At 32.9% G+C, this 69,798-nt stretch overlaps 9 protein-coding genes across 11 annotated transcripts; 6 read left to right on the forward strand and 3 right to left on the reverse strand.

Annotated features, from left to right (window-relative positions):
- Positions 1-3,658: 3,658 nt before the first annotated feature.
- LOC125836635 (MACPF domain-containing protein CAD1) lies at positions 3,659-9,977 on the forward strand. Its single transcript, XM_049515832.1, has 6 exons — positions 3,659-4,148; positions 5,344-5,582; positions 6,135-6,330; positions 6,469-6,652; positions 7,293-7,447; positions 9,207-9,977. Exons 1-6 carry the CDS (start codon positions 3,864-3,866, stop codon positions 9,840-9,842), a joined length of 1,695 nt encoding a protein of 564 aa, XP_049371789.1. The 5' UTR covers positions 3,659-3,863; the 3' UTR covers positions 9,843-9,977.
- A 307-nt stretch (positions 9,978-10,284) lies between these two features.
- Positions 10,285-12,117, forward strand: LOC125836653 (oil body-associated protein 2A-like). Its single transcript, XM_049515855.1, has 4 exons — positions 10,285-10,567; positions 10,821-10,903; positions 11,048-11,162; positions 11,745-12,117. The coding sequence occupies exons 1-4, from the start codon at positions 10,285-10,287 to the stop codon at positions 12,002-12,004; spliced, it is 741 nt and encodes a 246-aa protein (XP_049371812.1). The 3' UTR covers positions 12,005-12,117.
- An 873-nt stretch (positions 12,118-12,990) lies between these two features.
- Positions 12,991-14,189, forward strand: LOC125836665 (oil body-associated protein 2C-like). The gene is made up of 4 exons (XM_049515869.1): positions 12,991-13,275; positions 13,361-13,443; positions 13,724-13,838; positions 13,933-14,189. Exons 1-4 carry the CDS (start codon positions 13,008-13,010, stop codon positions 14,187-14,189), a joined length of 723 nt encoding a protein of 240 aa, XP_049371826.1. The 5' UTR covers positions 12,991-13,007.
- A 1,039-nt stretch (positions 14,190-15,228) lies between these two features.
- On the forward strand, positions 15,229-18,781 carry LOC125836657 (cyclic phosphodiesterase-like). Its single transcript, XM_049515860.1, has 3 exons — positions 15,229-15,742; positions 17,724-17,778; positions 18,488-18,781. Exons 1-3 carry the CDS (start codon positions 15,413-15,415, stop codon positions 18,688-18,690), a joined length of 588 nt encoding a protein of 195 aa, XP_049371817.1. The 5' UTR covers positions 15,229-15,412; the 3' UTR covers positions 18,691-18,781.
- Positions 18,782-23,664: 4,883 nt separating this feature from the next.
- On the forward strand, positions 23,665-31,302 carry LOC125836641 (integrin-linked protein kinase 1-like). The gene is made up of 12 exons (XM_049515840.1): positions 23,665-24,406; positions 25,009-25,083; positions 25,227-25,322; positions 25,671-25,756; positions 25,895-26,015; positions 26,221-26,300; positions 27,363-27,425; positions 27,583-27,701; positions 27,964-28,049; positions 28,932-29,053; positions 30,296-30,407; positions 30,994-31,302. The coding sequence occupies exons 1-12, from the start codon at positions 24,083-24,085 to the stop codon at positions 31,093-31,095; spliced, it is 1,386 nt and encodes a 461-aa protein (XP_049371797.1). The 5' UTR covers positions 23,665-24,082; the 3' UTR covers positions 31,096-31,302.
- A 10,077-nt stretch (positions 31,303-41,379) lies between these two features.
- On the forward strand, positions 41,380-48,403 carry LOC125836595 (floral homeotic protein AGAMOUS). Of its 3 annotated transcripts, none has more exons than XM_049515781.1 (9): positions 41,380-41,544; positions 41,763-42,000; positions 45,528-45,609; positions 46,994-47,055; positions 47,161-47,260; positions 47,468-47,509; positions 47,626-47,670; positions 47,839-48,023; positions 48,127-48,403. In XM_049515781.1, exons 2-9 carry the CDS (start codon positions 41,771-41,773, stop codon positions 48,128-48,130), a joined length of 750 nt encoding a protein of 249 aa, XP_049371738.1. In that variant the 5' UTR covers positions 41,380-41,544; positions 41,763-41,770; the 3' UTR covers positions 48,131-48,403. The 3 variants fall into 3 exon arrangements, with proteins under 3 accessions (XP_049371738.1, XP_049371739.1, XP_049371740.1); XM_049515782.1 differs by having other exon boundaries at positions 47,629-47,670; XM_049515783.1 differs by lacking the exon at positions 47,626-47,670.
- A 3,762-nt stretch (positions 48,404-52,165) lies between these two features.
- On the reverse strand, positions 52,166-52,573 carry LOC125836344 (uncharacterized). Its single transcript, XM_049515525.1, has one exon. The coding sequence runs from the start codon at positions 52,571-52,573 to the stop codon at positions 52,166-52,168; it is 408 nt and encodes a 135-aa protein (XP_049371482.1).
- A 1,569-nt stretch (positions 52,574-54,142) lies between these two features.
- LOC125836582 (GDSL esterase/lipase At1g29670-like) lies at positions 54,143-56,303 on the reverse strand. Its single transcript, XM_049515769.1, has 5 exons — positions 56,026-56,303; positions 55,274-55,398; positions 54,930-55,175; positions 54,607-54,853; positions 54,143-54,407 (listed from the first exon to the last, which is right to left on the reverse strand). Exons 1-5 carry the CDS (start codon positions 56,279-56,281, stop codon positions 54,196-54,198), a joined length of 1,086 nt encoding a protein of 361 aa, XP_049371726.1. The 5' UTR covers positions 56,282-56,303; the 3' UTR covers positions 54,143-54,195.
- Positions 56,304-59,446: 3,143 nt separating this feature from the next.
- Positions 59,447-62,475, reverse strand: LOC125836581 (GDSL esterase/lipase At1g29670-like). The gene is made up of 5 exons (XM_049515768.1): positions 62,167-62,475; positions 61,407-61,531; positions 60,295-60,540; positions 59,956-60,202; positions 59,447-59,852 (listed from the first exon to the last, which is right to left on the reverse strand). The coding sequence occupies exons 1-5, from the start codon at positions 62,420-62,422 to the stop codon at positions 59,581-59,583; spliced, it is 1,146 nt and encodes a 381-aa protein (XP_049371725.1). The 5' UTR covers positions 62,423-62,475; the 3' UTR covers positions 59,447-59,580.
- Positions 62,476-69,798: the final 7,323 nt, after the last annotated feature.

Genomic DNA, 69,798 nt, shown 5'->3' on the forward strand with positions numbered 1-69,798 from the left:
CCCAAAATTAGTGATATATGTACATGTAATAAAATGGTCATATATATTTGTAAGGGAACTTTCACAAATAGCTACTTTAATAAATTTAATTATGCTCCATAGCTATAGTTTGCATATTTACGAGTTGTTGCTACAGTTTAAGTTGCCTCATTTGTATAATTCGCAAAGTTGCATAATTCGTAGGTACATTTGTATAATTCAGTTATTCTTTTATAAACTCGAAGTAACGAATTTATACAATTACAAACATCAGAAGTATAAACAGCTATACAAATTATATTATACAAATTCCGATTTATATAAACATGCGAATTATACAAAACTAAAAAGTTGAACCGCGTAATTATAGTTAAAAATAGGTCGTAAATTGTAATTGAGGCAAACTATAACTATGTTAACTAATTAACGAGTATATGTTTGCTTATACGCGTAATTTTCCCTATTTGTAATGTATCGATATGTTATATGTATATATAGTATTTTGATATTGTATAAATAATGTATACTTGTATATAAATGATGTATAACTATATATCATAGAAGTATATACATCTCTATATACATTTGACACAATAAAGTATACATTGCAGACCAATTTTTTTTCAATTACAACCAACTTAAATCTCCTTTAAACAATTCCAAAATTTAGAAATGAGCTTCTATCAATGTTTCAAATCTATGATATATTATTGAGCAACTTTCACATATAGCAAACACAAAATTCATATTTGTATGTTATAGCAATAATTGCGCTCCATAGCAAACATAAATATGTATATTTCATTATACATATACAAAAGAAAATAGTTGTATAATATGCTTTGGTATACATATACAAAAAGATCAATTGTATAAATTGAGAGAGGCGAGTGACCGAGTGAGATCCGGGAGAGGGGAACGAAAATATATGTATATATACAATTTTCACGCATTTTATACATTTGCGTTTTTGTATAAAGTGAGAGAGGCGAGTGAGAGAGCGAGATCTGGGAGAGTGGCGAGCGAGATCTGGGAGAGGGGAGAGAGGAACGAAAATATATGTATATATACAATTTTCTCTCGCTTTATACAAACACAAACACATTTTATACAATTTGCGTTTTTTGTATAAAGTGAGAGAGGCGGTGAGAGAGCAAGATCTGGGAGAGTGGCGAGCAAGATCTGGGAGAGGGGAACGAAAATGTATGTATATATACAATTTTCTCTCGCTTTATACAAACACAAACGCACTTTATACACTTTCGTTTGTATAAAAAACGAGAGAGGCGAGGGAGAGAACGAGAGTGGCGAGCGAGATTCACCAGGAGAGAGGTGAAATAGCAACAGTTTGCTATGAGGTATAATTAAATCAAACTATATTTATAACATTTAATTTGAATTAATAGTTTGCTATTATATACAATTTTCCCTATATTATTTACTCAAAATAATTCATGTTTATCGCATATTAATTTTAATAATTTGAACTTAAAAATACTCAAATTACTTCTTTGATCATTATGTCACACCCTGCACCAGAAAAGCTCAAGTAAATTCATCCATACAAAAATAATGACCTAATGTTAAACCAAATTACAAGAGACTACACTAGTCTCCAAAATGTTATACATTTTCTACCAACTAGCTGCAACACGATTATTTTACCTTTTGTCTCACATTCTAAAGTTCACGTATATATAAGGCTTATCTCTTTGCCTTCTTAATTAAAATGTTCATGTTGGAATTATTCTACTATATTAAACTTAATATTAAAATGATTGTTTGGTCTTCCTAAACTTTCTAAAATAATTATAATAATTGGTTATATTAACTCAATTAACATCTTTGGCTTATCGGATATCCTATTGGGTGTATTCACTTCAATATATTAGTGTGAGCTTGACATGTTTTTTTTTTTTTTTGGGGGTAATAATTATATATTGCAATTTGCATGTCATATTAGAACATAGTCCATATTTAGGTATAGCAAATACAAATGCAAATTTTGTACGTAGTTGACTTCCAATATTTAAATTTTCAATTTGTACGTAAGCTTTCAATGTATATATATGGTCCATAGGCGTGATTCAAAATCCAAAAAAAAAAAAAAAAACTTTGCTTTTTAGTTGGTTAACCAACTGGTCCAATTTCTTAAAGGCATGAATATGCACTTCCAAAAAAATAAAAAGAATTTTGAATATAAGCTTGCACTATTCCAATTTACAATCATCATAAAATTTTATATAGCCAACTTGACATTTAAAATCGACACGCCTTTGACAAAAGTATTAGAAGAAAAAAACAAGTCTATAACGTATAATTTACATTATGAATAATCAACTTAATGATTTTAAAATCCACCAAAGAATGTGATGCAGTAGATAAGGTTGCTCCTTTTTTAATCAAAGGTCTCAAATTGAAGCCTCGAAAAAATCTTTGATAGAGAGTAATTCCCTTGAATGAGGCCCTATGGCGGCACAAATAAAAAAATAAGCTCTAATGCGGATATCGAACATCAAAATAAAAAATAAAACTCTAATGATTTTAATCAAATGTACTTTGATTATTTACTATATATGACAGGGACAACAAAACCTAATAGCGTGCACATCGATCCAAAACCTTTTACACCTTTTTTACTTTCTTACCATCTTAATAGATTCATTATTTTATTGTTTTATGTTTTGTCATGATATTGATTTATGTTAGCTGTCAATCTAAATGTTCTTATGTTTTGAACCATTTTGCAAAGTTCAAAAGTAAATTTGATCATTTTCTCTCGTAAAAAAGGTGCATGTATGGGAAAGTTTTGACTGTTAATTAATATGGGCATGTGATTATAAATAAGGTGTGACTTTAAAAAGTTTCAACATAATATTTGATTTTGATATACTTTTGACTTTCAATTAAGAAGGAAGTGTGGTTCATCTTCTGGGTGAAAATCAAACTATTGGACATCACATCATGCTTAATTGATTTGCTTTTGGTAGTGAGTGAAAATTATTTGTCACATTTTTTTTAATTTAAAGAGTATTTTGATATATTTAATATATTATTAATTTTAAATTATAAGATTTAAAATTTTTATTTATTTTATTAAATTTATGTTAAGTTAAAATAAGATCAAACAAATTAAAACGAAGAAAAGTAGAAAGAACAATTTTCTCTTTTTTGACTTCTTAAAAAAATGAGGGGCAAAGAGAAGCTTCCTTTAGATTGAAAAGAACAATAAAAAACCAAAAGAATATTTATCCTTCTTTTTCACTAACAAAAAAGAAGTCAATGGTTTTATTTTTTTCTCTTATAAACTAAAGTGGTAAAACAAAAAAGATAAAGCAACATTTTACCTTTCTTTTACCATTTTATAGAAAAAGAAGCAAGGTTGAAGAAAGAAAATTGAAGACTGACTAACTTGATTGTGATGAAATGATTGATATTTTATTATTCTTAATGAAATGTTGATTCAAGAAGTTTCATGGAAAGAGCCTGTTAAAAAATGAATCATATATTATAAATTTAAATTAGTCAAACTTTAATATTATCGAAGATGGAATAAAAAAAGAAAAGAAAAATGGAAGACTGGTCAATTGGGAATCTTGAAGCAACACAAACCAACGCGTTTTCTTTGCCATTATTGCAGTCAAATGAACAAACACCAACTAATTCACAAAGTTCAAAGTCCAACCTCTGACTCACCAAACAACAACATTCAAAAAAACAAACAATTTCAACAAAAACACCAAAGAAAACTAGAAATTACTATCCATTGAACCAAAACAAAGCAAAAAGTTTCAATCTTTATTGATAATTTTTGGAATTGGAATGAAGAACAAGTCACCATCAGTACTACTCTGCTGTGTTTGTTGCCAATAAACAATCTTTGTATGGAGGATTCAAACCCCAAGAAAAGTTTAGCCCCAGATGCTTTAATTACTACTCTCAGCAACTCAATCCAAGCTCTGGGTAGGGGATTTGATGTCACTTCTGATATTAGGCTACTGTATTGTAAAGGGGCTCCAGGGTCTCGTTTAGTTCATCTTGATGAGGAAAATCGTGTGGATCTTTTGCACCCAGATGGGGGTATTTTGCTGCCAAATGTTACTGTAGACATTGAATGTTCACAAGAGTTGAGAACCATTGAGGCCACACCTGTTTTTACCTTCCATGAGGTCAGCTCACTTTCCTATCAATTTGGGAGTTTTTAGATTATGTGTGTGGTCCTCATCTTTTAAGTTTATTAAATGATGTGCTAAATTGGTTGTATTTATTTGGTTTTTCAATTTCTTAATTTTGTTTAGTAGGTAATTTTTTCTGCATTTGTTAAATAACTGTATTGGTAAGGGTTGGTATTAGTTTCTTGTTTTTGTGTAATATGGTAATGATGGTCAAGGTAAGATAAACTATTTGAGTTTAGGCTTAATGGAGATTTGGATGACTAGATCATAGTGATTGTACACTGCTGTGATTTTGGTGTGTACATATGATTCCCCTAATCTATATTTAATTGGATAGTTTCTCTGGTATTTGAATCATGGAGCTCTGCCACTTATTTGAAGACCCCTTTTTGGTGTCTATTTTCCTTACTTGGTGAAGTGGGGCTGTCTGTATTACTCAAAATGCTGGTTTTTTGGTTGTCCTCAAGCATGACTTGGAGGGGTCTCTACTTGTTTATACTGACAAATAGTGATGATAAAATGGTTACTACAGTAATCTCCAATGGGCATTCAAGGAGCTGTGCATAAAACTTTGATGAACTTGAAATGTTTTGAGAAGTAACCTATATGGAACTTTTGATGCGTTTATTTGTGACCAGGCCAAGAGTCATTGATATTTAACTGCACAAGATACCATCTTGCCACCTTATGTAGAAATTGTTGAAAATGCACGACATATAGCCAAGCGGATAGTTTTTAGTTTCCCAGTGGCAATTTTTTCTACTTCAGTATGAAAACATGCCATTTTCTAGATCAGTATATATTCTTCCTGAACCGTAGACACTATCTTTCATCAAAGATTCTGTCTTGGTTTACTTGCATGATCATTTTCTGAGGCTATGTTTCCCTTTTGCCAAATTTATATACTGATAGAAGGGGAGGTGTAATCAAAGTGCACGCGGGAAGGGACTCACCAACTATGAAAACTGAAAGAGTTTAAAAACACAATAGTGATGACCCTCCCCTCCAAAAATAGGCAGGTCTTTTTTGCTTTCTTTCCAGGATACCAACCTAGCTTCTGTTTTCATATTAAGCATTATCCATCTCACTATCTATGCTCCTTCTCCAGTGAGTACTTGCAGGAGATGTTTACAGTTTACTCCTGTCTCATTAATTATGTATTTAAATTGCCTCGTGCTTGAATTTCCAGATGGCAAAATACTTCAATGCAATCTCCAATATATCTGGTGATGTCCCACTTGGAAGCTTTAACTCCATGTTTAACTTCACTGGTTCATGGCAACAAGATGCAGCAGCTACTAAATCCCTTGCCATGATTGGACATGTTATCCCACTCTTTACAGTGAGATTGGTTAAGTTAGACTTACTTCTACGGGATGAAATTAAACGTGCTGTTCCATACTCTTGGGATCCTGCATCACTGGCAAGGTGAAGTATCTAACATCAACCTACATATCAACATTTTGGTTTTTAATGATTCTGTCATTTTCTTTTGATAGCAAGTTATTATCGCATTCAGATTTCTTTCTAATGATCAGGGAAGAATACAAGCAGTTGTCATTTCTCTATGGTGCAACTGTTGCATCTTTTTACTTTTCTTTTCTTTCTGAAATTGCATGAACTTGAGGAGGGGGAGACATATAACAATTTATAGGTCCCCGTGCTCCAGTACTATTGATATTCATGTGCTCCAAATAGTAATCCCCTTAGATTCTTACTGTTGTTAACCTTAATAGCTATGTGCAGCTAGAAGAATTTTTCTTTGCAATGCAAGCTTCTTATGCCCTGAACTTATGTATGCGAAAATTGTGGATGTATAATAGGCCAAAATGTGCTGAACTCTGTCTTTTCTGCTTTTTGAAGTACGCCTCATTATGGATATCTGTATGAGAAACAGCCTCACTGATCCAAGTATAAATTAAAGCATCAATTTTTTTGTCCAATTCTTCGCTGTTTCTGATTTTGATATTCTTCTTTCAGCTTTATTGAAAACTATGGCACCCATATTGTCACCTCCGCGACAATCGGTGGTAGGGATGTAGTTTATATTAAACAACACCAGTCATCTCCTTTGTTAGTTTCAGACATTGAAAACTATGTGAACGACATTGGAGAGCAGAGGTTCTGTGATTCGAAGAATCTCTCAAGTGCCGGACCTTTAAGATATAAGGACAAGGTTAGCATATATTATGTCTCAAATTGTAGGCTTTTGGATACAGTAGTGTTTAACTGACTTCTTGAAATCTGTTTCTTCAACATACTCCCATATTCTGTAAATTGAACATTCAAAATTATTGGAATTATCCTACTGCAGGATGTTACAGTTATTTTTCGCAGAAGAGGAGGTGATGACCTGGAGCAGAGTCACGACAAGTGGGCAAGCACTGTAGAGACATCACCAGATGTGATCAACATGACATTTACTCCCATTGTGTCATTTCTTGAAGAGGTGCCTGGAATAAAGTACCTGAGCCGCGCAATTGAGTTATACTTAGAATGTGAGTATTGTATCCTATTACTCTTCATTCCTCTTTGTTTGCATGCAATTTTGATTCATTCTCTACTGGTTTACCTTTCTAAATCAAATGAGCAAGAACTCCAAGAAAATAGTTAATATTGGTAATCCAGAATGGTTGTACTGTAGTTCTTGAGGATTGCTCTTTCGTCTTCAGATGCATCTCAAATAGTCCTCCCACCGACCCAAAGAGCATGATGGGGTCTGGAAGACTAGGGTCAAATCATCTATTTATTTTTTGTGAAATAGATGTTACGTATTTAGAAACTACACATAGTATTCACAGCTTTTATAGTTAAAAGTACTTGAAAATGTTTGAAAAGAACTGTTTGAATCCCTAAAACTAACATTGTTCTATAAAATGGGAAAAGGGAGTAGCAGAAAAGCCATATTCCAAGTCTTTTATGTTCTTTAGAATAAAAGATTTCGCAGCTCTCTGAGTTGATGGGACTTCAGGGTCCGTCATCCATGGGGGGATGAGTGTTGGAGAATGAAAAGCTAGCATGTGAATAATTTCCATGCATGTGTAGGCTGAGAATCCCATATTTGTGCTCTAAATATGAGTCAAACTTCTCAGAACATGTTTTTTCGTTGTCTGATGTATTTAATTACAATTTTTTCAGACAAGCCACCAATAGAAGATTTACAGTATTTTTTAGATTTCCAAATAGCTCGTGTGTGGGCTCCAGAGCAAAATAACCTTCAAAGAAAGGAGCCTGTATGTTCATCCCTACAGTTCAGTTTGATGGGTCCTAAACTCTATATTAGCCCAGATCAGGTATTCTTCAAACTTTTGTCCAGATTTGTGAACATATCACTATCTACAGGTTTAACATTGAATTGCCGAAGGATCTTGTTATTCCAACATTGCATGCTGTAATTTTTTTCTTTCATATGGAGGACCTAAATGAAGAAGTACGAACTGGAATAACTCTAGAAAACTTCTGATTAATCCAGTGCAAGTCCATTAGGTAACAACAACATACCCAGTGAAATCCCACTAGGTGGGGTCTGGGGAGGGTAGAGTGTACGCAGACCTTACCACTACCTCGTGGAGGTAGAGAGGCTGTTTCCGGGAGACCCTCAGCTCAAGAACATCAAATCTAAGTTACAGGAGAGCTATATATAAAACATAACAACCAATCCAAAAGATAGTGTATAATCAACAAATGATACAATAACATCAAGAAAGTAATGTGAGGAGTGAAACGCAGTAAACAGCAATACGGCTAGGACTACTCCAAACGCTAACAACCCATACCCTCGCGAGGCACTTGTGATAATCCCATGCCCTGCTAATTTTTCTTTTCAACATTATATTTTACAATCTTAATAATTAAGCAGATTGAAACCAAAAAATGTGCAACTGTAACGTCATGATGAATTCATATGTAGTAAGCTGACAGAATACCGTCCGAGTACAATATCTAAAAGGTTTAATAGTGGACTAGCTCAGTAAATGTTGATTCCCTTGTTTAATGGTAAATCAACTAGAAGTCTAATGTACTGTAGCATATTTTTGTTCTTGAATGGTGAGGAATTAAAATTGTCACAACTATCTGACTGCTGAGGTTTTCTCCGGAATGTGGATTTAGGAACAACTCTCTAGTAACGGTCCTTGACATGCATTTGGAACTACCATGTTAATGTAGTTGAAAGATGCATTTGTTTGCAATCACAACCTCAAAATTTTCTTGTGAACATTCCTTATAACTATCTAAAATAAATTTTATAGTCCTTAACATTGGTTGACTTGTATGGTCGACTGCCCCAACTAATGTAATCAGTTCCTATTCGGCAGCACTGCTACTTGTATCATGACAATTTGACTATCATCATAGGGAATGCAATGCAGCAATAGATGAACCAGAAACAATATGTAAAGTAGAACAAATTAGATATCATTTGCCGTTTACCCTAGAATTTGGTAAATTAATCAGCAGCATTGAACATCAAGGAGCTCTCTGAAAACAGAAGTTACTTACATGGAAACAAAAATTGAATATACTCATGTGCACACGCACATACGCGCATGTTTGTGTTAGCATTTTGAGCAAAGTGAAACCCTCCAACATGGTCAAAGCAACTCGTGCTCAAGGTTCACATGAAAGATATCTTGCCTTGAATGGCTCCCACACTTCGTTTACCTTGTAATGTTGTTGAAATGCTTTCTTACCAATTCATAAATAATGGATTAATCAGAAGAGTACTATTCTGATGATCCCAAACATTGTCTTTATAAGAGAGCGACATAGTAGTATGATTTAGAATTTTTATGTCGCAATATGAGCTGGATCTAAGCATAACATGAAGGAGCTTATGTGTTAAACAAATAAGAAACTACAAGAACATTGCGCCTCAAACCATGAATATTGCAGAAGTATAAATGCATTGGTATAGCGAGCTGATCTACTAGGTTGGGGGATTACTGGATGGCTATCTGTGTGGAAATCTTATCTAGATAAGTGTTGATCAATATCAACTCGTTGCAAGTTCAAATATTATTCTTTCACTAAATCACAGCACCACTTTTTCAGGTGACAGTGGGTCGTAAGCCAGTGACAGGGCTCAGGCTCAGCCTAGAAGGTAACAAGCAGAACCGTCTTTCAGTCAATTTGCAGCACCTGGTTTCTCTTCCCAAGATCCTTCAACCCCACTGGGATGCACACATGGCTATAGGTGCCCCAAAATGGAAAGGTCCTGAGGAGCAGGATAGCAGATGGTTCGAACCAATCAAATGGAAAAATTTCTCCCATGTAAGCACAGCACCAATTGAACATACTGAGACTTCCATTGGAGATCTCTCTGGAGTTCACATTGTAACGGGGGCTCAGCTTGGTGTTTGGGATTTTGGTGCCAAGAGTGTCTTGCATCTTAAACTCCTCTTTTCCAAGGTACCTGGCTGTACAATAAGAAGATCGGTATGGGATCACAGTCCATCAAATCTATCAGCAGTACAAAGGATTGATGGTTCTTCAACTTCACTTCAGAACGAAAACAAGAAAGGTGATACTTCCAGCCAAACAGGGAAATTGGCAAAAATTGTAGACATGACAGAAATGTCAAAGGGGCCACAGGATGCACCAGGACACTGGTTGGTAACAGGAGCTAAACTTGGAGTTGATAAAGGAAAAATTGTGCTAAGAGTGAAGTATTCCCTGTTGAATTATTAATGCGTTGTGTTGTATGTGAGATTAAAGCATTCTTTGGATAGTTTAGATATCATGTTATTCTTCTGTAAATTATGTTAGCATTGATCATTCATTTTTGTTAAGGCTATTTTATAGCCACCAGATCAGTGTACTACTTTTGGGTGTATACTATGAAAAAATTCCAGGATCTTACTAACTTTTTCTGTATTGAGACTGAATTAAAAATGTTTTTTTTTTTAAAGTCTTGATTTAAATTTTTTTTTTAAAAAAAAAGTCAAAATCAGACAAACGAATTAAAATTGGAGTACCAACTAATCTATGACATGCTAGTTAATGCTACGTGGGATCTAAACAAAGTATCCACGTCCTTTCTTCCACCTCTATAATTCTCAGTTTCTCTTCTCTCCCAAATCATAGAAAAATTGAGTACTCTTCAATTTTTTCGTCATAAACCATATTATTTATGGCTTCTAGTGATGAGGCACCAGGGGCGATGCCTCCAGGTGACGGCTCTGTTCCTCCAGGAAAATCAATGTCAATTGGGCAGCATGTTATAGACAAAGGCGCTCAATTGATGCAGTCCTTGAAACCAATCAAGCAGATGAGCCAACATGTTTGCACTTTCGCTATGTACAGTCATGATATCACTCGACAGATCGAGACTCATCACTATGTGAGTCGAGTCAATCAGGATTTCCTCCAGTGTGCTGTTTATGATTCCGACGATTCTAAAGGACGTCTTATTGGTAATTCATTTTTTGTTCTAGAAATTAATTGACTCCTGGGTTCATTTTAATTCTTGATTTGTTTGATGTTGAGTCGATCTTCTCACTATTTCACTGATTCCTATAGCATAATTTTTTCATGAATTTGCTGTGAAAAAAACCTGTGGACATGCAAATGGTGATTAGTTTCTGTCTCGGCTGGCGATGGGAGCTAGCTTTAAAGTTTGAATTAAGCCGATGATATCGGTTGTAGTGAATGTTTGTGATAGTGCAGGAATAGAATATATAATATCAGATCGAATCTTTGAAACTCTTCCAGCAGAAGAACAGAAGCTCTGGCACAGTCATGAATACGAGGTAATTGATTTCAATTTTGTCATTTAACTCGTTCTTAAATTCTTTGACATTCTAAATTATTCAAAAACTTTGTACTAATTGACAAATTAATACTTTTAGGGGTAAAAGTCCTATTTGCAAACTCTGAATATTTTGAATGTACAGATTATAGCAGGACTTTGGGTGAACCCAAAAGTTCCAGAGATGGTCCAAAAGCAAGAACTGAAGAATCTTGCTCCAACTTATGGCAAGTTTTGGTGCACCTGGCAAGTTGATCGAGGCAAGTCCTAATACCTTTATTTCCTTTAGTTTTGAGAAATTATGCCTTTGAATGGTATGTTTCAACACAAAAAAAAAAAGAAATAATCTTTCCGTCTGAAATGCTGAGACTCGTCCCCAGGCTTAAACTTGTTGAAATTGCAGCTAGCGAGCTTGACTAATAAGATAGAAAAGGGCTTTTCTCGCTTGTTTGAAGCCATATAAGGTTTTTCTTCAATTGGCAAACAAGGGGGGCCGAGGTAATGCTTTACCCCATAGCCCTGGGGATATTTATAACTAACCGATTAAGAAGTCTCAGACGTACTAGCACTCATCAATTCTCCCATGAGGAACCCCTTTTTGTTATGCTACTAATACTTACTCTGCTTTCAAATACCCTTTTCTGTTTAGAACCTCAGTCCTATAATCGAAATAGGATCTATTTGCCTGAACCTTACTTCTCTTTTACTGCTGGGGTCATCTCTCTATGTTAAAATACAGTAAACAATCTACTATCACAGGTTATAAATAAGACACTATACATTAATGTCGTCCGAGATGTTGCCTGACATAGGAAAAGTGTCATTTTGTGGTGGTGGTTCAGGTGATAGGCTTCCACTTGGAGCACCTGCATTGATGATGTCTCCACAAGGTGTAAATTTGGGCATGGTGGCACCAGAGCTGGTGAAGAAGAGGGACGAAAAATATGGCATTTCTTCAAAGGATTTGGAAAAGACAAGGGCCGATATTGCAGGGCCAAAGACGACCATGAATCCTTATGCAAACTACTGGATGCAAACTGGCAAAGGCTTTGCCATTGATGTGGAACTCACTGATATGAAAAAGACTGCACCTTTTCCATGAGAAATATAATCAATTAGTATAGTGATCTCTATATATATGCATCAAGTATTAGTATAGTATATCCCATGCTTTCATGTGTTGAATAATGTAATTGATTGAACGTCTCTTTTAATAGTAGCATAACTCTTGAACTCACCACTTCAAAGTTGAAAGTGAAAGTGAGGAGTGTTTACTATCGGAACAACTCTGTTTTGTCGGTAATAATATATTGAGCATATGATATTGATTAAATATATCAAGTACATGTATCACCTTAGGCCATCGAGTTTCAATGTCATATAAACTCATAATAACCAATTAATGGAACGCAAATGTGTAATGTCATGATTAAATATGTATATTACTCGTCCGTTGCAATGTATATACTATAATTTATACAATATCGTTTAATTATGTATGAAATTTAAGAGGTAAAAAAAGTGAAACTTGTACTTTAAAAAAACAAGTCTTAGATATTCGTTTCAATTTATTTGTATGGTTTGTTTCAATTTATTTGTATGGTTTGATATAGAAATAATAAAGATGATTTTAAAATTATGTTCACTATAAAATGTGGACCACTAAGCTTCGTAGGCCGAGGCAACTCCGCAGCAGAGATTCAAATTCAAGACTTTTAATTAAAAATGAAAGAGTGTTTATCACTTCCTCGTATGATGTTATTGAATAAGACAGAATATGTTAATTGTTGTTTGTCTTTCTATGATCTTTTGTCCTTACTCTCTGTATCTTGATGAACTCTATCCATGATTCTATCCATCTCACATAAAGCACAAATACTGAATACGTGTCACCAAATGCTTAACACGCGTTACTACGTGGCATTCAATTGCCACCTCATACCTCTTGCATGTCCACCTGGCAACATATCCCACAAATCCTCTTCAAAATCCCCTGAAAATAGAACATCATCATCTTTCCAGAGCAATCTCCAATCTTTCCATAATAAAAACTCTTCCAAACTTTAATTTTTTTTCTTAGTTTTTTTTTTGTTTTGATCCAATCTATGGCTGCAACTACGGCAGGGAGCCATGGGGAGCAGATACCGCCAGGAAAGGCCATGACAACGGAGCAACACATACTGGATAAAGGTGCTCAAATGCTGCAGTCTTTGAAACCAATTAAGCAAATGAATCAACATGTTTGCACTTTTGCACTCTACAATCATGACATGAATCGACAAATTGAAACTCATCATTATGTCACACGACTCAATCAGGATTTCCTCCAATGTGCTGTTTACGATTCTGATCATTCCACCTCCCGACTTATCGGTATTTATCCTTTTATTATTCAGATTTGCCTTTTTCATTTTGGAATTTCTATTTTGCTAATAACTGATGAATTTTTTGTGTGAAGGAGTTGAGTATATAGTATCTGATCGTATCTTTGAAACCTTACCTAAAGAAGAACAGAAACTTTGGCACTCTCATGCTTACGAGGTTTGTTCCTTTTTAGTAGTACTAATTTGCAATTACTTATTCAACCGTACAACAATTTGATGCCCAGAACTAGGCTCGCACCCAAGATCCCTGGTCTGGTTTGGTTAAGGATGGAACAGTCCAACTAGCTAGGATATTATTCAATTCCTTCATTTTTTTTCTTTTTTCAATTGATCTCTCTTGGTTCTACCCTATATATACGGTAGATTTTGAAATATGAGTATTTTGCAATAAATTGAGGAACTTATTTGTTATTTGATCTTTGGTGGAAATGGGGCAGGTAAAATCAGGACTGTGGGTGAATCCTAGAGTTCCAGAGATGGTAGTGAAAAAAGATCTTGAGAATTTTGCAAAAACGTATGGAAAATTCTGGTGCACATGGCAAACAGATAGAGGTAACGGTAACATTCCTGATTCGAGTGTTCACAGCATAAATCAAAAGATATATATTCCTGATTTTGTTTATATATTTAATGTGGGAGGAAATAGGCGATAAGCTACCAGTTGGGCCACCATCACTGATGATGTCTCCACAGGCGGTGAATTTGGGGATGGTGAAGCCAGAGCTAATCCAGAAGAGAGATGACAGGTACAATATGTCGACTGATGCAATCAAGAGAACGAGGCTGGAGATAGCGGAGCCAGAGTGGATTAATCCTGAGGCGGATTACTGGAAACAGCACGGCAAATGCTTTGAGATCCATGTTGAGGATGTAGAAATGAAGAAGATAGCTCCTTTCCCATAGATCAAAGAGTGCATGCTAGCTAGCAGCAGCAGCAGATTAATAAGTCAAAGATTTTGACATTATATATACTAGTCTTGTTTCTCTTTTTCGGTTTTGTAAAATAACAACGAATGTGTTTTTACTTTGACGTATGTTTCTATTTAAACAAATTTAAAGAGAACTTGAGGCCTTGTCGTTCGAACTTAATTAACCAGGTCATGTGTGAAGCCATATAACCTGAAAGTTGCAACATCTCAAAATAAAAAATAAAATAAAAATCCTCATACTAATTGAAATAAAGAGTAATTTCTTTTAGCAAATTATTTGGTTTTAACCCAACTGTGCCGTCTTTCAAAATGAACAACTTAACGGAGGGCTTATGGTAAGCACCTCATCCTCTTTAAGGTTACAAGTTTGGTCACCAACAAAGTAAAAAAGGGTGCACTTTCAACTAAAGATTGCGAGTTTGAATCATCACGGGAGCTAAAAAGGGTGGAGCTTCTAGGGTGGATAAAAGTAATAATAAATTTTTTGAAGAACTTTATAAAACTTAAGGGAAAATGATTCTAAATATATTCGAATTTTAATCGATATTGCGCTAACAATTCTAAACTTTGGACAATATTTATTATCTTGTATAATTTAATAGTGTATTTTAAAAATATATAGATATTTAGTAGACATCATAAATATTGCATAATTGTAAATAGTAACTTGTCAAGCTGGACACTTATATATCTTTAAAATATACTATTCTATTAACTAGTGCATGAGTAATAGCTCCTGTTCAAAATTTGAGATTGTAATTTCGATGAAAGTTTGAATATATTTCAAACTTTTTTTCTTTAAAACTTATTAGGAACAGGAAATGTAAAGGGTTTGTGAAAATTCTTTCACTCAACAAAAAGACAATTAGTGAATATTAAAAGTTGGTATCATTATATTAAATTTCTTTAAAATATTTAACACAATTATGCTATATTGCTGTTAAATCTGGTAGAGTTTTGCCCCTGCATGGGACTATAAATATTCGGAACAAAAAAAAGGATATTCTGGAATTGAAAAATACCACCGCGCTTGGTGAGCATATATCCATTAGTGAAATGATCGAAACGAATAATAATTGAAGATAAATGAAACCATAAAAATCAATTCTTGACACCCAAAATTGTTTAATTTCATCTATTTTACATCAGATCCCTTGGTTTTCGTCATCGATTTCCAATTATTTCAGTATAATTCTCATGGAGGCTGATACAACTATTATGCAGCAGGTACAAATCAGTGAAGCAGTATTGGAAAAACATGTTTACTCTGTTTGGGCTCTGCCGAGGGAGGATGTGAGAGTTAGGGTCAAAAAGTTGATGGAGGGTCTCCGATCTGAGTTTGGTGGGCCCCAGTTTGAACCTCACGTGACCGTCATCGGAGCTATTCGGTTGACGGAGGCCGAGGCACGTGACAGGTTCAAAAAAGCTTGTGAGACAGTGAAAGCTTATAGTGCTACAGTGGAGAAGATAGATACTGGCACTTTCTATTATCAGTGTGTTTACCTTTTGCTTCATCCAACCACTGAGGTAAAATTTTGCAACTTCTTGACTGGTTTTAGGTTTTTATTGGTTGATTTTGTACTGTTCTTGGTAATTTCAAATACCTAGTTTTTCTTTTCAAAAAGTGAAATTAAGAAAAATGTTTGTATTTTGACCTGGTTTGATGAACAATGTTATGTTTTTTCATCTTGTGTGCTGGTAATTTGTTCAATGGCTTGTTAAATATTTGATGTCGAAAATGGTTGATCTTTTGGCTAATGGGAGCTTAAACAAAGAATACAAGGAAATGGGGAATTTTGCAATCAACAATGTGGATTATTTAGTAAGATAACGTACTGAAATGTATCTAATCGTAATGTGTATAATTGCATAGATATTTGGAATGTCAATAGGGCTGCCTAGAGTCACTAGAATGACGGAAGTTAGTGCATAAGAAATGAAAAGTCATGGCTTCGGATGTGTAAAGCTCTGAACTTTTCCTTTAAGACGAAAGATCTGAACTTGTAGTTGAACGTACGAACTGGGGTGCTAGTCCTATTAAAATCTACTTAAAACGTCAGTAGTATGATCATGAAGCAATTTTCTACCTTCTGGTCTCGTATTCATATATGGTATTTATATGTGCTTAATCTAGTATATGAAAATTGCTAGTTGGATTGAGTGTTCATTGTCTACACTTGCTATCGCCTGGATAGAAATCAATTGTACACACAGGGTATTAGTGCACGGGTTTGGAGCAATAGAGGTCAAATACATTAGTGTAACTGAAAGCATTTCTTTTGAGATGGTATGATAGTACTATAAATTGCAGTGGCCAAAACAGAATACATTTCCATATTGGTAGCTTTCTTTTCCGATTTCTTCACCCTTTGTTGTGAAAACACCCTGATTATGTAGTGAAAGCTTTTGCTTAAAGGACAGAATAAAGACAGAAGAAAGTGATGAAGTATACATGATATAATAATTGAGATTAGACTGTTCTTCATTAAAAATATAAAGCATTAGCGATATGAGATTCAATTTTCATTGGCACTATGCCTAAGCTAGGCATCTAGACAAATGAAGAGAACTGGAAAGTTGCAAAAACCACCTTCTCTGTTTGTTCTGTATAGGAAAGGAGGCAGATGAAAGAACCAAATCACTTTCCCTTGAGCCTACATATCTACTTCCCTGAGAAAGATAAGCTGAAAAAGTTTCGGTCACATCCTTATTTTCTCACCCAGAACAAACAAAGAAAATAACATAATTTTCTTTCAACTTTCACCTCTATCTTGCCTCCTCATATTTTCCCTTTTGTGTCTGTTCCATTTTCTTATTTCGTAGAAAGGTAAGTTTGTGTGTTAGAAATGATAGCAAAGTATGAGGAGAGACTGAAACATGGAAGTGTAATGAAACTTTTCCTTAAGAGATGCCAAAGGCTTACATTTTTGTCACATTCCCTAGGAAATGAAGGCAAGTCGACTAAAAATGTCCGTGTAGAGTTTCTAAATTGGAAGCAATGCCTGAGAAGGCAGTCAAACAGGCTTTGAGACTCATTCAAAGTCAGATGGGCTCTAAATTCCCTGAGTCAGTTATGTAGAGAAAAGTATCATTGGGTAATGCTTTTGTAGGTGGTCTATAGCCTTGTGCACGCTTTAAGTTTCGAAGTGTTAGCTCTATACCCTTGAACACCCTATACATGCTTTACACCTTTGATTTTCGTCCTTGAGAATCCTTTTTCATTTTCTTTCAATTAGTTGGGTATTACTTATATACGGTAATATCTTCTCATTTCCTGAAATTCCAAATTTGGTAACAAGTATGTTGTCATGTACATATATTATTATGTCTAGATACTTCAATTTATTTCATACATTTTTTTGGGTGGAGAAGCAGTCTTTTTCACCATGCTATGTTGATTTAAAAAATAAGTGCAGAAGCAATCTTATGCTTTACAATGTTTTGTTTGTGTACAAATTTTGGTGCAATTGCTGACATCAGTGACCTGATATCTGTTCTCCTCTTCCAGGTTGTGGAAGCAAGTGCTCTCTGCTGCAGTCACTTTGGTTACAACAGATCAGGATGTAAGATAAACATTCGTTCTTTAGATTTTGTGCCCATTCAGCTTCTATAGTCTCAAAAAGTGTATTTCCCTTTGTTATCTTTTTTTGAGTACAACAACGACTACTGCTATGCCTCAGCCCAAAACAAGTTGTGGATTATCTTTTCCTAGATGCCTTCTTGAATCATAGAACTTAGAATATGGAGACAACACTCATCCCTTTTTAATTTCACCAAAGATTGCACTGTACAACTCAGTAATCTTACGCACACAGATTTTGAACTTCCTAAGTAGTAACAAAAAAAAGCTCCCCCTGCTTTCTATTTCCCTCCTCAATTTGCTTACAGTCCTTCACTTCTGTAGTAAAGCCGTCTTTCGAGCTCTCATTCCCACCTTATTTTCTGCCTCCTTGCCCCACTCTCCATCATATTCCCCACTCCGTGAATGAACTGCTTTAGCTTTAAGATAGCAGAAGGAAGCTCATTGGATATTTAACAGAGAGAACATGTCAAATACTAAAACCATAATTCAAAAACACCGATGCTAGTCTACCATTTGTGTCCACTTCTTAAAAACGCTGATTCTTTAGGGTTCTAGCACATCAGTTTTTGAGTTTGGTAATTTCAGAAGAAGTTATTCACTCCTGCCTTGCCCCTTCTTTAGTTTTCTTTCAACATTGTCATATGGGCTAGATTTTCTGTGGCTGATATCTTACTTTCGTGATCGTGCAGCATATATGCCACATTTGAGCCTTCTTTATGGAGATTTAACCGATGAAGAAAAGAAGAAAGCTCAAGAAAAGGCTTATATCCTAGACGAAGGCATTTCCAGCTTGAGCTTCCCGATATCTCATCTTGCATTGTGTAAAACAGACACTGATGACAAAAGCTGCAAATCATGGGAGACGGTGGAGGAGTGCTCTCTTCAGCCCTAAGTAGCATTCTAAAAGCTAATAACTCGTTGGCCATGAGCCAAATCTCATCTTGTTTACATTTTTACCTTACACACCTTGAACTGCAGCTGCAAGGTTGAACTTTGCTAGACTTGTACTATTACTCTTTTTATGTGCCATAAATAAAAACCTTTAGTACTATTGGCCTTTCCTTTATATGCGTTTAACTAGAACAGGCAAAACAGAGGGGCAACAACATAACAAACTCAGTATAATCTCACAGGTGGAGTCGGAGAAGAATAGAATATACACAACAGACTTTACCCTATCTTATGGAGGTAGAAGGATCGTTTCTACAAGACGTAATAAATATTAGAAGAAACATTACATAACATTCAACAAAATAATGTGATTATCAAAATACAAAAAATAATAACGCAAAAACCAAAACTCAAGAAACAATCAGTAATAATTGCAAGACAAAGAAACTAGGTTGAGTACTAAAGGAGAAACAGGTATGGGGCACTAAACTATCACCAAGCCTATACAGCTAGAAAGCGAGACAATCATGCTTAACTACCAATACTAGTTGTCTACTCTAATCCACGACAAACATATTCAAAGAACATTTAAGATTCTTCAACACTTAACATCTGATTTTTTATTCAAGAAGGCTCCAACAATTCCCACTTGCTAGTGGTACATTGAACAGCGGGAATAAGTTAAAACACACGAAGTTTTAGGAAATCGAAATGTAATTGGATTATTATTTTTTGGTCAATTTTGTTGAAGAAACATTTTTAGCATACACATTCTTTTTACAAATTACTCTTTCGTATTATTAGTGAAAGAAATATGTAACAGAGACATGTAATTTATAAGATAAGACTCGAAAAAAATATTTTTCATGAAAAAACAAAATAATTATATTTTCCTTAATAGACGTAGATAGATAAGTGATGAAAGTCGAATCCAAGATAATTAAGTAAACAATAGATATATAAAAACTATAAAGAAAAGAATAGTTCTTCAAGTTCAACTTGTACAACTGCAAATAGTCATGCTAATAATTAAATGCATGTGAATTATTAAAATGACTTTTAAGCTTAGTTATGACTTTATGATATGGATGAATATTAGCTAGCCATTGATTTTTTCTTTAATGTCAACTTTGATTTTTATTCAACCTGACCAGCTAGAAAACAAGACGGTATATACCTTCAATAAACTTTTTGTTGAAATATTCAAAATTATGTAGGTGAATAAGAATATCTGCATATACGAAAATACCAAGGATACCGTATAATAATTAAAAAAAACAAATACTCCTAGTGCCATAGTATATGATAAGGGTAAAATAGAAATTGCAAAACTGGGACCACCTGAAATATAAAAGAGATGTGTATTAACTAGTAAGCATGGTCAATCATCCAAATCTACTCCTATATAATTTGTCGTAAGAAAATATAAATTGATAAGATTATCTCAAATTAAAAAAAACATTATAAAATGAGAATAGATAATAATAACATAGTCGATATATATTACAAATGGACATGGTTGATTTTCATTTTGAACATAAATATCGTGTTTTCTTTTACTATTTTCGTTTCAATTTATGTTACATGTGGTATCTGTTTGAAGGACAATTTTTTTAATTCAAATTGCAAATGATTATATTAATTTTCACTTATTCAAACAGTAAGGTCCAAATTTCAAAATTGGGGGTTAGAATTTGCCAGGGCAGTAGAGCGCGTGGGGTATGGAACAAATAATATATTATGTCACAGTCATTAATTTGGCTGCCAATGAGTTGTAAAATAAAGTTGCACTTTGTTATTGTATGTTGTGCCAACTCAAACATCAAAATAACGTGTCTTTATGGTCTGACGTTCGAATTGTAACACTAACCTCCAATTGAGTTCAAGCTTTACATTTTGTTCGATTGGTGTTAAAAAAGAATTTAAAAAAATTGTACATTGATGATTAATAAAATGAGTGATCTCTGTATAAAATTTGGATAATATCTTTCTTTGTGTTAGATTTTAAAATGTAAGTTAGGTTCAAGATCTAGTTTTACATGGTATTAGAATGCAAGCGTCAAAACTATTTATATTCATAAAAATTATGGTTCCAAGGATCTCTTATGAACGAGATCCTAATTTGTGAAAGTGAGGAAACTATTAGAGGACTAAATTATCTAATAAAAAGACCTTGTGAAGTGCACGAAATAAAAAGTGCTAAGAAAAATATAAAGAGAACTCTTTTACTCCCTCCGTCCATAATTATTTCGCAGGTATACTAAAAATAGATGTCCAAGATTAATTGTCAATTTAAACAATCAAGAAATAATTAGTCATTTTTTTCCAATTCTGCCCTTAATGATAGTGTAGTTTAATTGAAAAGTTATGTGGACTTTTGATATTCTTGGTATAGTAGGGTTATATTAGTCAAATTACACCTTGTATTAAATTTTCCTTGAGATATGTGCATGACCTTATCCTGACAAACAATTGTGGACGGAGGAAGTATATCATTGCCGAAAGTATTTCAAAAGGAAATATGTATGACATAAGATAAAGTAAACAAAAAGAAAGTGCACCCTTGACGCGGATTCCCGTGCCATTCATCTAAAAATAAAATAAAATAAAATAAATTAGGTTAATTTTAAAGTTCAAGTCCACAAGTTTTATTTAGATTAATTTAAGGTTTTTCTTCTTAAATCATATAGTCTCTCTGTTTTAATTTAGTTATGATCTTTTAAAGTACTCCTAATTGATAGACTCTTAATTCCAACTAGAACTAATATAACTAAAGCAAATTAATTACTAAAGCAATACGAATCCATAACATAAGGCATGACTAGCTTGACTTAGTATTTAAGTAAATCCATAAAAACAAGTTATGATGAGTTTGACTTGAAATTCAAGTATTATCCCATTAAATTTGTGGGTTAATTTAACTTAAGATCATGTTGAGTTGAGGTCAAAGTATTCCTTTATTTTGTTTTGAAAGCAACCAAAGAAATGGTCAATATTATCGCAATCTAATTCAAGGCAACAAAAACTTTCAAGTTTAAATAATCAAGAATGCAAGTTGATTAATTACTTAATTATAAAATGCAAAGAGCCATATAATACATACTACATGTAACTTCATTCCATGTTTTAATCAAGTTTCAGTCATGTGACGGGAGGATAAAATAAGAAAACATAAAGATGACACCGTTTTAAAAAGAAAATAATATATAAATTACTAACTTTTTGAAAAGTATAAATATTAATTGCTATCCCTTTTTTGTCGTGAAATAGTTAAAATGCACAATAAACTTATTTTTTCAACCTTAATCATGACAAAAATATCAACTTAATATTTTATGTATAAATTATATATTTTTTAAAATTTACTCATTTCGATCCGCAACTTATAAATTAATTAATCCTTAGCCACCAAATTAGAAAATATAAGTTCTCCATACGTTTGAACACCCCCTTAAGAATAAAAATATGCTGAAACAACCCCAATATTTAGATGAAATTACAAACTGGTCCCGTTCGTTACAGTTGGTTTAACTTCCCTTCCGACCAACTTGCGCGTTGTTTCGCGTAAAATCAGATTCTTCACCAGACGCATCCATTAACGCGTGAGTACCATGCACCTTCTTCCTTATTTTCCAATTGTCAACGTCTACCAATCCCCACTTTTTTTCCTATTTTTTTCACTTTGCTAAAACCCTTGGCAAAATGGTCTGGTGGACACTTGTACTTGTATGAATTTGTATTATAAATCCTTCTACTTACTTGTTTGTCAATTGAACCCTTAAACTCAACAAAACACAATTTAACAAACCCTTTTGACCATTGACAGGCTTATGTGACGGTAGATATCTGAGTTGGCAAAAATGTGTAACTACACGCCTATTAAGGCGAGTGAGGAGTTTTTTACTTGAAAAATATTTAAAATTATAAAAGATATAATTTTTTAAAACCATTAATTAAAAAAACCATCTTCTTCACCCTTAACACCTCCTTTCAGCTATATCCATCCCTACCCAACCCCTTTTACTTTCTTTTCCAGAAGCTATTTTCATCTATTTAGATGATCTTGGACACCTCCTTGAGTCCAAATTACCAACGGAGGGAGAGAGCGGCACTAGTGGTGCTCGCCGGACACCACTGATATGCAGTGGAGGGAGAGAGAGAGAGGTGTGGCTGGTTAGTGGAGAGGAGAACAAAGCGAGTGAGGGTGCGAGGATCTAATCATGGTGGCGAAAATGGTGATGATGTGCAGCGGAGATGAAGGCGAAAATGGTGATGGTATTCGGCTAGATCTAATGTGGTGGCTTAGGTTGTCGGTTTTGTGGAGGTTGGAGGAGGAAAGAAAAATGGTGATGATGAAGGCGGAAGGAATATGAGTGCCTTCGATGGCAAAAATGGCTACGACGGTGACGGCTTGGTTCACATGAACAAGTGGGAATGGAAGAAATTGTAATGACTTTTACTTTAAAGAATATAATTAAATTTCTATTATTTTACCTTTAATTAAACAATTTTGATTAATAATTTTAAAAATAATTATGACATGACATTAATATATCTGATGTGATTATGACATGTCATTTATATAAAGGAGAGTGAGTTACACACATGGTTGGAGGGGTTTAAAATGCTCATTTTGATTGAGTTTAAGAGTTCAGTTGACAAATGATTAAGTTATCCATACGCTTGAACACCCCCTTAAGAATAAAAATATGCTGAAACAACCCCAATATTTAGATGAAATTACAAACTGGTCCCATTCGTTACAGTTGGTTTAACTTCCCTTCCGACCAACTTGCGCGTCGTTTTGCGTAAAATCAGATACTTCACCAGACGCATCCATTAGCGCGTGACACGCACCTTCTTCCTTATTTTCCAATTGTCAACGTCTACCAATCCCCACTTTTTTTCCTATTTTTTTCACTTTGCTAAAACCCTTTGAAACTCTCAAAAACATCAAATTCTTATCCTTTTAAATAGCCCCCATTGATAGCTAAGTCTCATTTTTTTTTTGAAGTAGGTTATCTTTGAACTGTCTTGTTCAACTGTTAAATTTTCCAAAAAAAAAGAAGAAGAAAAATCTATTCTTTTTCAAGTTTATTCATCTCTGATCCTAAATTTGGTTGAAATAATAAGTTTCAAGAATACCCTTTTGCCATCTTTGGATTCTTGAAAAGCTTTAGTGTGAAGCATTAAGTTTTGCTGACACCCTTTTGCAGATTTTATATTCTTGAAAAGCTTTGATCTTTTTTGTTTGTTTTGTGCTTCTGAAGCTGTATGTTCTTTGTTACTACTTTTTAAGTCAAATTTACGTTTTAGTAGTTTTTTTTAGGTAGAGTGGCTGCAGATCTTAAAAGGGGTTCAAGTAAATTAGTTGTTGGAATCTTGATCTTGAAATGGAACCAGTAAGATTCTTGTTGGGTAAGCAATCGTCCCTTGCACCAGAAAAGGTGATTGCGGCAGTGGAGATTGAGAGTGAAGATGGGGAGGAAGGGGATGTTATAGATATTGATCCAAGGATCAGGTTGATGTATTCTGCTAATGAGGGTGATATAGAGGGGATTAAGGAGCTTTTGGATTTGGGCACTGATGTGAACTTTCGAGACGATGATGAGAGGACTGCCCTACATGTTGCTGCTTGCCAAGGTTACAGTGATGTTGTGCAGCTGTTGGTTGATAATGGGGCTGAAATTGATTCCGAAGATCGCTGGGGAAGCACGGTATATCTCATGAAACTAGTTTTATTATCATATAGTTTTTGTCTCCCTAATGATTGGTAATTTGGTATAGGTTAGATAACGCTTGATTATGATTATGATTATGATTTTATATTGTTAGTATCTTCACTTTTGGGTAGTTAGTTGGTATTGGAGAAAAAGGTATAGACCCTTGCATTCTGTTTTTATCTATATATGTTAATCTTAATCAAATCCGAACTTGATTCATTTGGGTTAATGAGTTCATTTGCTAAAAAGTGTCTAAGAGGATTCTGTGGGACAAAATTCTAAATGGCATTATATGAATGGTTATAAATATGGTACTTTATAACCATTGTTCTTGTTCTAGTATCAAGTTTGTTTTAACTGTAAGCAGAAAATCTATCAGGTAATAATCTCTGTAATTTCAAGGAGACCTGAGCATTGCAGCTCCCAGTTGTTTTACTTCCAACCCCTCTTTGCATTGAGGGAAGAGTAAGAAATGATAATAACATTGTCATGTATTACCAAGCATTATTGACACAATGTTACCATCTAAAACTATGAAGTATCCTGCTTTTCCTATTGATCAACATGTTCTGAGCAATCTGATCTTTGCTGAGCAGCCTTTAGGAGATGCAATACATTATAAAAATCATCATGTGATCAAGCTACTAGAGGAACATGGTGCCAAGCCTCCTGTAAGTTTTATTTTCCATTCTATTTTACTCATCAAGTGTTTAAATAACTGTAAGAAAGAAAACTTTTGTCTCCGTTGCACAAAAGATTGCTTGGCTTTATTGTTGTCTAAATTTTGTTTTGGAAAAATAAAATTCTCATCCAGATGGCTCCCATGCATGTCAACAATTCACGTGAAGTTCCAGAATATGAGATTGATGCTAAAGAACTTGATTTCACGAACAGCATTGAATTGGCCAAGGTAATTTCATATATAAAATGTGAACATTTACATTAACTTGATTGGTAATTAGCTATTTTCAATGGGCTAGGTATGCTGATTTTCCTTTCAAAATACTTCCTTTTAACCTACTATCTTGGGAGGTTATAGTGAAAAGTTAACACAACTAAATTGAGTGGGATGCTAGGTTGGTAAGGATAAGTTGATCTTCTTTGGTGTTTCTGTCATAAGAAGTCCTTATATTAGGGTGGTATGTTTGGAAAAAGCTGGGAAATATTCACCTGATCCTTTTCCTATTCCGCTAGTGTATTGCTTCAATCTACAAACTTTTGCTTCTGTATCTTTCTGATGATTCCTGAACTATTATAGGGAACCTTTCATATTGCCTCATGGCGTGGAATACAAGTTGCTGTGAAAAAGTTTGGAGATGATGAGATTGCTGATGAGGATAAAGTGTGAGTATAAGATACCAATATTGATTCTGTGGAATCTTCTAATGAAAACAGAAAAAGCCATAAGGGCTCTTCACATTGTTTAGCTCTCCTCATATCTCACTTATTTATTATATATTCTTAATTTATGGATATTTGCAGGACGGCATTCAGAGACGAGCTTGCACTTCTCCAGAAGATTAGGCATCCAAATGTCGTCCAATTTCTTGGTGCTGTAACACAAAGTAGCCCGATGATGATAGTGACAGAATACTTACCAAAGGTAGTCCCAAATTTACTCTCTTGTTTTTTCTTTATCTAAAATAGTTGTGGTGTGTATGGTTATATTTCACAACATTTCGGTAGGCCGTGAAGGTTTTAGTTATTCTACACATTTGTCTTAGTTGATTCCTTTCTCTATTTTGTTCTTTTCTAGCAAAAGCAACACCCTGATACTAAATGTCCTTTTCATGGCTATATATTTCCAGGGCGATCTCCATGCATATTTGAAGAATGAAGAACCTCTTAGACCAACAAAAGCTATCAGATTTGCAATAGACATCGCAAGGTTCACAAGCCACTCTACACTATTAGCTAATGTTATAAACTCACTACGTAATAACAAGACCAACACTTGTATAAATGTCTGGAACCTGGGGAACTTTGTGGAGTAACATTTAAATCCACACAACTTGCATATCTCTTGGTTTTAAATTCTAAAAATTAGCATCTGTGGGAGGCAGAGCAAGTAATCACTCAGCTGTTGATTATACTTCTGAGAATATTTATTGCTTAATTCATCTAGTAGTTTGTTATGAATCTTTTAGTTAACATCTATTGTGTTTCTTAAAGATCCCATCTGGTGTTTGCATATCCACTGGTAATATTAATAGAAAGAAGAAAAGAAAATAGAAGATCATACTTGTTAATGGATATGCCACTTTTTCCTCGAATGCTAGGTTATCTGCTGACCTAGTATTCTAATGTCCTGCATATCACTTTAAGCTGACCCTAGGAATATCAAATAGGATGCATTTAGTAAAGAAAAAGGAGAAAAACATATAGAGATAATTCAATTTCAAAAAAAACATATAGAGATAATGCAACACTAGTTGCTTTTTCCGTCAGTCAATACTGGAAGTTAATAAACATCATTTGATATTACTCTTTACTTCCCACTTTGTTTGATTTGCTTCCAAGCTAAAATTTATGCCCTGTAGTACCCTGTATTATTTCAAATATAATGTGATATCTTTATACCCATTTCAAGTCTTCCTACTATTTAATATTATCATAAATAATTGGAATCATTCTCTTGAGCTCTGAGATGGTCAACACAGCTCAAATAAATTGGATGGAACATTAAGGATCTCTTCAAAAGTTATTTTTAATTCTATCAAAATTTTCATTTCCAAATTTCACTTGAATTTCCACAGCTGCTTGGCATGTGAGACATTTGATTATATTTATTTTCTTCGAATCACCTCGTGCTTGCTATTTACTGAAATAATTTATCAAACATACTGTTCACATTCATTTGGAGTTGAAGCTTTGTGTGATTCATGTTATCTCTGAATCATAATGTGCATAAGTAGAATTTTAAACACTATTGTATTTTATATGTTTGCAGGGGACTGAACTATCTACATGAAATTAGACCTGAAGCGATTATTCATCGTGACCTAGAGCCTTCGTAAGTTCTCTTCTTTTGTTAGGTTTCCTTTGATGCCATTTGTGTAAGCAAATTCCCATCCAAGGTTTTGTTGACAAGCCTCAATCTTTGAAGTTCCCCTCTTTCAAAATTGAGTTTCTTCATCTTAATGTTTTAATATTTTCACGTGACATAACAGAAATATTTTGAGGGATGATACGGGACACCTGAAAGTTGCTGATTTTGGAGTCAGCAAGCTATTGAAAGTTACCAACAGGGTCAAAGAAGATAAGCCTCTGACATGTGATAACACATCTTGTGAGTACTCCTTTCTTTTAGGTATCACAACGTTTCTTTTCCAATGGAGAATTATGCTGACATTTGACACAGACTCGACAGTAATTGTGACACTGTTGTTGCTGCTTGTTTGGATGTAAAATTCCTGCCAGTCTAATTTTAAAAAAATTGTTCAGCATTGCATGGTGCCACAATTGCTTCTACTGATCCATTTCTGTTGATTAATAATTGGAAATCTCTTAGCCTGTTTCCTTTTGCCTTTTGTTTTGTTGGAAATAAATAGGCCGATATGTAGCTCCAGAGGTTTTCAAAAATGAGGAATACGATACCAAAGTTGATGTCTTTTCCTTTGCTTTAATTTTGCAAGAGGTAACATTTTCTCTGTCTGTTTGAATTTTTTGAACTTAAGAAATGACAGCTTTTTAGTTCATTCATTGTGGACCATATGTATAAAAATATATGATTCTTGTATTCTTTTCTTGATTAATACTATATTCTGAATGGAGTTGCATTATTGAAATAACATGTGGGGGAAGAGGTTGATAGTTGATGGTCACTATGGGGTCTCTTTTGTGATCAGAGAGTTACCTTAGGTTTTGCATGTACTTCTGATCAATGAAGATCCTCTCTTTTCTCCACGCAAGTCCATGGAAGTGAAAATAAATCCTTGCACATCATTGAGATGACACATATCTAGTCCTTTTTCTGACTTTGAACTTGATTGCTTTAATTTCTTCATAGCCACAAATATGTATGTATCTATCTACTTTATGGTTGTGACACTGAGATGATTGATCTAGCTACATGACTTTGAACTTGTATAATCCTTAATATAGTTTCGTTATAACATGCTTTTAATGCAATACAATCAAGAGAGGATTTGTTGTGATGCAATAACAAGCAATATCTTTAGTTTTCCTTTTATAAAACAATCTCTTTATATGTATGGCATTATGCAGTTTGTTGTTATTTGTAGACAGTGTTAACTTTCTGCTGAGGGAACTGACAGCAGAGTGGTTACCTTGTGCAGTGGAGACTGCAAGTTTTATTTTCTACCATCTAGATAAATCAGTACTGCAATACATATTGATTATACTATACTAGTGTTGATCTGCTCTATGATGCTAGAAATCAGCTAAAACTTCTAAATTGTGCTTTATGAACTTCCATAAGTCAAGGATGTGCATATTTTCTATTTTTGTTTCCACAAATGGGTTAGGATTTTGATAATTGTGCTGTCGTGTACTTTAGATGATTGAAGGCTGCCCCCCTTTCAAAGCAAAGAATGAAAATGAAGTACCTAAACACTATGCTGCTAAGGAGCGCCCTCCTTTTAAAGCTCCAGCAAAGTTTTATGCCCATGGACTGAAGGAGTAAGTTCTCTATCAATTTATTTGTGGAACTCCATAGTCTAATACTTGGGCAATGCATTGGAAACTCTCTGTTCTCATTGAAATTTAAGAAAATGATGACGATTAAGATATCAAGTAAAATTCAAGAACATTTGTTTAGGACTGGTCTAAGTTTAAGTACTGTCTACATTTATCTAACTATCACAATTTACATGTGTGAAAAGAGTAAGAATAACTAGGAAAGTACACTTCGTGGACATGCTTCTTTATTTAACCATAAATATGCTTACGGAAGAAAGAACAAGAAATTAAACGGAGATAGGTAGAGACGAAAAGTGAAATGGGAGAAAGAGATGGATATATGTGGGGTTAAAATCAGCAGGGTTCTGCCCGAAGGACCAAGCTTTACTTCTTGGACAAGTTTGGTATATTGTTTTCCCTTTGTTGGCAGATGTTATAGTCGCATTGCACTTATCCCACCAATACGGCATCAAAAGCCCCTCCGCTCATCCTTAGACACTCTAAGATCCTTTCTTCGAACCTGCTCCCACTTTGAATCAATCTATTTCTTATTCTAAGGGCCTCAAAGACAGCATATAGAAAACAGAGCTTTCACCTATGAGATTAGATTGCCTTGTATTCCACTTGGTCGCATACCCAGACAGAAACTAAGCTCCCATTCCCGACCCATTTAACAAGCTACGACAAGTAACAACTGTAGAACAATTAGTTCTTTTAAGGACCATTAAGGAAACTGTATGTTAAATGACACCTACCTATGTGCCCTGTGTTCTGACAAATAAGTTATAGACCTTCATTTGTTAAAATTTCTTTTTTTAAGTGCCCATGGCAGCATTTTATGTGATAATAAGAAAAGTTATTGCAGCTAAGTTCCGTTTATCGAAGTTCTAGAGTTCCATAACCATCCTTTCCCTGTGTGCAACTTTATAGAGGATCTATAAATCATGATAGACATTCCCATGCAATTTATGAACAGAACAGTTTAGGTTTAAAACTAAACAAAAGGAAGTCGATCCAGAAGTCAATTTGTAAGTTCTTTGATTCTACTTATTCTACAGTTGACTAGGTTTATAATTGTGGTTCTATATTTGATACTTTTTGAGATATTCAATAATGAACTGGTTTACTGTGAATCAACTTTTTTCCCCCACAGTATAGGTTTTAACTTTTTATGGTTACCAAATCATCACTGCATTGTTGTTATTACAGCTGATTTAATCAGAGTTGATTTTGGTTTTCCAGGCTGATTGAAGAGTGTTGGAATGAGAATCCGTCCATGCGTCCAACTTTCAAGAAAATAATCCCAAGGCTCGAGGCCATTTACAACAAATTTGGCCACAAAAGGCGTTGGAAGGTAAACCTTTCGGTCATTTAGCTCCTTTCCACCATCTCTATGCACTTATAAATAGTGTGTGGTGCATATGTATTTTGAACTTCTCATATTGGAGATCAATGAGTTCAAACTATTTTCCAAGCCTAGTCAAGTAGAGATGTATTACCTATATCACTTGAGCATCTGTGATTGCGTAACTATATCTCATACATTCCGTTCACCTTTCCACACTTCATGAAGTGTGTAGCAAATAATAATTGCATAGACAGAAAAAAGGACATACTCATATTCTGATTGATAAGAGTCTCTGTCTGGTTTTCTGCTGATTTTCATACCTAGTACTAGAGGACAAGCCAGTGTTTCTGAAAATGTTCTGTTTCTTTTTTCTTCTTTCTTTCCTTTGTACTTGTCTCATCGACATAGTCAAAACTCAAAGGTGGTCTACCATTTTGGCTTAGGCTTAACGATGCCTGAGTCTCAACGATGGCCTGTATTGTGTTTTAGGAGATATAGTTTTGTTGCTACTTCAATGCTCCTATATATATGATGATCATTCTGAGTTAAGCATAGATCTCTCATTTCATCTTGTATGTGTTTCCCTATGCAGGTTAGACCATTGAAATGTTTCCAGAATTTCGAGGCCATGTGGAAGAAAGAAAACTCAAGTTCAAGTAGGAATGGATCATCGCGGTCAAACAGCAGCATCTAGCAAATTGCGGATATTTCATTTGTTCAAGTGTGCATATGTTTCCTTCACAGATTTCTGCCAAAGATTTCAGTACTAGGAAGTTGTATCACTTTTTCTAGCTTTAAATCTCTAGATGTCCAAAACAAATGGTCATCCTTTTTTTTTTCCTTGCCTCTTTCTATTGAGATCTATATTGTTTATGTACATTATAGTAGATAAAATATTCATGGTGCAAATGCTATGTTTTCTTCTCTTTGCTTTGTGGAAGCATCCAATTAACTGAGACAAAAAAAGAGATATAATAGGTGATTCTTTTCATCTACCTACGCCTTGGTGGACAGAGTTAATCGACATATGCTAGAGGGAGGTACTAGCTACTTGATGAAATAGTCGAGGTACATCTTACATGTGCTGGAGGAAGGTACTAGCTAGTAGTACACTTGAGAGGCGGAAGGACCCTTTAATAGAAAGTTACATTGTATATTTATATATAGCAAATGGTAAATCCCTCTCATGAAAATCCTACCTCCATCATTACGACCCCTCTCAAAGAAAGGGAAAAGAAAGACAATTCCCCTCAAAACTTTCCCAAAATTTTAGGTTAAGGCATCTCTCTTATTTCCCAAGGATTTAGGTTTAGGGTTCTCTGTTCCCAAAGATTTAGGTCAAGGCATCTTTCTGAAATCCACCCTCTACACAGCCTATGGTGGGGGACACTGAGCAAAGCCAGCACATAATAAATTGACTACAAAAACCTTATTGAAAACACCATACATATTGTTAGCTAAATTAGTTAAGTTTTCATAATGTAGGACCACACCCCCATTACAAATGCTTTCCCAATATAGAAACACAACCAATATCTACATATTCTTGATATATGGTCTCACAAATTCACTTTAATCTTATTGTAATTTGTCTAGTATTTTATCTTAGCCTTAAGCCCTTAAGTATAATTAATCCCAATTAGTTTAAGGAGTTACTTATGTTGTGTTCGATAAAGGAAAATATTTTCTTAAAAAATGTGAGTTTCATATTTATTTTCTTGTGTTTGCTACGTAAACAAAAGATATTATCCTTATTTTTTCCAGACAAAAACTATGAGAGGCAAGGATGGAGCTAGGAGGTTGGTGGTGAAGATGAGTTACGTTGAAGGGAGGGGAGAACACAATTGATGTGGAATGTCACTTGTGGAACTTGTTCTCCCTACTTCTACTATGGAACTTGTTTTCCCTACTAGTTCTATTGCGGATCTTTATAAAAACGTTTTATAAGAATTTTGACAAATCAAACAGGAGAAAATTGAAATAAAAATATATTTCACCATACCGAGCACACCCTAATAATTAAGACAATTTTGAATCTTTGAAATGAATACACACACATTTATATATAGTGTAACTTTTAAGTAAGGCTTTGATCAAAATTAGCATTTTAGTCAAATTTCCCATTAGCTAAGAAGCAAAATAGAAAAGTATTTCATGGTTTGGTTTGGAGTTACTTTCATAATAAGTATTTGATGTATTTAGTTCTTACTTTCGTAAGTAGCAAATTTATTTGTTACTCAATAAGGTACGTAGATTACAATGTCCTAAAGTTTTGCTGGTTCAATCTGTTGAATGTGTCTCTTCCAAAAAAGAATTTTGGGTCCAAATAGTAGAAGAGTGTTACATTATCCCACACTAGTTGAGAAAATAAGTTATTGGTTCCTTATATAGAAATGAGAAATACCGATCTCACGACTAACTTTTAAGGATAAGTTAAGTTGCAAAGTGATATTAGAGTCGGACTTATAGTGTCGCACATTGGTTGAACGAATGAGCTATTGTAATTTTATATGGTTTAACCATCGTATAGTTAGTTTTTTTTTCGCGATTAATTAGGCCCGAGGTTCATTTTTTTAACGCATTAAAGAAGGAGGAAAGGGACAGAAATGAAGTTCACGGCCGAAAGTTGGTGTAAGTTATAATTTGATAGACCTGTGAAGCAATAATTGGATGAGGACTATACTATTTTGCAAATAAATTGAACTGAAATTTCCCTAAAAAACTCATGTTATTTTGTGGTCCCATTTGTCATAATGAACAATAGTGGCTGTTTGTATTAAGAGTTTGGACAATTGAGCAACTGTCTTTTTACCTTATAATAATTAATGACAAAGTTCAAGCAATCAATCTCTTAATCCAGACAAAAAATTAAACATAATTTTTCATACTTTCAACACACAAGGCAAAATAAAAATGTATAGGCTTTCATTTGTTGGACATGTTCTCAAGTCTAAGGAAAATTTGGACACAAAATTCACAAGTGTTAACCGTATATATAGGAATCAGAATTTTTATTAAACATAAATAAAGTACATGAACTTGTTATATCATCAATAACTCTTTACCAAATTCTGAGTTTACAAAATGAATTACGTACTGGTACGAACTTAAAGTTTTCTCGTGAAGCATATAATTTTCTTTTTCTTAATATAAGCACGTTTAAGATAAGATTTGTCAAACCATTAATCAAGGCAGGTTTGGAGCCTTCTCCACATATATGAGTGATTTTGATATATATGTAATTGAATATTTCCCTTTCTTAGATTAAACTCCTGTTTGGTCATACATTATTTGTCCATGAAATTTGGTCAATTTATGAAAATCTGTCTTTAAAAAAGATCAAATTCTAGACCAGTTTTGGGTGAAATTCCACTTTAACTCACAAAATTTTAATTTTCAATACTTTAAATTCCAATTAAAATATTTCAACAAACTTTAAAAAGCTGATTTTTTTAAAATAAAAAATCAATTAAATCTATGATCAGGCGCTAGCTGAATAAAAAGTTGATACACGTATCCTCTCATGCTATCCATGAGAGAGGAGTGAAAAGCTCGAGAGTTGATATACACGGGTAACAGTATCACTACATGTACCACGAGTGAGTAGCTACTCTAAACCTATAGTAAGATAGTAAAATTATGACCTGTCCATTTTGTTTAAATTTAAACGGTTTAATGATCTGCTTATTTATAAATTCAGTCTGTTATAATTCGTTCAAATTTAATTTATTTGAAATTTGAAATGATGAACAATATATGTAGTCGAAATTGATCCATAAAATTGCTTTATCTAAATAAAATAATTTTTATAACTGTAATAAAAAGGGATTTTTTGAAATTAATTTTTTCGTTAATTGAATAAATCACAATTAAAAAAAATTGAAATTTGGTAAGAGAGTTGGGCTATGACTGCTAATTTAGCTAATTTTGATCCAGACCAACTAACTTCTAAGCGGTGATTTACAAAAATGGCCTTTAAAGTAAGATATATTGCCTTTTTTACTCCGTTTATCTCATGAGCACAAATTCAAGTTTAGCTAGTTCTGCCCCACAGGCAAACCTTCAAGGTGTGTTGCTCACGAGGCAAATGAGGTTAAAAGTTCAATACTACTGATTTTTAAAATCACTAAATGTAATTTCCTAATTTTAAATGGAATTAATTAAATAGTAACTCATTTATCAATTTAACCTACGTTTGTCAAAATTTAGTTCAAACCACCCATTTATACCGCTAGTTAACACGTCTCCCACAAGAGAGTAACGTTTTTCTTATGGTAGGGAAAATAGGGAGGGAATTACAATGTTGAGAATCGAACCTTCACCAACAAGGTGAGAGTTCAGGTAGCCAACCAACTGAGCTAGAAGTTACTCGCCAACGCCTCTTTACTAGATTTTAGAAGAATACACATCACTAACACTAGGAAATTAGATGACCTCCCATTTATATAGTAACAATATGAATTTGAGCATAAGAATTTTGGCATAGAATGTAACAACCATAATCAAGACTTTTTAACTTTAGAAAGAAGGGAATAACTCCAATATAACAAAGAATACACTTTCCAAGAAACACAAATAATATTCTCAAATTCACATGTATTCCACATGGAATTTGGCATATTACACACACTCCCAATAGAATTAAAGTTGTATTTCAATAACCATGGACTATGATATATATATATATATATATATATATAATATGTAATTGGAGCACATTATTTTTCTTTTTCCTATTGGCACTTGGAGAAAGAACAAGAACCAAATATGCTAATGTAGCATGTAGAATTTGAAAGTTATTTACAAATTAAAGTATATGTCCCACTTGATTGCACGCATCAATGTGGTCCTCATCCTAAGATATGGTGAAGATTTGTTTGCATTTCCCTTTAGAAGTTTTGACATTTAAGGATTCTGTTTAACTACCACAACCCCAACCCTCTCCTTTATTCTCTATTATTCTCTTCGTTTTAATTTGTTTTACCTATTAATTTGATTTAGAAATTTTTTTTATGAAAATAAAGAAGACTTTTACATTGTATGGTCTTAAACTAATGATATGTCATAATCATGTCATTTAATCTTGTGGTTTTAACCATGTCACATGAAAAGTTGAAATCAAATAGTTGCTAAAAAGGGAGATGGCCATTCTTAAGAATTCTTTTAGTTTTTTGTGTGTGAACTTTTTGGTGATATGGTTTTTGGACACTTTTTTTCCATTAGTTTTACAGACCCTCCGTGATGACCTTGGGGAACAATAAGTATAGACTCACCATGATCCATGCCATTTTTTAGCATTTAGGAGTCACTCAACAGAAATTAGACGATTTTCTTAGTTTTTAATGTGCGTTAGTTAATGAACTTTTTTTGATAATATGATTTTCGTGCACTATTTTTCCCAATCATTCACAAGTTTAAATAGACTTAAAAGAAAAACAGGTCAAACAAATTGAAACGGAGAGTATAAGCCGATTTCATCTCTATAAAGTTTTAATTCCATCTCAAGGAAAAAATGCAGTAATATCCCTTGAAAGCACCAGGATATATGCACCAAGAAAAGAAAGAAATTCCATTCAAATTAATCAATTTTGATGAATTGAATATAGAAAAAAAAATGACATCACAAGGTTTATGTAAGTACCCTCTTTATTTACTTTTTTTAAAATACTTTATGACCAAAATGTTTGTGTAAAAAAAGATGATACAACACATTCATACTTCTTTGACTATCAAATCCAACAGTCATAAGATTTTTTTTTAAGGTTTTAAGGACAAAAAAAATGGATAACATCATGATTCATGAAAATGGCTCAAATAGTCTGAACTTCTTCTGTGAACTATTTGTAAGTGAAATGCCAAGCCCAACATGTTGTTTGTACGTACGATAATTGCTAAGACATTTGTTTTTATTATTAAATTGAGCTCCTTTAATCATTAATGTACAAATATTACAATTTGAATTGGCTAGAACATTGTGTGTAAACGAGGCCTAACAGAAGAAATGAAAGTAAATGTTGTGGTACAAGATAGGACATATAGATAATGGTAATGTGTGTTGGGTTAAATTTGGACAGATTATTAACTACTCAAAAGTTATTTAGAGGGTGTTTGGATTGACTTAAAAGTTAGTCAAATCTATTTTTAAGTAAGATTTTGACTTTTGGATAAAAAAATAACTTAAAATAAGTTAGAAAGTGTTTGGCAAGGTAAAAAATGACTTAAAATAAATTTAAAATGACTTAAAATAAATCAAAAACCAAAAATAGATCTCTCCCTATTTTTTTCATTTTTTTGACTTAAAAGTCATTTAAGTTTGACTTTTTATTTTTGACTTAAAAATTATTTTTTTAAGTCAATTCAAACGAGCTCTTAGATTATTGAGATAGGCAAAATAATGTGTCATATAGTCCAACCCTGCCAAATCTTACCATATTTTAATTTTCTAATTTTTTTAATTAACAAATAAAACTAATATCTTTTTTTGGAAAAGCATGACATATCAAACAAAAAAAAACTAAATTATATTTATGAGTTCTTAAAAATTTCAAAAATAGCAAAGATAATAGACATAATAAAGCTCTATAGCTAAAGTTTCAATAATTGTGCTCTATAGCTATAGTTTCGTTTGCAATGAAGGTTGCAGATGGTATATTTTCACTTGTGAATATACAAACATGGTAAGTTTATACAAATTCCGTATTTATACATAGGAATTTTTCAGAACTTCGTTTGTATATTTCGCTTGCCAATATACAAACACAGTAATTCTTTATGATTTTTTCATAAATCGTATACAAATAGCTAGGGTAAGCATATACAAATTTTGGATTTTTACATTCAGAAATCGAATTATACAAATTTTGAATTTATACACTTAGAACCGAATTGTACAAATTGTGGATTTATACGATTAGGAAACCTAATAGCAAAATTCCACTAAACTATAGCCACAAATTAAAAATAATTAAAACTATAATCATATTACATAATATACTCTAGATGTTTATCATTTCAGATAATTTTCCCAATAAATAGGTGGATTAGTAATCCGAACCATGAACGAGTTTGCGGCGGTGGCCATATTTTCATTGTCACAATTTCCACATTGTTTGTTAGTGATCCTGTTTTCTAATGTTAGAGAACTCTAGAAATAATTAACAGAGGATTAGTAAAAATTGGACACGTAATTATATTTTTGAAATGTTTGGTGATAAATTGAAACTCAGAAATAAGAGAAAAGAAAGTATTAATATTTGTATCTAAATTCTGCAGCCATGATTGACTCTTTTCTTCTTTTAATTTTAACGTTTAGTCATATAATTCATTAATTATAAGTTATATTGTGCTTATTTTAAATAAAATTAGATTCAACAATTTAAAAAGCCAATTTCTTTAGTGAATAAATCATAAATGAACCTACAACATATTTCACCTTATGAGACGATCAGTTATCTCAACTCTTTTTATTAATTATTTTTAGGGCAGTAAATATTCAAGTTGACTCCTTAACTTTTTAAATTCGACACTTAACCCCCATTTGTTTCAACTTAATAAGAATCCAACACTAAATTATCCTCATCTTGGTCCACTAATTGTATTTTTTTTTTTTTTACATCACTCATTTTATTTTAATAAAGTCTGAATCATTCAAATACAGTACAAAGTTCTAAAAAGATTCTAATGTTTTATTGATATACTATTTAATTTTTATTATTATTTTTAAGATAATCTCTATTTATTACTTATTTTATGTGACATTACTCATTCCTTTTTAGTATTTCTTTTTTAAAATAAAATGATATTGTTGGCGAGAAATTTTAAAGTGATGAAAAATAAATTGCAATTACAAATAAAATTTGATGAAATATAGATTTATTGATGATTTGTGAGTAATTATGTTCCTCACTTGATTTTCTCTTTGAACTTTTTCTATGTTTAGAGAACTGTTAGTAGCGTATTTCTCAAACGTAGGATGATTTGGGCCTTCTTGTTATGTATTTGATCGCTAGGAATGTCGGGCGGTGGCTATACACAAAGATAGTATTTGATGGTTTGATCTCTTTATGATTATCTCAGGAGTTTATGAGTTTTTAAGATTTTGGTCTCTTTATGAATACCCCAAGAGTTTATAAGATATTCAATATCCTTTTTCAGGGAGATATGTTAAACCTTTTTATATAGGCATGAGATGAGGTTTAGCCGTTTAGGATAGAGTAGCCTCCAAAAACTCTAACAAAGATTTGTCTTGTCTTGTACATTCTCACAATATTTTGATGTCTACAATTGCCCCTTCAAAGCTTGTCAAAGTGTAGACTTGATGAAACAAAGACGAGACTTGAAGTACCCATAAAAATAGAGTTTCCATTTTTTGCTATTTTGTGGCTCCAGATTTGCAGATTTGATTTATTAGAGAAGAAATGAAATACAAATTTGGTCTCATTGAGCGTGTCAATTTATTTGCAACAAGTTTTAAAGTGATAGAAAATAAAGTCACAATCACAAATAAAATATGATGAAATCGAGATTTTATTCATAAATATTTGTGATTACAGTTATGTTCCTCCCTTGTGATTTGAGGGCTATTAATAATATATTTCTCAAATATAAAATGATTTTGGATCACTTTGTAATGCAGTTGATCGATAAAAACGTCAAGCAACGACTTTAATAGTTCTTAAACAAAAGCAAATAATGCACATTTAGATATTGATAAAATACATAATTTAAATTATTTAGTAATCAAACATTGAGACAACATCTTAATAATCAGATATATACGGGGACATGTTATGTTGCTAAAAACAAATGGGCCTTATCTATAGCCCCCTCAAGACTTGGAGAAAAATGACAAGATTGTTGCACGTCCCTATCAGAAGCACTCGATCATGTTTATTATTATGTTTCATAGAAGGAAATTTTATAACCTTTTAAATTAATTGTGGATGGAAATAAAAAATCAGTTTGTAAGCATTGAAGTGTTTTTATTGAATGACTATCCCCACTCTGCCTTCCTTTATTTCTAAGTGGAAATTGTACACATGCTATTGCTACAACAAGTGGTGGACATGACACATCAAAAAAGTTACGGCACTTTTGTAAATATCATTCATTTCCAACCATATTCATATCCTCTCTATGGCATGTAGTTAATTATTATATCTAGGGTTCTCCCAATGTATTTCTTCACTTTATAATTAATTGATCACAAAAACATTTATGGAATAGACATTTTTTCAAATATAGTACACTTAATTCCTATAGTCTTTTCCCCTTTCAATATCACCCCATTAGTTAACGATAATAACTTAATTGCTGCTAAATATGTATTTCTAGCAGCAATTAGCATTCTTTGTAAATGTTTCTAAAGCTTGTAGAGACATTAGATCAAATGGCGATGAACTAATGTTGGTAAAGGCTTTAGCATTCTTTGTTAATGAATATATGTATTGCAGTTAGAATGTGTTTTTGTTATAGTGTAGGTATACATATGTATATCTTTGGAACTTGTAAACTCATGTATTTTCTTGCCAAACAATGTATTGTCATTGCAATGTTAGACATGTCTCATGATTGGCATAGCAGAGAGAATAATGAAAAAAAGGCATTAATAAGAGCAAAAGAACAAGAATTTAGGCCAATGTCTAGAGCAATAAGACTAAGCTCATTTTAATGTTGAATCATATATCCTAAGGGTGTAAGGTCAAAGGCTAAGTAGTGGCAAAATGAAATTGGATGAAGAAATCATGATCATCCCAAAAAATGAAAGAAAGAAGTAAAATAGACAAGAAAATGGAAAGGTAGAAAAAGATGAAAGTAAATTTGTTGTATTTGTCATTGAGCACATAAGAGGCCATATAGACAAATTTATTGGCCTTGTTACCAAAGAAACAAGTAACTTTTTGACATGATGGTATAACTTGATATAAGTGGTTGTTTCATAGAAGAGTTTCAATGGAAAAGAAACTGGAGCACTGGATGTCACATGGCAGTCACCTTCTCTTTTGTCATAGCTAGTTTCACTGATCTAGTCATTTTCTTTTCTTTATCCCCTCTCAATGATCTAGTTACAGTCTCAGTTTATATGGAAGAGAAGAAAATAAAATGATCACAAAGTAATATGTACATTTAGGGGTAGGAAAGTCATCATGTAGAAGAAAATTAAAGTAGTGATGGTGGGGGTAGAGGCGGATATAACGTTTGAGCTACGAATTCAATCAGACTCAATATTCTTAACACGAAACACAAATATAAATGTGAATTATCAAACTTTGAAAAATATTAGATTTTGAACTCATATTTTTAGAGGTATTACGAAAAATATTAGATTTTGAACTCATATTTTTAGAGGTATTACGAATTTAGTCTTATTGAACTTATTGACTTCAAATTTTGGATCTGTCAGGGGAGGAGGGATGGGGGGTTGTTATGGGTTGGAAAGGTGGAGTTCACATATAGAAATCAAGAATTAAGAGATTTGGGAAACATTTTAACCTCTTTTGGTCCAAATCTTGCTTATTGAGGTTCCTTAAAAAGGTCTAATCCAAAATTTGGGAAGCATTTAAGCTTGAGTGTAACCTATTCCAATGTTCTCTTCACCCATCAAACATCACTGTCACTTTCAAGGGTCATTTTCTACTCTGTCCACTTCCTCCCCCCACCCAACCCACCCCCACCCACCCATCCCCCTCCCCCCACCCCTCACCCAAAACTCTCTCATGAATTAAAAAAACAAATGTTTACAAACTAATGACCTAAATTAGAAACTTAAACAAGAGATGAAGAAAAATGAATGGCCAAGAAATGAGTGATCATCTCTCATTAGATAATTCCCTATTTAACCATCCTTTTAAATAGTGCTTGTTCAACACAAGATAACAAATAGAAAGAAAAAAAAAGTAATAAAATTTTGAGTGTCTAATATAAAATTAGCATAGGAATAAACAGACAATGAAAAATCTTAGTTAGATAAGTAGTAGTAGTAACATAACATACTTAATAAATAAAAGTAAACACTCTTTTACTTTATAAATACCTATCCCTTAGTCCAAAGTCTCTTCCATTTTCTGTATCTACAAAATCCTCTTCATATTATATACTAATTTGCAACCAAAAACTTAAATCTTCTCTTTCCTTTCCTTACAAGGTTAGTCATCAACTTAAAATATTCAAATTCCCTTTATTTTATCTATCAATTTTAAAACCATTTCTTCAATTAATATAACTAAATATCATATGGGGTTAGGGATTTTAATCCAAATTCTTTATCTTTTAGTCTATGTAGAACAAAAAGTTCAAATCTTGATCAAGATTGTGTTTTTGTGACAAATTTTTTTTTTTTTTTTTTTTTTTTTTGTGATGTAGGTGAAGAAATGGACTTCCAAAGTGATCTAACAAGAGAGATCTCACCACAAAGGAAACTAGGAAGGGGGAAAATTGAGATCAAACGGATCGAAAACACGACGAATCGACAAGTGACATTCTGCAAGAGGCGCAATGGTTTGCTAAAAAAGGCTTATGAATTGTCTGTGCTCTGTGATGCTGAGGTTGCTTTGGTTGTCTTCTCAAGCAGAGGCAGACTCTATGAGTATGCCAACAACAGGTAAATTAAATTTCATAAAGTTCTAATCTTTATAATTAAGTAATTAATACTTCCCTTAATACTATAGTACATTTTAAAAAAAAATTAAATCATGACAAGTTTTTATATTTGAAGGTGAAGGGTATTTCTTGTTTTTCAATGTTTTTTTGTCTTTCTTAAAAGGGAATTTTGATTTATTTTTGGAAAGTTTGAATCTTTTATACATCTTATGATGATATATAAATGTTTAGGGAGATCTAAACTTAACTACTTGATCATATATATATATAGTTGTGAAGTTTTTTTTAAAAGACTTTTGAGCAAAGATTGACTTTCCTTTCTTTTTTGTGTTAATATTTTTGTTACAATTTTGGTCTATTAGAGGGTAGTTTTTTTTTTCTTTTTGTTATGATCCCATTTTGTTGATAGACATGTAAGATGAATAGATCTGTTTGTTGTAAGAAAATAAGTGGAAATTTTGAGAAAGTACTCTCATCAGAACTCTTAGATCAGCATATATTTTCTTCCTCCATTGCTCATAAAAAAAAAAAAAAAAAAAAAAAACTCTCACACACAAAATGAAGGAAAAAAAGGTGTCAAATTTTAATTGGCTACAACAAAAAAAATTCCTTAATTCTTGTTTTGTGATGAGATTAATATGACATGTATTGTTACACAACCAATCAAAATCAAGATTAGGGTTTTGTACTCCATTCACTACTAATAATATCAGTGAAAGAAGTACTCTTTTTTGTCATGAGTCAAACTTGCCCTAATTAGGGTTTTTTAAACTTATTTTTTGCTAGAAATATTATGGCTATTTTTTATTTTTTTTTGCTTCTTAATTTATATTTTGCCTTTCTGATAATCAAAATATCAGATATGGTAGAAAAATTAACCAATCAGAGTTCAAAAAGATTTCAATTATAGACAAAAGTTGACATTCTTCTTCACTTGCTATTTGTTGAAATGTTTTACACCATTTAGGTAATGGGGTCATCAACACTCTACCTTTTTATTTTTTTACAAAAAATTGTTAAATGTGAGAGTGGTTGGTATAAGTTTTTTTTTTTTCTCAGTTACAAGAATCTTTGGTCACGTCATACAAGATTTTACACTTGTTGACAAATTTGATGAGAAAAGACACATTATAGTAAATTAAAGGAATGGTTTTATTTCCCTTCTTTGATTTCTCTTTTAATTTCCAACTCTAATGGTGAAAACTCACACACAAAATTAATTTTTTTTTGGTTTGAGATATCTCAGTTTAATGCTTTCACAAAGGTTCTGTAGATGTTTGAACTTAAACAGCAAAGAAACAGAAGTTGTAAGAAAAGAGAAATTGTAAACCAATCAAATATTTTTTACTCAAACTAGGGTACACTTATTAGCTATGTTATATCAAATACTCCAAGCGGATCTTGTGCATAGATATATTTACGTAACTTTTTTTTTTTTTTGAAAAAAACAAAAAGTTACTGCCTATATTTCAATTTGTTTGTTGTACTTTGTTTTTAGTCTGTTTTAAAAAAAATTCTCTATTCTTTTCTGATGATTCTTTAGTTTCAACTTTCGTGCACATCACCACTACTAGAAAACATGAAATTTATGGGTAATCTTCATCTAATTGACGTTAAAAAGCTTCTGGTTGATTGATTCTTCTTAAAAGCCGTCGTTTATCTGTAGCTAAATGAAATTAATTGTTCGTAGCTAATTCCTTGTTTTCTAGTACTGTATGTGTTTAAATTACAAGATTAAATAATATTTTTGGTACATTTGACATTATTTTAACTTAAGACCCGAGATTTAAAAGTCATTTTCTATTTATTTTTTAAACAGTATATCAAGTTAAAACCAGACAAACAAATCAAAACGAGTGAAATAGTAATCAGAGGCGAAGCTAGGTGGGGGTTCGTGGGTGCAGAGCTTTTCCGTAGACCATATATTTGTATTAGAAAATTAAGTATATAACTTGTAAATCCCTAACAAAATAGATTGACAGCTCAATAGATTTAAAACCCTCAAACTTCTAATATTGATTTCGCCTCTGATAGTAATGTATGATAGGGATGAGAGATAAGGTGACCGTACAAGTTTTAATTGTGAGCCAATGAGAGAATTCTGCTGAAATATGAGACAGACAAGACTCTATCAAACTATTCACTTTACCTTACAATAAGATTGAAACAAAACCCTAGGTGGGTAAAAAACTATAGTTGATGGGTATTACCCAAGGAATAAATTGTAATTATGACGTGGCAATAATCTGAACCGTTGAAAGATTGGACCAATCATGTTGTGGGAAATTGTGCCAGGTTGGCAGAGAGCAGCCAATCAGTAGCTCGAGGAAATTAAGGTAGTATAGCAGAATAGGAAATGTGAGTCATTCCCTCAGTCTTTGGTTTTTATATTTATTTTGTTTCAGTCTTAGGTCTAAAAATTGATATACTAGAAAATATTGTATCAAATGTCATGTTTGAGTGGACACATTGAGTTTCTGACTCAAAACAATACTTTTTTTTTTGTTTTTTTTTTTTAACTTTGCGTGTTGGCCTAAATTAGCAAGAAATAAATACTGAGTATTTGGATTTTCTTTACTTTTTGAAAAAAAGGGAAGTGTATTTTTTTTTTTTAAAATAAAAATAAAAAATTCAAAGTGAATAGGACATTTTTTCTTAAATTTTTTTAGGGGATTTACAAATTGATGTTTGGTATCTATTTTGAGGTCGAGTATATTCAAATTCGTGTCAGAAATTCTAATTTGGAAGGAGAAACAATACTCTCTTATCAAAGACGATTTTGTTTATCGGACCGATCAAAATTGAAAAGGATAGAATGAGTGTTTATCACTCCATCATAATTTTTAGTGGTTAGACGAAACAAACTTAAGAAGTGAAGAATAAGTTGGAAATTGAAATTTAATTAGCAACGTTTAATTCCTTGGTTTGTCATGTGTTTTCAAAATAATTGATATTTGTAGAAAAAACAAGTGAATGGGAAAAAGATAAATAGATTTACTCTTTGTTTAATTTTAGGGAAAACAAAAGCAGTATTAGAAGTTATGAAGAGAGAAAATGGAGAAATCAATTGTAATTATCTTCCTTAATCTCAACAATTCAAAAGGAATAATTAAGATGTATACATCCTTATTTCTTAGTAGCACAGAAAAATCCAGATTTTGATTTCTTGTCTTTCATGTTAGGGGAGTTTTATCTGTCCTCTCTTAAATCTTGATTTTGATTTGATAGCCATGAAAGATTTAGTGATCTTATGGACATCTTAATTATGACCATCTTTTTTTCTTTTTTTTTACCCTGAGATCCCACCCCTTTTGCTCCCTTGGTGACTCGAACTCGCAACCTTCGGGTTGAAAGTAAGGGGTGCTTACCATCCGAGTAACTCCCTCTCATCAATTATGACCATCTAATTTTATGTAATAATAAATATTGGAAATAGTATGTGATTATGTCTGTCAATAGACTAGTTTTTATGATTGAAAAGAAGCTATCAATCTAACACACACATATATATATATATTCATGGTCTAGTGTGAAAGCAACAATCGAGAGGTACAAGAAAGCATGCTCAGATTCCTCAAACACTGGTTCAGTATCCGAGGCCAATGCTCAGGTATAATTTCATACACTGGAAATATTCTTCTTTTTCGTCGGTGGAATTACTCTGGATATATCGTTGAAATATTCTTCTTCTTTTGTAATAAAGGACCAATACTAATATCGGCAACTATTATACTACTATAAAACTTGAAAAAAGTTTACTACTCTCTTTGTCTCAGTTTATGGGGCTTAATTGGAGTTTCATGATTTAAACTTACAAACTTTGATGGTGAATTCCGACATATAAATATTTTAAAATATGTAAAAAGTACTATAGATCACAACAATTAACTACTTATAATACTTAAAAGGAATAAACATTGAGAAGTTTCGATAAAAAATAAACTTGATTGACTCTCGAAATTCCAACTATTTTGTGTTAGTAAGGACTAGGAGAGTAGTAGAAATGACATTAGGGGTGCATAGGTTTTCAAGTCTTGCCAAATTTTTACAAACACTAGTTGAAAACAATTTTCACAAACCTTATTCGTAATTTTTCTGCCAAAGAAATTGGAAGAGTCATTTTTTTAATTATAAATTTTCCCATGTCTGGGGTGTTATATACCGGAATATGAATACAAGAGAGAGGCTTGGCCTTACCTCCGAATATAACACAAGGATATAAATTTATCCTTCAAATAAGAGGGCAGAAGAAGCTATTTTAAACCGTCCAACCCTCGTCAAAAGAACAACCTATCTGGCCAACTAACAAAAAAGTTTGCCTTGTCATATATTTGCCTTATAGAAGGCATTTGTCTCTTGTCCAGTTGGAATGGACCCCTAACCTCCATCGGAAGTTGCTGATAGGTGTCATAATAGGCCTCATTTTGATTGCTTGCGGCTAATTTATAATCACAATTTGTATGATTATAATTTTTTTAAAACTTAGTGATCTTATATACGAATATCATTTATGTGACTATGAAAGTTTTTCATTAAGAAAAATACTGAAAGAGTGTCATTTTTTTATAAACGGACTAATAAGAAAACTGTGTCAAGCAAAGTGGAATGGAGAGAGTAATGGGCTTCCCTTTTCTTATCTTTAAACTTTTGTAACAAAATGGTAGCTGGCTTCTGATGTGTTTCACTGAATAAACTATATATTTTAAAGTCCCCCTCCAATACTTGTATCCTTTAGTTTGAAGTTTTTATGGACGTGGTAGGGGTCTCGCCAAACACCATCACCTTCGAGGAGTATACTTCTAGGCGGAGTTTGAGAGGCTAAAGAGGGTTCATCTGAATCCCCTTTGCCGAAAATCACATTAACACACCTTGGTGAAAAATCGTATTAAATTTGTCATTGCACATACATAGGTCTTTTTTTTTTAACAATATGTGGCATACATTACAAGTTGGCTCTTATGGTAACTGTAAAAATGTTGTTCAATCAATCGCAGTATTACCAGCAAGAAGCCTCCAAACTGCGTGCACAAATTGGAAATCTGCAGAACCAAAACAGGTGAAGTTTTTAGTGTTCTTTATCTTTTCCTTTAACAATTCCATGTGTTTTTTGTTGTATTATACACATATTGTTTTCAGTTTAACCTTAACTGCATTGGTTCAGGAACATGCTGGGTGAATCTCTTGGTTCAATGAACGGCAAAGACCTGAAGAGTCTGGAACAAAAACTTGAAAAAGGGATTAGCAAAGTCCGATCCAAAAAGGTACTTAAATTAGTAACATTGCTGTTTTCTGATGAAATTTTCAATTTTCTACTAACTATTCAGTATGATGATGGTATGAAATGAGCTTAAATGAACAAATGAGATAATTCATATAGCAAAACCCAACTTATTTGGGACTGAGACGTTGCTATTGTTTTGATGAAAATTACAATTTCTAGTTTCTAACATTTGACTCTCAAACTACAGAATGAGCTGTTGTTTGCTGAAATTGAGTATATGCAGAAGAGGGTAAGTCATAGTTCAATCTTTCATCTAGTTAATTTTCATTTCAAGTTAATCGATCCATTTTCGGTCATATAATGTTTTCTATTTTCATGCCAAAATTGTAACATAATGGACACCAGCAGGAAGTTGATTTACACAACAACAATCAGTACCTGAGAGCAAAGGTCTATTTGTTTCTCTATTTAGTACTATTGTAGTTGACTTTAAGTGCATCTAAACTACCCATAGTCGTCTATTTACATACTTGCACTCAATAGTCAATCAATTCGTTTAAGTACTAATTTATTCTGCAGAAACTCATTGGTTTTGTTTTTGTGAGTAAATTTAAACAGATTGCTGAAACTGAGAGAGCTCAGCATCAGCATCAGCAGATGAACTTGATGCCAGGGAGTTCATCAAGCTATCATGAGCTTGTGCCTCCACCTCAGCAATTCGATACTCGAAACTATCTACAAGTTAATGGATTTCAAACCAACAACCATTACCCTAGACAAGACCAACCCCCTATTCAACTAGTGTGAGTTTTCCTCTTCTTTTTTTTTTTTTTATAAACATCGTGCTCAGTCAAACTAAGACATAAAATGAAATGATAGTAAAGTTATCTTTTTTGTGTTGAACAGCTAATGTGCTTGAGAGATGGTCTTCTTTCTGATGTGATCTACATATAATCCACAAAAGAAGACTACTATTAAGCTTGAAGATTATTGGAACTGAAGATGATCAACTTAAGTATGTATACCATATTATATTAATTACTTGTTGCATGAGCTAAGACTCTTGAATATTGTATGTTAATTAAGTGGACATGTATTTTTTTGCTTGGTGTACTTCCTTTTCAGGCAGTAAACTATGAAGAATTATGCTTGTTATATTAAGTTCATAACTGTTTTTCTGTCCAATTTATGTTGCTTTTTTGTGCTAATTTGGATCTCTTCACTTTCCTTTAATTATTACATTTTTTTTGCATTCAACTTCATATAATACATACTTCCTCTCCTTCTTTCTCATTTTATGTGACACTCTTTCCTTTTTAGTCCGTTCCAAAAAGGTCATCTTACCATATTAGTTGATTGTTAATTTCATATATTTTTGGTGAACGTGTCTACGTTAATATCATCCACATCAATAAAATCCATCAAAGGACCCAAATTGGTTGATAAATTCTTTCGTCTTACATGATAAATTCATACTCTTTGAGAATCAGCTATATGGAAATCCTCTTGAACAAATGTTTGGGATATCTTCACTTAAGGCCCACACTGTAACATAAATGGGCTCATTACTCAATTTTGAACTGCATATTTGTCCATGTTAGGATTTGAAACTTTTAGAGAAAAAAAATAAGATTCAGCAGCAGAAACTTTCATTCATATTCAGCTTTTTAAAAGCATACACACATATATCTACATAAGCTTTTCCAAAGTTAGTAGAGGACCATACATATCCAACCACTATTAACTTTCTTACAAAACATATTCCATAAAACAAGGACTACCTTTCCTTTACATACTTAACATAATATTTAAGAAAATAACAATTAAACAAAACAACATCTAGAAATATCTCATTTTCTAACACTCCTCCTTGAGATTTTTCTTGGATACTCCCAACTTGGCCCTTAGAACTTCAAATTTCCCTTTAGGAAGAGCCTTGGTCATGATATCTGCAATCTGCTGATCTGAGCTGCAATGAACAAGTTGAACTTCGCCATCCTTCTCTGCTTGCCTGATAGCGTGAAACTTCACATTTATATGCTTGCTACGACCATGTTGCACTGGATTTTTAGCCATAGATATTGCTGACTTGTTGTCAACCTTAATGACAGTAGCTTCAATGTCATTTTGCTCCAGATCACATAGAATCTTTCTTAACCATAAAGCCTGAGTAGTTGCACCAGCAGCGGCGATGTATTCTGCTTCTGCAGAAGATTGAGCTACCACCTCTTGCTTCTTTGAATTCCATGAGAACATGCCTGAACCAAGTGTAAACGCATATCCAGAAGTGCTTTTCATATCATCAACGCTTCCTGCCCAATCACTATCTGAATAACCCATCAGTTGCCCTTGCTCTTCCCTTTTAAACCAAATACCATAATCAACAGTTCCTTTGATATATCTCAACGTTCGTTTAGCAACACCAAGATAAACTTGACTTGGAGCTTGCATAAACCTCGACAGTAAACTTGTCGCGAACATGAGATCGGGTCTTGTTGCTGTCAAATACAGCAAACTACCAATCAGACTTCTATAAACTGTTGGATCAGCTCTGTCACCTCCTTCAAACTTCGAAATCTTTTCATTGTGAACCAATGGAGTCGGTACAGACTTGCACCTCTCCATCTTGAACCTTTTAAGAATATCCCATGCATATTTTCTCTGAGAAATAAAGATTCCAGCAGTAACTTGATGAATCTCCATTCCCAGAAAGTAACTCATTTCACCCAAATCTGACATTTCAAACTTTGTCTCCATTTCTTGCATGAACTGATTCACCATTGCTTTATTGCTTCCTGTTACCAGAAGATCATCAACATAGAGTGACACCACAAACACATCTCCTCCTTTTGCCTTCTTCACATATAAAGTGGCTTCATTTTCACTTCTCTTGAAGCCACAATGAATGAGATGATCATCAATTTTACTGTACCATACTCGAGGAGCCTGCTTTAATCCATACAATGCCTTATGAAGTCGATAGACTTTATCCTCCATTCCTGCAACTTGAAAGTCTTCTGGTTGATCAACATATATCTCCTCCTGCAACAGTCCATTTAAGAATGCAAATTTCACGTCCAAATAATATAGCTTCCAATTTGATTGAGCTGCCACAGCAAATAGCAGCCTTATTGTATCATGTCGTGCAACAGGTGCAAACGTGTCCCCATAATCCAAACCTGCAACTTGCGCATAACCTTTCACAACAAGCCTTGCTTTGTATTTATAAACTGAGCTATCTGGATTAAGTTTGGTTCTATAAACCCACTTCACCCCTATCACATTTCTGTTTTTAGGTTTATCAACCAACTTCCAAGTATCATTCTTTTTTATCATACCAATCTCCTCCTTCATGGCTTTAATCCAAACTTCATGCCTTGATGCTTCTTGATAGCTATTTGGTTCCGAGATTGCAATATTACATCTTTCATATATCTCGGAAAGAGACATTGTCTTCAAAATTGGCGAATCAAGTGAGGATTCCCCGTCTGATTCTTCGTCTTCTTCCAGAGTTTCAGACCCAAATGATTTGATTTCATGCAACAAACTCAAGTTCTGAAAAACTACATTATTTTTCGCAATTTGATCCTTATCCCAATTCCAATAAACATATTTATCCACGACTACATCTCTTCGAATTGAAATACTTTTTGTTTGCAAGTTGAAAACTCTATAACCCTTGGCTTGTGATGAATAATCAATAATGATCCCCAATTCACCTTTTGGTTCAAGTTTGCTTCTTTTGACAGAAGGTATATGAGAATAACATATCGAACCAAAAACTTTTAGATGCTTGGCAAATGGTTGTATTCCACTCCATGCCTCAATAGGAGTTTTTTCATCCACAACTTTTGTTGGCAGCCTATTTAACAAATACACTGAAGTATGGATAGCTTCTGCCCAAAAACTTTGTGGCAGTTTCTTTTCCAGCAACAAACATCTTGCCATTTCAACTACTGTTTTGTTCTTCCTCTCCGAGACTCCATTTTGTTCGGGTGAATAACTTACTGTCAACTTGTGATCAATCCCTATATCTTCACAATACTTATTGAACTCATTTGAAGTGTATTCGCCACCATTGTCCGACCTCAAAGCCTTTAGCTTACAACCACTTTGTCTTTCCGCAAAAGCTCTAAATTTCTTGAAAACTGAAAATACTTGAGACTTGTTACTCAGAAAATACACCCAAGTCATCCTTGTTAAGTCATCAATAAAGAGCACAAAATATTTATTGTGTCCCAAAGATGATGCCTGCATAGGTCCACACACATCAGTGTGAACTAGTTCAAGTTTTTCAGTTGCCCTTTAGGTAGCACTTTTAGGAAATGATTTCCTGTGTACCTTACCCATCTGACATGACTCACAAACTTCTTTAGACAGTGAAATCTCAGGTAAATCCTTAGTCAAGCCCTTTTCATACATAGACTTTAAAGTAGCATAGTTAAAATGACCATATCTTTTGTGCCACAACCATGACTCATCCTTACTTGCAACTATCAAACATCCCATCTAAAGGAAAAGTTTTATCCACCATTCTTACTTTAACAATCAAACTATTTTCGGAGTAAAAAATCAAACAATGTTTGTCCTTAAAAAATAAGGAATAACCTTTAGACATCATTTGAGCCACACTTAACAAGTTACATGCTAAAGAAGGAACATACAACACATTATGTATAAACTTTGTACCTTGTGTAGTCTGAAAGGAAATTGAACCCTTTCCATGTGCATCAACCATTTCACCATTTCCTATCCTAACTTTAGCTTTGAATGACTTGTCAAGTATGTGAAACAAGAGCTCATTGTGTGACATATGACTCGTACATCCACTATCTATGAACCATGAGGATTTGTTGGCTGTGTTTTCTACATGAGAAGCCATAAACAAGATTTCTTCTTCATTTTCAGACCTTTCAACAAAATTTGCCTGCTGCACATGGTTTTGTTATGGTTGATTCTGCCTGGCCCTGCAATTTTTCTCAATATGACCCATCTTTCTACAGAATCTACACTGAATCGGTGGCTTTCCTTTGAACCAACAATCTTTTTCTTGATGATTGGTTCTTTTACAGTGGCTGCAAGGTGGAAACTTCCCTCTCTTTGAAGATTCCTTCCTTGGTTTTCCCTTTTCTAATTTATCTCCTTCCATCCTTCTATTGTCCTTCATAGGCTGTTTGCCTTTATGTTGTGCTTGAAATGCCGTTTCTGCTACTTCTTCATCTCTTATACTTGATCTTTGTTCTTGGGCTTGCAACTTGCTGATCAGTTCTGCCACAGATAAAGTCTTCAAATCACAAGATTCTTCTATTGCTGAAATCTTGGACTCAAACCTTGCTGGTAAGCTTATCATCATCTTCTCCACCACCCTTGAATCTGGAAAGGTTTCACGAAATAGCCTTACTTTATTTACAATCTCCATAAGTTTGGCAGAATACTCTTTCACAGTATCTCCTTCTTTCATCCTTAACATCTCAAATTCTCTTTTGAGAGTTAAGAGTTTGACAGTCTTCACCCTGTCACTTCCATCGAACTCCTCTTTTAGCTTCTCCCATACTTCTTTAGGTGTTTCACAAGCCATTATTCTTGTGAAGATCACATCTGAAAGTGTTGAATGAAGACATGTGAGAGCCTTGGGTTTCCTTGACTTCGCATCTTCATAAATCTTCATTTGTGCAACTATTGGATTTGGTCCAAGTGGAAGAGGATCATCTTCACTTTCAATGGTTTCCCATAGACTAAGAGCTTTGAGATAAGCCTTCATCTTTATCACCCATATGTGATAATTTTCTCCTGTAAACATAGGAGGGCCTGCACCCAAGAAGCTGTTGGATGCCATGTTATTGCTGCTCAGCTCTCACCTTAGAAGGAGAAAAAACCTTAGCCTTCTTGCCTTCACAGATCCCTCAAGAAGAAGGGCTCTTGATACCACTGTTAGGATTTGAAACTTTTAGAGAAAAAAAATAAGATTCAGCAGCATAAACTTTCATTCATATTCAGCTTTTTAAAAGCATACACACATATATCTACATAAGCTTTTCCAAAGTTAGTAGAGGACCATACATATCCAACCACTATTGACTTTCTTACAAAATATATTCCATAAAATCAGGACTACCTTTCCTTTACATACTTAACATAATATTTAAGAAAATAACAATTAAACAAAAAAAACATCTAGAAATATCTCATTTTCTAACAGTCCAAAACTCCAGAATTTATATTTGAATTTCAGCACATTGTACTGGACTTTCACTTGTCAAAGCTTCCTTCCATCTCCAGCACCATGTGTTGGAGTTTTCCGTGTTTAGCTCAAAACATTTTTGTCCAAATATTGTTTCCGCCTTAAAAAACGACTATACATCCGTCAGTTACATGTCAAAGGATAGTTAAATATATATTAATAAGAGGTCCAAAAATTAGTCTTGTTAACACAGACAAATATGCCATAAACATGAGGAACTGTCGTTAGGACGTTGCGAAATATTGGAACTAGTGTCCTTCATCAAAATTTAAATAAAATCAATAGCAGATGGTATCAGGTATCCTTCATCCAAGACAATTTTACTGCAAACAATATATAGAACTCACAAGTTATGTGCAAAGCAATCAAATTTAAGCTCTTTTTTTTTTTTAAAACCATGTTAATAAGATGAACAAAAATTACAGAGCCAGAGGGGGACATGGCAACCTAACCTCTGGACACAAAAAGAGCGCATACAGTGGAGTTAATACTCCTAAGAGATCTTGTCTAAGACATACAAGTAACCAATAGCTAGATTTAGCCTAAGCATACTGGGATAAGTTATACATGCCTAATCCCGGGATTAGTTTTAGGATGAATTTATCCCACGTTTGATAGGGATAAAATCGCAGGATCTGGGAATGTAGTGTTACTTTTATCCCGTGTTGATGGTGCGATGACTAATCCCTGGATAACTTGATCCCTAACTAAACAAGCCCTAAAGTCTATATTATTTAGAGCTGAGACAACTGACTAATGTCAAAAGGATAGACAACAGTGGATAGAAGAGCAGTGTAAGCTCTTTCAGCAGTGACCTTATTTGGAGCTTCTGAGGGGTGAAAACCATCCCAAAAATAATGAGCTGTTCTATCACTGCATACACCTCCTCCATGTTTGCACTTCCCTTCCGAAATTTCGCAGCATGGCTCACGTAGTTTTGTTATACCTGCAACCAAAATTTAGCTAAATACGAGGGCACGATGATTGTATTCATCACAAATAACATTCTATATACAAGTGTACAACGAGAGCCAAATCTAAGAAGAGTTGTTCTATGTACAACATGATCAAAGAGTCAGAGTCATTCTGAATCAACTAACTCTAGATCCTTAATTCAACTTTGGTTGTGAAATGTTTTAACATACCGATGGATGAAGGATCTGGTACTGCAATGCTTGTAGAGTTTATGTAGCTGAACTTTGCATTGGGCAAATTACTGTTGAGATCATCGATCATTGGTTTAAGCTTGTCAGAGAATTTTCGAACTGCACTATCTATAGAGTTGATGCACACAGAGTCCCCTGTCCCATACAAATCGAGTTCTGATGGAACACAGCCTATGCCTCCTTTACCGAAGACAACAACTTTTCTTGCTCCGTAAAGGTACAAAGTCTGTGGAGTAAAGTTAGTAATCTGTAAACAAGAAAACTAAATTAGAGGAATTGATTAACGGAAACTCCATTTGTACCTTTAATTGTTCTGAGTATTGCTGAATTAGGATTGAAGCAAACTGTTCTGGTTTGTACATATGGTTCGACGAGTACAACTGAGGCAGCAAGTAGTTATTGATATAATCATTGTTGCCCATTTGAACAATGTATATGCATTTGCTTAGATACTCCTTAGTTAAGGTCTTGTTTCCAAGCAGAGTAGACATGTGGGAAATTGTCACGTTGTGATTTCGCAATTGCCTATTCATGCTGATTCTATCTCCCTGAACAATGAGAACGATAGAAGTCTTTCTATTGTCATTAATCTAAATACAAAAAAATGCCCGTCCTAGACGAGGGACATGATGAATTGTACTATTACCACATGAATTGATGTTTCGTCAAGAATTCCAGCTGCACCAGATGCATAGTTCACTCCCCTAAACATATCCACACCCTTCACAGTAGCGAATGGCTCAATATACTTATCGAAACCCAACAGTTCAGCTGCAAATGTAGGAAAACATTCAGTTAGGATCCACCAAATCTTAAGTAGTAGTTTAGAAATACTCAATTAAAGTATGCTATTTGTACATCACTAAAGAGTTGCCTAAGTTAAAGCATTACTATGAAAATGCGAAACTACTTAGATATTCAGTAAAAGTTGTAGCCAAGAGATGTCAAATAAGTGGATAGTGTGATATTTTGGACGTATAGGGACATCTCCCACCCAATATTTGCTTGAATCAACACGGGTTGGGTGAATCAATTGAGCGTTAAGGGTGTGTTCGGTATGGTGGAAAACATAAAAATATTATTCAATTTTCTCATGTTCGATTGACCAAAATTCTAGAAAACCTTTAAAAAATGATAAAAATGACTTGGCTAACAGAAATAGAAAAAACAATTGACACAATTGACATTTCACTTTAATTTGTGTCATCCCCAACTTTCAACACACCTCATCTTCGCCCCAACTCACATAGCCCCCGTATTCACTACCAGACATCCTCTACCTCCACCGCCACCTCCTATACTTAATTCTCATTTTCCTTCGTACCGAACACACCCTTATTAAGGGACCACATTAGAAAAAGAGAGAATAAACAACAAGAAGAAGAAGTTAGGACAAACCAAGGAAATCTGCTACATTCCGGCCATTGGTGAATCTACCAGTAGGACCATCAGGAAAATCAATTCCGTAAGGTGGATAATTCGCCTTTGCAGCAGTGAGGAGATTATTGTTATTTCCATTATCAAATAAAGAATCTCCCATAACGAACAAACAGGGCACCTGTTGTTCACCTGTTACCAACAAGGGTTTTAAATTCATACAAATTAGCAATGTAATCACCTTCGCAAACCATACAATGAAGCCAGTATTAGCCATTAAAGGAAAAGAATAGTTAAAATCAAAACTATCAGTGATAAAGAAATTTCTTCAATCAAAAAGATCTGATGCAATTTATTTTAGTAGCTGGATGTGGGCCACAGGCATAACCAGCATATGGAAAATGAAACATATTTACGGGGCATTTAGCCCTGAAAACAATCGCCGGTTGCTGTCTGTCATAATTGAAACTCAACGCTACTGAAGAAAAGTGATAGGGAACGGTGATGGTACTTGTATTTTAAAGTCGTCAACAACATAGTCCCACATGTAATACGCAGATTTTATTACTATTTTAAAAATACAAAAATACGACAAACTCACATAAAAAACTAAATTATATTATAAAGTAGTTTACTGAAAAACTTTATTTTAAGTGATTTTTTTTTTAATCTCAAAGTTAATGAACTTATTTTAGTAGCTGGATGTGGGCCACAGGCATAACCAGCATGTGGAAAATGAAACATATTTAGGGGGCATTTAGCCCTGAAATGCTTTTACTCTTCCTTTTTTTTTCGAGTTAAATTTCAAGAAGTAAAATAGTTGTAAGTAAAAAATTACTATCTCAAACGTATTTATATATAATTTAACAAAAAACTTCTCATGTGAATAGAATTGAGTGGGGAGTGAGGGTTCGGAGGTGGGATGGCCAAAGGATTGGGTATTGGAGATACTGGATGGGCAGGAAAGAGATAATGAACTTGAATTATTACTTACGAAATTATTTATTTTACTTTAATTAGAAAAAATATTTTGGCCATATAAAAAAAACTTATTTTTCTAAAAATATTATTTTGACCAACCAAATACGAGTAAATTGATTTTTTGACATAGAGCGGGACTAAAAAATAACCGGTATACGAATCTAGAAGAAAGCAAGAGGAAGTTGAAGGTTCTTACCATATAATCACCGACAACGGTGGATAGCCGGAGATCCTCATCTTGCCGGCGGACACGAACGTCACAATCGCCGGTTGCTGTCTGTCATAATTGAAACTCAACGCTCCCGAAGAAAAGTGATAGGGAACTGTGATGGTACTTGTATTTTAAAGTCGTCAACAACATAGTCCCACATGATTTTATTACTATTTTAAAAATGCAAAAATATGACAAACTCACATAAAAAAAACTAAATTATATTATAAAGTAGTTTACTGAAAAACTTTATTTTAAGTGATTTTTTTTTTAATCTCAAAGTTAATGAACTTAAACTTATGGACTCAAAAATATAAGAATTAGGTCACCTAACTTATCAGATAAAAAAAAAGATTCCAGACAATCATGTAAGATACGCAATAAAAGTATTTTTTGTCATTTATCAAAAGATAAAAATTACTTTGTGTCATTTACGAAATTAAAGCAATATCAATTTAATAATTTTTACGGTTAGTTTGGTGCGAGGGAAAAAAACAAGTAATTTTGAAATTAATTTTAAATTAAATTTATTTTATATTTCATCGAGAAAAAATTGCAATACAACTGATTTCGAATTTGCTTATTAGATCGTGAATAGTAAAAAACACTGGTTTAGACTTGTAAAATTATTTTTGTATACGAGATATTTTCCTCTAAACATTTGTTTAATTTATAGATTTTTTATATTATTTTTGTTCATCCTTTATTAAAAAAATGTTATATATTTTGCTTTGTAACGAATTACAAAATCAAACCTCACAAACTATGAATTACATTTGAATATAAAATAAGTTAAAACTATTATATTCTTATATTTGTGTTATAATCTAAACTATGAGTAATTGTAAGTTCGTTTGTAGTTCGGTATATGTCGTAGCAATATTTTGATAATTTTTAAGTAGCTTATTGAATCTGAATATCAAATTTAAAATAAAATAAAATTAAACACCATATCGTAAATTAAAATATCAAATATGAAATACAATTTATTAAAGTTTATATTTGATAATTTAGTATATACCAATTGTATGTATTTTTTTTAATTTTTTAATTTTCTTAATACCAATTATATGTATATTCAGGTGATCTTTAATTTTTATCATCTAAAATCTCAATCGTGCAAAAATTACTTCCACTCATCTAAAATTTAAAGGAAAAACTACCTAATTAGACATACTTCAATGTCATATATACTCGTATATTTTTAAAATATTACGTACCATACCACTAATTAAGATTTTTCTACGTATCTTACACTTAGATACATGTATGCTACCAAATACATAAAAATAGGAAAGAGGTGAGTGAGATTCGTATGTATCTCAAATACATGTGAATCTCACTAGATACTGGAGTGATTCACGTGTATCTGGGATACCAGATACATGTGAGAGTGGAGATCGAGATGGGAGACTAGAGGCAAGCGAGATTTGCCATGTATCCCAAATACATGCGAATCCACTTGGATACAATGTACCTAAAACAAATTACACCTAAATTTGACACCATGTATCTGATATATATGCATCTGGATGTATCTTGAGGGACCAAAATCTGGTAAGATACGTAATATTGCCAAGAATGTATTTCAGTAATTAGCTCCTAAACTAGTGGGATTTACGTAACTTCTCCAAAATTAAATACCAGTTCATTTGGAGGACAATTCGTGTGCAAAAATTACTTCCAATATTATATTCCTATTGCTTGGTAGAACATGATATTTCTTTCTTTACTAGACGTCTATACGTATAAATTATAATACAAGCTCATGGACTATTCTTGAAAATATATGGGTAATATAAGCTCAAACCTAACATAACACGCCAAATATAGAAACTATGACAAAAGTATTGAAGAAAATTTTACAAATTTATTTTTCTAAAGGTGATGTCTCTAGTGTGAAATGTCAGTTTGATTCGATTTCAATTGAATAAATTTTTTTAATTAATATAAAACCAAACTAAATATTGCCATTTTTTCTTTATTCAACACCACACAAAATTAAATCAAATCATAACTTGACATGAACACATGGTAAAGAGACCCAATCTTAAATGGTTTTTGGTTGTATTTGATGTCTAATTGGTCTCCATTAAACACTCATAATAATTGCATTAAAGGTAACTTGTACTAGTCTACTTAAAAATAATACTATCTACCCAACGTTACTAACACGCAAGAGGAACTTTTGACACTTCTTCAAGCTATTGTGTCAAAATTGCAAAAGACTTAATTATGCACCATTAGAAATCAACATCGATCAACTCAAAGATAGTCACTCAAGTCTTAAATAATATCACATATAATAGACACAAATAGTTGTTTATTTAATGCTTGACAAAGCTACACATAAAAGTTAATAAGTTCGATAGAACACGCATGCTCTACATTAGCTCCGCCCCTGCTGATTGTCCCAACTTATTTAGAGCTAATGTACTAGCTGCCAAGTGGCTAATATCATAAGGATAAGCATCAGTTGGTAGAAGAGCGGTGTAAGCTCTTATAGCAGTGACCTTATTTGGAATTTCTGTTGGGTGAAAACCATCCCAAAAATAATGTGATGCCCTGTCACTACATGCACCACCTCCATTCCTACACTGCCCTTTAGCTATGAAACTCGAAATTTCGCAGCATGGCTCAGCTAGATTTGTTAAACCTACAATCAAATAATAACATATAAAATTAATTCTTTATACTAACAGTATATATAGTTCAATTTATGTTGAAGTAACGTTTTTTTGTATGTTTAATAAACATACCGATTTCTGCTGGATCTCCGATTGCAATGCTAGTTTGATTGATGTAGATGAAATTCGCATTGGGTAAATTATTGTTGAAATCATCGATCATTGGTTTAAACTTGTCGGCGAATTTTTGAACTGCACTATTTATAGAATCGACACATATTGTGTCTTTTGTTCCATAGATAGCCAATTCTGCTGGAATACAGCCTAAGCTACCTACACCGAAAACAGCAACTTTTCTTGCTCCGTAACGATACAATGTCTAAAATGGATCGAAACATGTTAGTTATAATGAGTGTATATATATATATAAAAAAAAGTTAAATAAGAAGTGATTTATTGATTTGTACGTACCTTTAATTGTTTTGAATATTGTTGCATTAGGATTGTAGCAAATTTTTCTGGCTTGTACAAATGACTTGATGGGTAAAATTGAGGCATCAAGTAGTTGTTGATGTAGTCATTGTTGCCCATTCCAACAATGTATATACATTTGCTTAGATAATCCATAGTTAAGGTTTTATTTCCAAGTAGAGTAGACATGTGGGAAATTGTCACTTTGTGATTTCTCAATTGCCTGTTCAAGCTGATTCTATCTCCCTAACAAAATTATAAACAGGCAAAATGAAATGAGTCCTTTTAATTTTTTTCTTGTCAAGTTCTCATGGGGGGTGTATTATTATTAGGCGAAGAAAAAAGGATTCATGAATTTCTATTTGAGAGATCTTTATTTTTACGCATAACTTATTTGAAAATACTATTTTTTTAAAATTTAATTTATAAGTGGTAATAAGAGAACATTTTCATCGGAAAAAAATGGTCATTTAGGCTTTAGTTCTTCTTAATTAGTTTGATAAATATTGTTTTAAGTGGCTAATCTTTGCCTAGTCTATGAGAAATAATTATTTTTTGGTGGCTATTTTGCCAAACTACCTATAGTATAGGGTGTTTAGCGACGTAAATACCAAAATCAATTTTTTTTATGATGTGTCTGTTTGTGGATTTGACGTGAAAATAAAGAAATTTCGATTTTCAGGTTGATGTCACAATTTAAATGAACTAGTAGAACCTTTTTTCTAAGTTAAAATTGTGGTCGAATCCCTACTATTTGCACAACAACAAGAAATCCAACTTTTACTTCGAAATTATATTTATTTTTTTCTAACTTCAACGTCAAACGTTCTTTGAAAACTCAAACGAGAATGAAATTTAGAATATTGTTAGAGCACGTTTGACAAAAAAAAAAATATGTCTGGACTAGACATGTGTGTAGTCTTATTATCCTACGCCATTAAGTAGAGATCTCGATGGAGCCCTGCGAAGAAACTCATGGTAGGAGTGGCACCTTTCCCCTTTAATGGCCATATATATAGAGCGAATTTGAATTAACTGAATTAGTAAATTCTGAATATAATTATCTCAAATGGTTATATAGTATGCATGAAAAATATGTGGTGGTATTTTACCAAATGTATTCCTGACTCATCACGAATTCCAGCTGCACCAGATGCATAATTTACACCTCTTAATATATCCACACCCTTCACTGTGGCAAATGGCTCAATAAACTTATCAAAACCCAATAATTCAGCTGCAAATATAGGAAATAAAAATATATTCAGTACGATATAATCTCTACCACATTGTAAACAATATTTATAATATTAAATGAAAGTATGTTATATTTGTACCATTACTAAAATATTGTTAATTAATTATCACTATGAAAATAATGTCAACATATTTAAATATTCAATAAAACTATGTCTTACGTACCGTATTACCACAAAATGCTACTACACCTAAGAGAGTTTCTATTATTCGTATTATGTACCGTCTACCGGAGAAATGTTTTATATATATGTAATGTTAACAATGTATTGACTAATTCAGATTGAAGGGTGATATAATTAAAATCGTCTATTTTTCATGCGTACGTACCATATTATATATCCATAGTAATTAGCAGTGGCAGAATTTTTAATAAGGGGTTCAAAATCTGAAGAAATAGACACACGAAGTAGCTGAAGGGGGTTCAACATCTATTATATATACGTAAATATTATTTTAACCAATTATAAATAATATAATTTTTCGCCGAAGGAGGTTAAGTGGCTCCGCCACTGGTAATTAGCAGCAATTATATTACTAATAAATAATAAAAGAAGCATAAAATTAAGACACCAAAAATTAAATAATAAAAGGAGGAGGATAAGAAGTTAGAACCAAGAAAATCTGCTGAATTTTTTCCATTGGTGAATCTACCAGTAGGACCATCAGGAAAATCAATTCCATAAGGTGGATAATTAGCCTTTGCAGTAGTGATGAGATTATTATTATTTCCATTATCAAATAAAGAATCTCCCAAAATGAACAAACAAGGCACTTGTGGTTCACCCTTTACCATTACTAAAAATGGCCTAAAGTTGATCATCAATAGAGTAGTCAATAACACAAACCATATTTTCATTCCACTTGCCATTAGAAGAAAGATAGAATAAATTAAAAGGTAGCTAAAGTTAGAAGGAGAGGAATGATAAAAATCAAAAACTATTGGAGCTATATATAGGGAAAATAAGTGTGGATATAAATAATTTCCTTTTAACACAAATTAAATTAAAAAAATGTAGGATGCACCATGCCAAATTATGGTGGACCACAAATGAACTAATAATCTGTAATGACCCGAAAGGTCATTTTGGTAATTTTTCGTGGAAATGACTATTTTGCCCTTTCGGTAGTTGCCCCGAGTCCCATGTTTTGTGGTTGTAAAGTTGGTTTGAGGAAAAGTTGGTAAAAAGTTGAGTTTTTGAGAAGTTGAGTTTTTATGAGTTAAAGTTGGTTAAAAAGTGCTTTTTCGAGTCATTTGGAGTTTCGGGACTCGGATCGGATTTCCGTCGATTCCGACAGTTTTAGAATGTCGAAACGGGTCTGTGTGAAGTTACGGAGTCGAATTTGGAGTTGAAACGAAGAATTGAGGTCCTAAGTTGCTAAAGTTGTGAAATTTTGATAAAGAGTTGACTTTGGTCAACATATGAGGTTCCGAGGCTCAGATTGAAATTCCGAGAGTACCGTTGGTTTCGGGAGGCGATTCTAAGTCTAGAATGAGTCTTGGTTGAATTTTTAGACGCTCCGTTTGAGTTTCGAATTTTTTTGGCGTTAAACTAGTTTCTTAGCATCTTATTGAATTTCGGGTCAAGGAGTCCTCGAATTCAAATTCCGACGGTTCCATTGAGTCCGAAACGTCGAATTTAGTGGGGGTACATATTTAGTTTGTGTGCACGAGATTCCGAACGAATCCCGAGGGTCCAACGGGGACTTAAACTTTGGTTTTAAAATTGTGTGCAGCTGCTGTGTATTTTAGCTGCAACAGCAGTTTCTTCCCCTTTTTTTTAAAAGCCAAAAACAGTAGTCATTTTCCCCCAACTTGAAAAATACCCATTTCTCCATTTTTAGACTTTGAGAGCTCAAAAATAGGTGATTTCAAGTGGGTTTTCGCAAGGAATTCATTAGGTAAGTTATTTCCAACTTATATCTTTGATTTCCATCGATTATTTATGGATTTTAACATCAAAATTTGAGATCTCAACTGAAAAATTTGGGGGTTTTTGCCTAATCCGAATTTAATAGAAAATTTGAGTTTGTGAACTCATTTCAACTCCTTTTTCGAAACGGTTTTCACTATTGGATTCTAAATTTCTTGGGGAACATTTTTCACTAAAAATTTCCAGATTTCGAGAATATTTTTCGGAACGAGATTTTTTTTGACCATTTTACCCTTTTCTCCAAATTTCACAATATTGGTGTTGTTAGATTCGTATTGATTGTGAGATTCCATTTATGAATAGATTGTGGTGATTTGGAGCGTGCTCGGAAGGGTAAAACTCAAATTTGAGTTACTAGTTGAAGTGTTTTGAGGCAAGTGGCTTCTAAACTTTGTTAAACTCTTAGACTACACATGACTACTTTCCTAATTGTGTTGGGGAGTAATGGGGATTGAGGATGAGTTTTATTTGTTGATTGAAATTGTTGTAATTGAAAGATGGGGAATAAAACGAGCTAAATGTGTTATATGTGACTTGAATTTGTTGAATAAGTCATGTGATAACTGATATTGAGGGGATAGAAGAGCATGAGTAGGCTATGATTGATACAGACGATGTGTAATACTATGATGTGGTTGTGATTGAGACAGATGATGTGTAATACTATGATGTGATCGTGATATGGTTGTGATTGAGACAGATAATGTGTAATACTATGATGTGATCGTGATATGATTGTGATTGATGACATGTGCATATTCATTATTCATCCCAAGTATGAACTATCTGTTGCATGAGTTCTGAGACACTGATATGAGGACGGATGGATATGAGACACAGTCGAGACTAGCTCCGGCTAGCGATTTGGATGCCGATGGGATCTGGTTCCGGCGGTGATACATGGTCCATGTGTGGCCCCCATGGGTTCTGATTTGAGTATTAAGCGCGGTCTGATTACGTCAACAGATGTGTATCTTAGGACAGACATGCATCACGACTACATGACATCATTATTGCATTTGCATCGCATTTGACTTCATCTTTGTCTGTGGTGTGTGGATTTTTCCTATTTGCCCCTCTTCATGTGATATATGATCTATTTGCTCTTACATGAGGATATGAGATTGATGTTGAGACACTGTTAGATATATCTGTTGATTATGAATTGTGTAGTATAGGTTGTTGGTTCGCTGTTAGAATGAAGTTTCGGTGGTTCGGTTGGGATTGAAAGGAGTTGTTTGTAGCTGCTAGTTTAGCTTAGCTTAGTGTTACTTGCGAGTACCTGTTGCTTTTGGTACTCACCCTTGCCTCTACACAATTGTGTAGGTTGACAGCTCTATCAGATCCGACTTATTACTCATCTTCAGATTAGAGCTTCCAGACTTACTTGAGAGGTAGCGGTTCATTCCAGACGTGCCCTCAAGTTATCTATATTTATTGTTCTGTTCTATTCTAGAACTTTACTATGAGACTTGTATATTTTATTCAGATTCTGTATTAGAGGTTTGTACATGTGACAACCAATTCTGGGGTTATGTTGAGTTTATTTAAAGACTTCCGCTTATCTTTCTATCTTATTCTTGTTTTATAAATTCTATATCGTCGGGTTTTTGGGTGTTAGGCTGACGTGTCCGGTGGGGTTTGGGCACGTGCCATCACATCTGGTTTTGGGGTGTGACATAATCCAAGGTTGACTTAATGAAAATTGGTTTTTAGTAAGTTGATGTGTGGGGAGTAGGGGGCATAACCAACAGGGAGATATTGTCATCTTTCTTTTTTTTGGCCAGACATTTAAATTTTAATTAAAACCAACGTCCCCTCATGTAAATATCAAGAAAGTATAAATCAAAATTAAAAATATGCAAGAAATTGATAAAACACTTGATTTTGATTTCATAGTAGGAGATTTCAATGTTTGAACTGATTGGTATTTGGAAAAAGCTCAAAATCTTAACTATTTGACGTTCTATTAGTTCCTTCCTTTTAATTTAGTAATACTGTATTATCGATTGCTTCATTTGCTTTGAATATATCGTGCACTTTGTATTAGACCATGTGCTTTGATTTTTTTCTTTTCTTTTGAGCCGAGGGTACATCTATATATCTAGAACCTAGGGCTCAACTTACTATTATGGCACATTATATCATTGGGTCATTTTTCAATTTCTTCTTCTTTCTTTTTTTAGCCGAGGGCCTATTTAAAACTTAAAGATTCAATTAAATTCGGATTAGCGCATAGTAGGGACTAAACTGTTCTTTCCCTAAACCTTGTATTACCATGTACACGTGCATAATAATCATGTTGTTCCTTGTAAAAGATTCCAAATCATCCCGACTAGACAAGTAACTTTATTAGTTATAATTTATAACTTTTGCTTTTATTCTTTGTGATATATGACTCGACATATGTCACAAAGGGCTGATTTATTTTACTATTTCTTTTTCTAACTGCTTTGATATATTTATTTTTTTAATTGAGAATCAATTGAAAAATAGTTTTTTTATCACCAAAGGTTACTATCATCCCCTAATCTCCTTTATGGAATTCCGTTAAGTATGTTATTATTGTTATTTTTAATCCTTGAGATATATGACTCATCATATACGTTTAATCTTCAATGAAATAAAATGTGTGGTTTTGCCCTTCATGTGTAGAAAATATAACTATTTATATATATACTATTACAATATGCTAAAACAGTTTCCTACTCCATCCTCATTAATGGTAAACCTTCTAAACCCTTTGCAGCTAGAATAGGGGGATCCATCCTTTTCTATTTGTATTGGTAATGAAATATCTGAGTAGACTATTGAAGTAACTATCTTATTCCCGACGTGGGGTGAAATCATAAGTTAAAATTTCTAACTTATAAATAAAAATTTATAAATTCATACAAACAGACTCTTATAACTTATAATTTTTTATTTATTTTTGTTATTTTAACTTAAACGTGGATGTTTAAAAGCGTTTTCTTCCTATCTTTATTCAAATACTACAAATTTGCTTAAAAGTTATTCTATCATAAAATCACCTAAAATAAATCAATTCAAACAGAGTCTAAAACCTTCATAAAAAAGCTTTTAAGCCAAAGTCACAATCATCTTTTTATAGGTGGGCCTTGATTTGATATTTGAACAACCAGGATGGACCTGATCTCTAATGGGGAACGCCTTTCTCGTGTGTGAAATCTGTATTATTCGAGTATGATGACAAATCTCCTTGGCACAAACAGTCACAAGTTGTCATAATACAGAGAGATAAATCACATATTATGAAAATAACGACTCAAAATTGCACTTGAACTATTCGAAATGGCTCCTGAACTATTCGAAATAACTCACATGTCAGCTCCAGCGACAAATATAACGTTTTAAGGACATTTGTGGTTCAAAACATAGATAACAAGAGTAATTTTGATACAAAAAATAAACAGAAGGTATTTATGAGCTTTTTGCGAATGGTTTAAGAGTAATTTTGATCCTCTAAAACGGTTATTATCAAAAACTTGTACTGCCATTTATTATCTTATATATATAGGGTGGATGTCATGTCCCAGTTTTGTTCAAGTAAAACTAGAAATAGGTTCAAGATTGGTGGGTTTTATTTGGATAAATTTCTACTTTACACGATTATGTAATGAGGACTTTAGTCTATAATTATACTAAAAATAATTTGTCCAGTTGGTCCTCAACAAAAACGTACTATGATATTAGTGCGTGAAGTAAAAGTGCGTCTAATTAAGTAAGCAAATTAGAAGACATGTATAAATTAATTTAGGAAGTTATCATAATTATTCCTTTCGTTCCATATTAATTGATCATTTTTGTTTTTACAGGCATATTAAGAAATCATGAATAAGAAGATAATTTTATTAATTCACCCCTTCAAGAATTTTTTGAGAATTTTATAAGCAAATGTATTACTTTAAAAAATAATTAATTACAATGGTAATATAAAAAAAGACTTAAGTAATGTTTTATTGATTTAATAAGATAAACAACTAATATATAACAAATTATTTTTAATAAAATGATCAACTAATATAAGACGGACGAAAGTAGTACTTTTCAGATTCAGAATAGACATCAAACTTAGTTGCTACTATCACTGTAGCATTGTAACATTATTATGTGTACTTTTTGGCACTTATTGCAACTCGGTAATGTAGTCAGTTGAATCAAATGAGGGATAACAAGTATCGAGACTTGTCATTTTGAGGGTCGCTTGCGTCGAGTCGAATATGAACCATACAAAATAAATCTATTAAAATTAAAAAAAATTTAATGTGATTCATATGTTATATGAATAAAAATAGATAAGCTCAAGATAATATGAATATTCATATTATTTATTGCTTCTTATTGTATAAAGAAATAGTAAGACTTTCACATTACAAAAAAAAATCTTTTCTTTTTTACCTTTTAGAGTGTGTATACTGTATAGTATAAGGGATTTTTATTTTTATTATGAGTGGTAATTAATCATTGTTGGGAGGTCAAAATTCTGATCTCGGATCAGAGTTGGGTAAGATTGGGTCGGAAGTTGCATCCCAATTTAGGACCCGTTTCGGATGGTTTTGTTTAAGGAAAGTTTTAAATTTCTTTTTTTATCATGATTTAAGAAAAGTTTTGAAAATTTTTTCTCCTTACTTTATGTATGGTATTCATTTTTTCTTAAATTAGAAAAAAATAATTTATTTGAAAAATATTTTTCAAAAACAATATTATTTAAGTCAAGCAAACATGAGAGAATTGAAAGATATTTTTGTTAAATATTTTTCTCCATACCAAACACACCTTTTATAAATGTATTTATTAGAGGTTTCTACACACGTACATATTTTTAAAAAAGAAGTGTAATTCATGGATACACATGAATTATCTATGATGAATAATATGACCATATGGATTGATAAATATTCAACTCACTTTTAAATGATTGAATAACCAAATCATTTTAAATGAATTAATCAAGTGAATAACCATTACCCATTTTATTATTCTTAGTATGTAATCCTATCATTTGGATTTTATTAGTCCTTATAGTTGGTTCGAACCCAAAACAAATTCCGAGGCAAAGTGAAGGACTCAATATTTTAAAATTTTAAAATAGGGACATCAAGTTCCAGTTACATACTTATATACATACTAGATTTGAGAACGTGCGTTGCACGTTTATCTCAAACTATTTAATATAAATTTTATATTGTAAAACCCATTATTATTTTGATAGAAACTACATATATATTCCTAATAAAAAGAATATACCTTTAACTATAAAATTGACTAAAAGTGCATAAAATAAAATTATTAACTATCGCACAAATTCAATATTTAAATGAGGATACTAAAATACCACATGTTAGGTTAATGTATACAAAGCAAGAAATCATGGTAAATTCTCAATAATAATAACAACACAACAATAGAAAGTTGTACAATAACAACAAACAAGAAACATAAATGTTAAACTAAACAAATAAAAAGAGACAAGAGAAGAGAGCATAGAGATTTTCTCTTCTTTTTTTTTCCAATTGGTTTAAGTGTGTACTCCCTCTATCCCTAATTACTTGTCCACTTTTGAATTGGCACACCTATTAAGAAAGCAATTATTAATATAGTGAATTTAATATTTTACCCCTATTAATTATGAAGTGGATGAATTAAAAACTTAAGATTTTAAAGAAGTTCTACATTTTTCAAAGTTATTAATTGAGGGTATATATAATAGGTAAAAATATTTTGTCCTTTCTTGATTTGTCAAAATGGACAAGTAATTAGGGACAACTAAAAAAGGAAAAATGGACAAGTAATTAGGGACAAATGGAGTATATTATTGTGTCAAATGTCACTATTTATAGGATAGCATTGAGGAACACAAAGAATTGTCATAAATATGATATTAATCCATTTGAGTTTATCGATGAGAGATGAGAGTAAAATACATAATGAATATAATTAGTGGGAGTTACATACATTTACATAATGAAGAGTCAATGGTAATTTATGTATACTAATATGGTGATGTACTATTTACTATTTAATATTTAATTTATTAAACAATTTATAACATTTAAATGTAATGTGGAAATAAAACTGTAATCTAAGGATAAAATATGTAAAAGAATTCAAATATATTAGATGTGTAATAAAAAATCATTATGACTAATTATTAAGAAATTCATAGTAACTATGACTATGAAAAATCATCACTATTACTACGTGGAGGATGTAAAAATTGTTGGTTTTTTCTTGCTAATAATAACTTGCAATTTAATAATGAGTATTGAATTATAAGTCTAGATGAAAATAG

This window comes from Solanum verrucosum, unplaced genomic scaffold, assembly GCF_900185275.1.
Source record: "Solanum verrucosum unplaced genomic scaffold, falcon-dt-bn FXZP01000278.1, whole genome shotgun sequence".
NCBI lineage: Eukaryota > Viridiplantae > Streptophyta > Magnoliopsida > Solanales > Solanaceae > Solanum > Solanum verrucosum.

Excerpts from the sequence above, each read along its gene's own strand:
- LOC125836653 (XM_049515855.1), top strand. The coding sequence starts at position 10,285 with ATGGCTTCTAGTGATGAGGCACCAGGGGCGATGCCTCCAGGTGACGGC. Across the intron at positions 10,904-11,047 it reads GGCACAGTCATGAATACGAG|ATTATAGCAGGACTTTGGGT; the intron begins GTAATTGATTTC and ends TTGAATGTACAG. Across the intron at positions 11,163-11,744 it reads CACCTGGCAAGTTGATCGAG|GTGATAGGCTTCCACTTGGA; the intron begins GCAAGTCCTAAT and ends GTGGTGGTTCAG.
- LOC125836344 (XM_049515525.1), bottom strand. The coding sequence starts at position 52,573 with ATGATGATAAGCTTACCAGCAAGGTTTGAGTCCAAGATTTCAGCAATA.
- LOC125836581 (XM_049515768.1), bottom strand. The coding sequence starts at position 62,422 with ATGGCAAGTGGAATGAAAATATGGTTTGTGTTATTGACTACTCTATTG. Across the intron at positions 61,532-62,166 it reads AAATTCAGCAGATTTTCTTG|CTGAATTATTGGGTTTTGAT; the intron begins GTTCTAACTTCT and ends CTATATTTGCAG. Across the intron at positions 60,541-61,406 it reads ATGAGTCAGGAATACATTTG|GGAGATAGAATCAGCTTGAA; the intron begins GTAAAATACCAC and ends TAATTTTGTTAG.
- LOC125836665 (XM_049515869.1), top strand. The coding sequence starts at position 13,008 with ATGGCTGCAACTACGGCAGGGAGCCATGGGGAGCAGATACCGCCAGGA. Across the intron at positions 13,276-13,360 it reads TTCCACCTCCCGACTTATCG|GAGTTGAGTATATAGTATCT; the intron begins GTATTTATCCTT and ends TTTTGTGTGAAG. Across the intron at positions 13,444-13,723 it reads GGCACTCTCATGCTTACGAG|GTAAAATCAGGACTGTGGGT; the intron begins GTTTGTTCCTTT and ends GAAATGGGGCAG.
- LOC125836635 (XM_049515832.1), top strand. The coding sequence starts at position 3,864 with ATGGAGGATTCAAACCCCAAGAAAAGTTTAGCCCCAGATGCTTTAATT. Across the intron at positions 5,583-6,134 it reads GATCCTGCATCACTGGCAAG|CTTTATTGAAAACTATGGCA; the intron begins GTGAAGTATCTA and ends TTCTTCTTTCAG. Across the intron at positions 7,448-9,206 it reads TCTATATTAGCCCAGATCAG|GTGACAGTGGGTCGTAAGCC; the intron begins GTATTCTTCAAA and ends CCACTTTTTCAG.
- LOC125836582 (XM_049515769.1), bottom strand. The coding sequence starts at position 56,281 with ATGGCTAATACTGGCTTCATTGTATGGTTTGCGAAGGTGATTACATTG. Across the intron at positions 55,176-55,273 it reads ACGAAACATCAATTCATGTG|GGAGATAGAATCAGCATGAA; the intron begins GTAATAGTACAA and ends CTCATTGTTCAG. Across the intron at positions 54,408-54,606 it reads ACCAGATCCTTCATCCATCG|GTATAACAAAACTACGTGAG; the intron begins GTATGTTAAAAC and ends TTTTGGTTGCAG.
- LOC125836641 (XM_049515840.1), top strand. The coding sequence starts at position 24,083 with ATGGAACCAGTAAGATTCTTGTTGGGTAAGCAATCGTCCCTTGCACCA. Across the intron at positions 25,757-25,894 it reads ATTGCTGATGAGGATAAAGT|GACGGCATTCAGAGACGAGC; the intron begins GTGAGTATAAGA and ends GGATATTTGCAG. Across the intron at positions 30,408-30,993 it reads GCCACAAAAGGCGTTGGAAG|GTTAGACCATTGAAATGTTT; the intron begins GTAAACCTTTCG and ends TTCCCTATGCAG.
- LOC125836595 (XM_049515781.1), top strand. The coding sequence starts at position 41,771 with ATGGACTTCCAAAGTGATCTAACAAGAGAGATCTCACCACAAAGGAAA. Across the intron at positions 47,261-47,467 it reads GCAAAGTCCGATCCAAAAAG|AATGAGCTGTTGTTTGCTGA; the intron begins GTACTTAAATTA and ends CTCAAACTACAG. Across the intron at positions 47,510-47,625 it reads TTGAGTATATGCAGAAGAGG|CAGGAAGTTGATTTACACAA; the intron begins GTAAGTCATAGT and ends AATGGACACCAG.
- LOC125836657 (XM_049515860.1), top strand. The coding sequence starts at position 15,413 with ATGGAGGCTGATACAACTATTATGCAGCAGGTACAAATCAGTGAAGCA. Across the intron at positions 15,743-17,723 it reads TGCTTCATCCAACCACTGAG|GTTGTGGAAGCAAGTGCTCT; the intron begins GTAAAATTTTGC and ends CTCCTCTTCCAG. Across the intron at positions 17,779-18,487 it reads TGGTTACAACAGATCAGGAT|CATATATGCCACATTTGAGC; the intron begins GTAAGATAAACA and ends GTGATCGTGCAG.